The 70062-nt window shown below is 44.1% G+C and overlaps 3 protein-coding genes and 1 pseudogene across 4 annotated transcripts in view; 2 read left to right on the forward strand and 2 right to left on the reverse strand.

Annotated features, from left to right (window-relative positions):
* The first annotated feature begins 7025 nt into the window (after positions 1–7025).
* On the forward strand, positions 7026–23433 carry Mrpl45 (mitochondrial ribosomal protein L45). The gene is made up of 8 exons (XM_026386871.2): positions 7026–7134; positions 8328–8505; positions 8903–9020; positions 13553–13651; positions 20192–20240; positions 21505–21654; positions 22502–22675; positions 22977–23433. The coding sequence occupies exons 1-8, from the start codon at positions 7069–7071 to the stop codon at positions 23061–23063; spliced, it is 921 nt and encodes a 306-aa protein (XP_026242656.1). The 5' UTR covers positions 7026–7068; the 3' UTR covers positions 23064–23433.
* A 4034-nt stretch (positions 23434–27467) lies between these two features.
* Positions 27468–42802, reverse strand: Gpr179 (G protein-coupled receptor 179). Its single transcript, XM_026387138.2, has 11 exons — positions 42009–42802; positions 40413–40521; positions 38355–38442; positions 37696–37931; positions 36795–36863; positions 36335–36444; positions 35828–36066; positions 35505–35643; positions 34766–34871; positions 34048–34194; positions 27468–32492 (listed from the first exon to the last, which is right to left on the reverse strand). Exons 1-11 carry the CDS (start codon positions 42800–42802, stop codon positions 27468–27470), a joined length of 7062 nt encoding a protein of 2353 aa, XP_026242923.2.
* Positions 42803–50506: 7704 nt separating this feature from the next.
* Positions 50507–70062, forward strand: part of Socs7 (suppressor of cytokine signaling 7) — a 43011-nt gene continuing 23455 nt past the window's right edge. The window contains exons 1-7 of one of the 2 annotated variants that reach the window (XM_026386981.1): positions 50507–51661; positions 59598–59662; positions 63182–63286; positions 63746–63847; positions 64774–64904; positions 65386–65554; positions 68709–68837. In XM_026386981.1, coding sequence (XP_026242766.1) covers positions 50691–51661; positions 59598–59662; positions 63182–63286; positions 63746–63847; positions 64774–64904; positions 65386–65554; positions 68709–68837 — 1672 coding nt within the window. In that variant the 5' untranslated portion in view covers positions 50507–50690. The remainder of the gene's footprint in view (positions 51662–59597; positions 59663–63181; positions 63287–63745; positions 63848–64773; positions 64905–65385; positions 65555–68708; positions 68838–70062) is intronic. The other variant, XM_026386982.1, reaches the window with a different exon arrangement.
* LOC113181568 (U4 spliceosomal RNA) lies at positions 64171–64281 on the reverse strand (annotated as a pseudogene).

Here is a 70062-nt window from a genome sequence, read left to right on the forward strand (position 1 = left end):
CCTCTCCCACTCCTGCCAGGAAACCTCTGGGGTGAGACAGGGATGAGAGAAGCCAAGGGGCGGGCCTCTGGTTGCCTGCCCTGGGGCCTCTGGCTTGTGGTTTCACCCTGGTTTGCCCTGTAGCTGTAACGTGTCTCCTGACACGCAAGCCCTGACACTCTCTCTGGCTCTCCCTCTTTCCCAAAATCCGCTCTGTCTCAGAAACCCCAGAAGTGACTGTAGGAGAGACGAGAGGAAAGGGGAAGCAAGTATAGAGCAAGGTGGGGATGTGGCACTTCAGGAAAACACCAGGCAAGATACAAGAGACTTTTTGCGGAGGAAGGGAGGAGGAAGTAGAAACTAAACTCACCTCCTCGGAAACCAAGATAAAGAAAGGGCAGAGGAGTGTCATGGCTAGGCTACTGAGAATGATACAACACAACTGAGGTATGACCCCGAATGCTCAGCTGTGCCAGCCTGCATACCTCCAAGACTCAAGAGCAAAACAGCAAAAAAGCCACACTTCTCATTCGGAGGAAGTGGCTCCTGGAAATCCATCTCTCATTCTCAACACCGCAATTCTCTGCGTTTGTGGCAGGCCTTTGAGCTGTCTGTCAGCACGGAAACAGCTTTGGGCAACTCTGCTGTGTCAGTCACATGTTTCTACATATTATTTCACTTAGTGCTTACAACAGCCCTATGAGGTAAGTTTTGTGATCCCTATTTCATAGATGGGTACGCCGAGCTACAGTGGATTTTATTAATTTGCTCACAGAATTTGGAAATCATGAAGCAAGGTTCACATCAGTTGCCAGAACCCTATGGACTCCAAGATAACAAGCTGCCTTTGATTTAAAGTGAAATCAAATCATAGTGATGCCAAAATTGCAGAGACCTCTTGAGTCTATCAAGGCACACTAAGAGATAGACCATGTGATGAGCAATGAATGAAAGTCTTTCCATCTCGCAACACAGATACTTAAACATCTTGAACTCTTGGGTCTGCAAGGCCCTCCCTGCAATCTGAGATCCCAGTGCAGCCTTGGTACCCTCTAGTGGAAGTTTTCTGCATTCACACACCCTCACCTAGTCACTGAAAAATATCCCAAAATAATGTCAGGGGGAAGACATGGTTGTATGTTAGGGTCCAAGGAGGGTAGAGGAAGGAACCCAGACTAAAGAGAATGTATGCTTAGTACCAGGGTCACAAAGGGCCTCTAAAAGAGTAATTTTCAGTAATTCATGAGCTCAGGCCTTTGGGCACTTTTTTTTTTTTTTTTTTTTTACATTTTTTTACTTTTTTAGGTGCAGATGGACACAACACAATGCCTTTATTTTTATGTGGTGCTGAGGCTCGAACTCAGGTCCCGCCGTGCTAGGGGGGGCTCTCTACCCTTGAGCCACAATCCCAGCCCCTTTGGGCACTATTAATGGGAGCTCAATACACATCACATGAAACTGTGGACTTTTAGGGCTCTAGAGAGAGATTTTTTCTTTCTTTCTTTTTTTAAGAGAGAGAGAATTTTTAATATTTATTTTTTCAGTTTTTGGCAGACACAACATCTTTGTTTGTATGTGGTGCTGAGGATCGAACCCCAGGCTACACGCATGCCAGGTGAGAGCGCTACCGCTTGAGCCACAACCCCAGACCCCCTTTTTTTTTCTAATGGGAGGAAATTAGGGATCAGAAATGCAAAGTGACTTTCCCAAGGCCATAGGACAAACCTATGCAAGCAACAGTGGGACTACAATCCATGTCTCCTGATTCCCAATCCAGAGCTCTTTCCACCCCATCATACTTCCTTATTTGTTGGCTGACTGAATTCAGCCACAACTAATGTGTGCATATAAGGACACAAGACTTGTAGAGACAACCCGAGTTTGTTTTTGCCTTCATCTGCCCACAATCTGTACATTTTGTATTCTTTCGTTCAACACAATTATTGAGTGCCTATTATTGCCAAACACTAGTGTAGACATTGCTTTTCAAATCTGTGGACCTTTTTGCAGGGTACTCCAGCATGTGAGAAGGAGGGTCCTAGATTCTTGGGACCCCATGCTCACAGGCCTCTAGGGCCCTCCTGGAGCTTCCTCCCCAAATTCCCAAACAAGGTGTTAGATTTATTTCTGTCTCCCTCCCCCTGCGGAGGTAATCCCTGAGAATGGAAATGGGTTAGAAACAGATTACTCTGATCCAAGGGCTTTGCTTTCTCCTTCCTAAACATCATGTTGGGTGGGGGGGGTGGGGAGGCAGGGAGTCACAAATAGCCTGAAATTCCCTTTTAGGATTATTGCTTGATTTAGTCAGCTGGGGTGAAAGTGGAGCAAGAAGAGGCAAGGGATTAATTCTGGGCCTGGCTTGAACAGCAGGATGTATGGGCTTCTTTCTCTGCTGTGCCAGGATGAGCAATATCTCATCCTAAACATACCTTTAGAACAGGGAATCTAGGGCAGGCAGAAAGAGGCAAAGGCAAAGGCTTTGTCGCCCACAGCAGGGGTGAATGGAAGCATGGATGAGAAAGAAGGACAGGTGACAGAAGAAAGTTATACAACCCAGGAATGAGGATTTGCTTCGGGGCTTGGAAACTACCTGTATTTTGTAACTTCAACAGAGATGTGAAATGCTCATTAGGGGAAAAAAAAACTAACACACAGGGAATTTCTAGTTCATGACTCCTTTGGATCTCTCTTACTTTAGGGACATTGCACTGGGATGAACTCTGGAGGCAAGGATGTTCTCTGTGTCCAACACAAAGAGCAGATACACTTACTAGGATTCTGCTAAGCCCTATATATCCCCTCCAAGGCTCTCATGATGTTTGGAAGTAGTGGCCATAACTAACCAGAGAGACAAGTTTTAATTTATTTCACTTTAATGAGTTAATAACAATTATGTGAGTTAGGTACAGAATTACTCCCTTTCTACAAAGGAGGGAAAGCAATGGAGCTAAGACGTAAACTCAAGCACTATATCATTCTTTTTTGTTGTTTTGTTTTGGTACCTGGGTTAGCCACTGAGCCACATTCCCAGCTTCTTTTTTATTTTGAGACAGGATCTTGCTATGTTGCTTAGAGCCTCACTAAGTTGAGAGACTGGCTTTGAACTTGCAATCCTCCTTGCAATCAGCCTGGGCATTAGGCCATTCTTTTTTTTTTTTTTTTTTTAATATTTACTTTTTAGTTTTCGGCAGGCACAACATCTTTGTTTGTATGTGGTGCTGAGGATGAACCTGGGCCGCACGCATGCCTGGCGAGCGCGCTACCACTTGAGCCACATCCCCAGCCCAACATTAGGCCATTCTTAACCATTATGTGAAAGCCATAGGTAGTTAACTTGGAGTGACAAAGAAGCTCTGCTAACATTGTTAGCTAAAGATCAGTTGGGAGTACTTCTTAGAAGTCAGGATTCTTGTTTCTCTTGTGGCACCTGGTCTTAGACAACTCACTTCCTTTTTTTGTTACTAGGGATTGAACTCAGGGGTGCTTAACCACCGAGCCATAACAGGGTCTTGCTTAGTTGCTTAGGGTCTCACTAAATTGCTGAGGATGGCTTTGAATTTACAATCCTCCTGCCTTAGCCTCCTGAGTTGCAGGGATTAGAGGCTTGTGACACCACCATGTGACTGGCCACAATTTACTGCTTTTGCTCTTGGTGCTCTCACTTTAGGGAGGGGAAATACAATATAAACACAAAGCAAGCCTATTTCTTTTTTCAATTCAAGTATAATGCTATTTGGAATCAAATTCTTCCAATTCACCAGAAGAATTTGTGGCTCACCGCTGAACCACAAATCAGCTGTGCTGTTTAAATTGGCTGTGCTTCTCCTAAATGTAGGCTACTCAGCAAAATTTCAGAAGTTCCAAACTTTGATGTTATCAGCCACTGGGAGGGGAAAAAATTACAAGTATGTGTCCCACTGCTCATGGGAAGTCCTACCCTCTTTGGGCCCTGCTTAGAAGTTTCAATAGGACAACAAGGGAGTCTAGGAACTCCTAGGAACTCCCATGTTGGGAGAAATAGGGAATCAATATTTTTATTTTTTAGTTGTAGTAGGACAAAATACCTTTATTTTATTTACTTATTTATTTTTATGGGGTGCTGAGGATCGAACCCAGGGCCTCACATGTGCTAGGTGAGCGCTGGACCACTGAGCCATAACACCAGTCCCAGGAAATCAATTTTGCCTTCTGCTACATCATAGTTCATCTCGGATTCTCCTTACCCATTTATTGATTAAATATTTGAGTGTATACTATGTGCAAGACTATTCTTTTCCAGGCTGAGCCCTTACTCATGTATTTCTTCCTCTAATTGCAGATTTCTCTTCTCTTGTTCTCATCATTAATGCAAGATCTTTTGATCTTGCTTTTTCAGAAATGTGAACTACCACAGTGGTTGTAAGGATGAAGAAATATTCTTTGGTAATATTTTCTGAGCAAAAAGCTTCCAGTTATCCTTGGAGTTAATGGGGTAGGAAGATGATATGAATTTTCCAAGACAGCAGCTAATCAAACAACATTCACTTACAATTCATCTTTAGAATTAATTAAATGATATTGACTCCCCTTATTATATCATCCTGGCTGATATGGATCAAGCCTGCAGTACCTGAGAAAGTGAGCAGAGAGCAGGCAGAAATGATGTGAGATGTGTTGGCTACTGTATGAGGCCTAGGAAAAACTCAACAGTAGAGAAGATAATCCCAGAGAGACTATATCAGTGTTATGTTTAGTCAATAACCACTAACTACTCATTATAATCCTAGAGAGACTATATCAGTTTTATGTATAGTCAATAACCACTAACTACTCATCCATGGAGTGAGTTTCCTCACTTGGTGGATATACCAATTAAAAAAAAAAAAGAAAAATATATATATGTTTTATTTTCTAGGGACTAGAGTGAACAGATGTTAAGAAATGATACTTCTCGGAGCTGGGGTTGTGATTCAGTGGTAGAGCACTTGCCTAGCATGTGAGAGGCACTGGGTTCGATTCTCAGCACCACATATAAATAAAAATGATTAAAAAAATTAAGCTTGGGCTGGGGATGTGGTTCAAGCGGTAGCACGCTTGCCTGGCATACGTGCGGCCTGGGTTCAATCCTCAGCACCACATACAAAGATATTGTGTCTGCCGAAAACTAAAAAATAAATATTAAAAAATTCTCTCTCTCTTTAAAAAAAATTAAGCTCCATCAACATCTAAAAATATTTTTTAAAAGAAATAATACTTCTCATTGAAATAATATGTATTTCACAACGCATACAGCATCTAATTTCATGTCACTATTAATACGTCATCTTATAGGTTTGGTGCTGTGGCTAGAATTTGTGGAGAAATTCTTACCCTTGAAGATTTTCAGTATAGTTAAAAAGTTAAGACTTAAAACAATATACAATACTTGTATATTGGGCATGGTGGCACACCCCTGAAATCCCAGGGACTCAGGAGGTTAAGGCAGGAGGATCTAAAATTCAAGGCCAGCCTGGACAACCTATTGAGACCCTGTCTCAAAATAAAAATTAAAAAAGGAGATATAGCTCAGTGGTGGAGCACCCTGGGTTCAAGCCTCAGCATCTCTCTCTCTCTCTCTCTCTCTCTCTTTCTCTCTCTCTCTCATACACACACACACACACACACACACACACACACACAAAATTTAAAAAAGTGATGTATGTGGTCTCCATATCCATAAGTAATCTCAGTTTGTCTTATAGTCCCTACCACTTTATTTCAACCTTTTTAGGAATTATCCTCCAGCCTAAAAGCTCTTGTATGCACAGACCATAATTCCTAATTCATTGCAAAATATTGTAGATAGGTGCTCAAACAGTAATTGATAAAATAATAACCAATGGGTAAACTGGCTTGGTGGTGCATCCCTATAATCCTAGTAACTCAGGAGGCTGAGGCAGGAGGATCATAAATTGGAGGTCAGCTTCAGTAATTATTAATTTTATTTTGAGACAGATCCTGTCTCAAAATAAAAAATAATAAAGGCTGAGAATGTATCTCTGTGGTAAAGTGCCGCTAGGTTTAATACCCAGAACCAAACCAAACCAAACCAAAACTACAAACAACAACAAACCCAGAGAGTAAGTGTGGAATATGTTTGCTTTGACAACTGAATTTTTCAGGATAATCCCCAAATCATGACTCCTTTAAGAACTGAATGGGAGAAGTACATCATAGTGGTTAAGAACATGGATTCTGGAGTTAGACTGTTTGGATTTGAACTTCAGTTCTGCCAGTTTTTAGCTGTCTAACAGTAAATAAATTACTTAATTCCTCTGTGATTCAACCATATAATGTAAAATGGGAATATTGTTCTTATTTGGTGAAGATTGAGTTAAATGATGTAAAATGCTTAGAAAATTGCCAGGCAACTGGTAAGTGATTTCTAAGGATCAACTATTATTAAATTTGTTAATTTTAAGCCTGTGACTTTTCTGAAATGACAAATCAAGAATGTCTTGGGTACCTTTTGCCTTAGTAAACACAATGGACAATTCTCCTAATTCAACAATAATACTTTTCTTCCCAGGTAGATAGGGAAAACTTGAGGCTCAGGTTTTAGGTTACAGAGCATATAATATAAGGTCAGATAAATATCCAGAAATTACTCATTTTCGCCCTTTCTGGGATCCAAGAAGCCTTCAATGTACTCCTGGCTTTTAAGGTAAATACTTGTCTCCTCAGAACTCTCTTGAGTTCAGAGGGAACACCTTTTTATTTTTTTACCGAACGTAAGTAAGGTGCAGCAAGGTGTCAAACACATAGGAATGCAGAAACCCCAAGCCGCTAGACAGCCTCATGCGCACGCGCAGCTGGAACTCAAGCATTCTCCAGCCGGCGCGTGACAGCCGTGCATTTCTCCATACCCCCAACTGCGCACGCGCGCGTCCGTACGCGACCCTCCCTACCCCCCCCCCGCGAGCACGTGCGCGTCCACGCGGCTCACATTTCGTCAGAGGGCGCGCTCCCTGGAAAATTCCACTCCCGAGCTAGCTCCACCCTTTGCGCCTTCTCTCCTACCTCACACTTTTCTTGCAGAGCCCCCATCCCAGCGGCCTTTGCGTGAACAAAATGGCAGCCCCCGTGCCTCAGAGGTTGTCTTGCTTATCCAAAGCTTTGGGATGGTGGTCTCGGCAGGTGGGTAGGGACAGGACAGATAGGACGCTAGGGACTGGAGAAGGAGGATAGAATAGAAGGGAATATTCAATGCGCAGTTGTCCTTGGTGCAGCTGGGCCAAGCGGCCAGAACTAGTTTTGGGAAAAGTTTTGAGATGGACGAGATTCCCTTACGTGGCTCTTTGACCTAATGGGGAGATCCTGTGCGGGGCCTTAAGGTCAAATGAATTAGGTCCCTTCAGTTTGGATTGGGTCTATCTGGAGGTGTTAAAGGGGAAAGAAGTGGAGCCTTGGCGGGTGGGCCCGCTTCTCCTAGATTCTTATACATAGCCTAAATTGTTAGCTGGAAAGGTGGCCTGTAATCCCAGCAACTCGGGAGGCTGAGCCAGAAGAATCCCAAGTTCGAGGCGAGCCTCAGCAGTTTAGTGAAGCCCAAAGCAACTTGGGGAGACCTAGTCTCAAAATAATAAAAGGGCTGAGGATGTGACTCAGTGGTAAAGTGCCCCTGGGTTCAATGACCAATTAAAAAAAAAAAAGGTAGCTGGAAGGGCTGAGATTTGTGGCTCAGTGGTAGAGCACTTGCCTATCATGCATGAGGCACTGGGTTCGATCCTCAGCACTACATAAAAATAAAAAAAGAATATTATATTCCACCTAAAACTAAAAAGTAAATATTAAAAAAAAAAAGGTAGCTGGAAAGGAGAGAGTCCTTTATTGTCACTGCCCCTTCCTGAGCAAATCTTATGATCAGAGTGAGCAGGTCACCTGGCCTTTAAATTATTTTTTGTTCATTGGGAGCTAGAACAGTAGAATAATTTCCAGTGAGATTCCTGATAGAATGAGCAAAAGGTGTCAAGAAGAGAACTTTGCTTATATTTCAATAACAGCGTTCCATTCATGTGGGTATTGGGTTGATATTAAAGTTCCTCATCAGATTGAAAAGTTCTTTGAAAGTGCTTTGCTTTAATAACTCTGTATCTAGTAGTACTATGGAATGTACTAGAAGAAAGCCTTTTTTAAATAAATGTTGAGTGATGTTAATAAAAATTGCTAACTGGAGTCTGATATGTCCCTAGGTGTTAAGGCATCAGTGCATTTTCTCCATTATAATTCTTCCTGAAACAATCTTTGGATATGCATTGCTTAGAGTTTGTTCAAAATAGATTTTTTTTTTTTCAGGTTGCCTATACTCTAATCTGTTCCTTATATTTCAGTCACTCTTGATGACTCAGTCTACAGCTGTAGTTCCAGTAAGAACTAAAAAACGTTTCACACCTCCTGCTTATGAACCCAAATACAAAACAGAAAAGGAGTTTATAGAATATGCCCGGAAAGCAGGATTGGTTATTCCCCCAGAACGTTTGGATCGGCCCATACATGTGGCCTGTACAGGTGAGGTGCAGTATTTTGGGGACCTTTACCCTATACTCTACTATCAGAGACCTTCTGGAACTTGGAATTCTTGAACTAAGATTGATAGCATTTAATTAACCACTAAATCAATTCAGCCTCAGTATTTATTTTATATACATTGTGTTTCATAAAATCTTGATCTTGTTTTCACAGTATTTCTAGAAAGCAAATGTGAAATTTCTGCATTTTGTAGAAGTAGAAACAGACTTTTAAATTATTCTGTTTTTTTCCTAGTATAACATGGTTTCTTCTATGTGGAAACCTATTTTATAGATTAGTTTACTTTTTATCCAGGATCCTTCCCAATTTTATGTGACCTGAAGGTGATTTTTTATGATTCTTTTAAAACCTATTTAATTTTCTTCTCTCCTTACAGCTGGTATCTTTGATGCTTATGTTCCTCCTGAGGGTGATGCTCGAATGTCATCTCTTTCAAAGGAAGGACTGAAACAGAGAACTGAGCGATTGAAGAAAAATGCAGCATCACAATTGTCGTAGGTGTTGGAGACAATTATGGGTCAATGTTCAAATAGAAGTTTCTTATTGTTACTTTATCCCAGAGATGCCTTCTTGGGTTAATTGGGTTGAGTATAACTTCTTTAATGTTTTGTCAGTATTGTCTTCTGTAATAGATTTGTATTTAATGCAGAATAATGTGGGCATTCTAATTCCTTTTTTTTTGAATATTTATTTTGTTTATTTATTTTTATGTGGTGCTGAGGATCGAACCCAGGGCCTCGCACATGCCAGGCGAGTCCTCTAACCGCTGAGCCACAACCCAAGTGGCATTCTGATTCTTTTTTTTTTTTTTTTGAATTTTAATATTTATTTTTTAGTTCTCGGCGGACACAACATCTTTGTTTGTATGTGGTGCTGAGGATTGAACCCGGGCCGCACGCATGCCAAGCGAGCGCGCTACCGCTTGAGCCACATCCCCAGCCCGGCATTCTGATTCTTAACATCTCAACCTTTATTGATAATTTAGTCAAATCAGTTAATATGTGGACCCCTTTTGCAATCACATTTAAAATTTTTAATAAATAATAATAAAGGCAGCACATTTATTTAAGAATTATCTTAGAGTTAAAGCTTCAAAGAGTAAGAAAAGTTAAAAAAAAGGGTCAAGAAGACATCTGTTACAGGGAACGAATAGGGCCTTAAGGAGCAGGATCTTGAACTTCTTAATTGAAAGTACAAAATCACTTAGTATTTGTCACTTTCTGAATCTAAATTATAAGTGCTTTGGGATTATGTATAGGTTTTGAGTATTTGTATTTGTCACTTTCTGAATCTAAATTATAAGTGCTTTGGGATTATGTATAGGTTTTGAGTATTTGTATTTGTCACTTTCTGAATCTAAATTATAAGTGCTTTGGGATTATGTATAGGTTTTGAGTATAAGTATATTGTCAGTGTTAGTTTTTCACATGGCCATGACTTACTTCTCTAAATACAGATCTTATCATGTCACCTTCCCTGCTTTAAACTCTGTGGTTCTCCATTGCCTGAAGAATAAAATCCAGATTTCTTCAGTGATAGGCAACACTTGTGATCTGGCCCTTGCCACCTCCTCTATCATCATCTTTTGCCCCTTGTTCCATTTTTCTCATCCTAAACTTCAGCATTTCTGAACTAATTGCCAATTCCTTAGAGTTCTGTGCTGTGCTTCTCTCTTTGCACATCCTGAAAACACCCTCGCCTTGCCTTACTAACATAAAACCCGTTTTAAGAGTAGTGTCTGCGGGCTGGGGATGTGGTTCAAGCAGTAGCACGCTCGCCTGGCATGCGTGCGGCCTGGGTTCGATCCTCAGCACCACATAGAAACAAAGACGTTGTGTCTGCAGAAAACTAAAAAATAAATATAAAATTCTCTCTCTCTCCCCCTAAAAAAAAAAGAGTAGTGTCTGCTGTTAGGCCTTCTCTAACTCTTTTTAGTGCTGCTTTTGCTTTAATTGTAACTGAACACTTATACTTACTTTTTCTAATAACTGTACTGCTAATATATTTTTTTTTTTAAGAGAGTGGGGGGAGAGAGAGAGAGAGAGAATTTTCTAATATTTATTTTTTAGTTCTCGGCAGACACAACATCTTTGTATGTGGTGCTGAGGATCGAACCCAGGCCGCACGCATGCCAGGCGAGCGCGCTACCGCTTGAGCCACATCCCCAGCCCTGTACTGCTAATATTTGCTCCTGAACTGTGGGGTCTCTGATAATTATGATGAACAAAACTCATATAATTTTTTCATAGAGTTACCATTCTAGGAAGGAAAAACAGTCACTGTAAATACTGATTGCATACAATTAAATAATTATAGATAAGCTGAAGTATGAGTGCTGTGGGAACACATGACAGGGAAAGATGACAATCTGGTGGAGCATGGAAGGCTTCCCTGAGGAAATGATACTTTAAAGTTGGGACCTAAGGGATTGTTTGGAGTTAGCTGGGTGGAGAAGGATAGCAGGAAATGGCATTCTAGGGAGACAGAACAATATGAGCAAGGCTCTGTAGTGAAAAAAATTATTGAAAAGGTGTTGGTTTGGGGCTGGGGATGTGGCTCAAGCGGTAGCACGCTTGCCTGGCATGCGTGCAGCCCGGGTTTGATCCTTAGCACCACATACAAACAAAGATGTGTGTCTGCCAAAAACTGAAAAATAAATATTAAAAAAAATTTCTCTCTCTCTCTCTCTCTCTCTCTCTCTCTCTCTCTCTCTTTAAAAACAAAAAAAGAAAGAAAAGGTGTTGGTTTTTGTCAAATGCCACCCCATCCCCATCCCATAATGTGGATTGAGCCCAGGGACACTCTACCACTGAGCTTCATCCCTAGCCCTTTTTTTACATTTTTAAAATTTTGAGACAGGTTCTTCCTTAGTTGTCCAGTCTGGCCTCAAACTTGTGATCCTGTGCCTCAGCCTACCAAGTAGCGAGATTATAGACATATACCACCAACAACTGTCAAATGCTTTTGTGGTATCTATTGAGATGATGGTCTATTTGTCTTTATTCTGTCCATATGGTATGTTACACTAATTGACATTCATATTTTAAGCTAACCTTGCATTCCTGGGATAAATTCTACTGGATGGTGTTCTTCATACTTTGAATATATTTATAGTTACACTCTGATTAAATCAGGATTCCCTAATTATATAAAATTATAACTCAAAATGCTATTGACTTATGAATCATATAACATTGTGATTGTTTTTCCTTTCCAACATAAATTTTTTTTCTGAATTTGTTTTCTATTTTGCTTAAAAAAACCTGTATTTATGTAAATCCCCTTTTATTACATTTAAAACATTAAGTATTTATCAGTTTAATCCTCAAGAAATTGTTCCTGGAACCTTTCTATTTCAGTCTTAGTTGCTTTTTGGGCCCCACTGTACATCTTGGGATCTATTTAGTCAACAGCCTAACATTCCTTTTTTTTCTTTTGTGTTGTATTCCCTGTTTCTTGGATCCTGTGTCTTCCCCTTTCATGTGTTGTTTGGTTTTGGTTTGTTTTTTTGCTTTTTGAGATGGGATCCCTCTATTTCCCAGACTGGCCTTATACTCATTATTCCCCTGCCTCAGCTTCCCAAGTTGCTGGGTCTACACTACTGCACCTAGCTAATGCTTCATTTTTTACTCTGAAGACATTCTTTAGTAGCTTCCTAAGAAACAATTTATGGGGGGCTGGGGCTGTAGCTTAGTGGTGGAGCTCTTACCTAGCATGTGTGAGGCACTGGGTTTAATGCTTAGCACCACATAAAAATAAATAAATAAAGGTATTGTGTCCATCCACAACTAAAATATTAAAAACAAAACCCCAAAACAGTGCATGGTCAATAAATGAGATCTTACAAATATAAAAGAAAAATCTTACTGGATATTGTGGTATGTGCCTATAATCCCAGCAGCTCAGGAGGCTGAGGCAGGAGGATCACAAATTCAAAGCCAGCCTTACCAACTTAGCGAGGCCCTAAACAACTTATAAAGATCCTCTCAATAAAAAAGGCTGAGAGGGATGTGGCTCTGTGGTTAAGCACCCCTAGGTTCAATCCCCAGTACTCAAAGAAAAAATAAATCATCTTTTATTCTCCTACTTCATTTATAATTTTCTCAGGAATACAATTCTGGGCCAGATTTACTTTTTCCTCAATTAAAACCACTGTTCTGAAGCTGGGGATATACCTCAGTGGTATAGTACTTTCCTAGCATGTGTGAGGCCCTGGGTTCAATCCCTAGTATGGGGGGGGGGGGAAGTACTGCTCCACTTGGCATGCTAGTGCATACATGTAAACCCAGTCACCTATCTAAAAAAATAAAAGAAAAGGGCTGTGTAGCTCTGTGGTAGAATATCCCTGGGTTCAGTCCCCAGTACAAAAAGTACTTCTTCATTCTGATTTTTATTTTTGTCGTGCTGGGGATTTAAACCAGGGTCTTGTGCACGCAAGGCAGGCACTCGGCCAACTGAGCTTTATCCCCAGCCCAACTGAGCTTATCCCCAGCTTTGAATGAAAACTGTTTGATCATCCATTCTTTCTTCCTTCCTTTTTTCCTTGCCTTCCCTCCCTCCTTCCTACCTTTTTATCTTTCTTCCTTTCCTTGGGATTGAACTAGGTATTCATGTGCTGAGCATGTGCTCTGTCACTAAACTATACTTCTGGGTTGTTCTTTCTGTCTTAGTGCTCATAGGATAATTTTTTAAAATATTTTTTTTAATTGTTGATGGACTTTTATTTTCACTTATTTGTATATGGTGCTGAGAATCAAACCCAGTGCCTCACACATACTAGGCAAGCGCGCTACCGCTGAGCCACAACCCCAACCAGGATAATTTTTTTCAATCCCAGAATTCTAAAATTTCACTTTGAGAGCCTTGAATGATTGATTTGAGAATTTGAGGCTTGAATTTACAGGAATTGACACATTCAAAAATTAATTATTGAATGAGCAGGTACTAATGGAGGTTAATGTAAGTTAGGAGTTATGGGAATTCTATGAAGCTTTCTTTATAATGATTCTCATGCTTAATTTTACAGAATCCGGAAGATAAAAGAATTTGATGCTAATTTTAAAACAAAGGACTTCCCTGAAAAAGCTAAGGATATTTTCATAGAAGCTCACCTTTGTCTAAATAAGTAAGTGAACTCCCTATCTTGTATGTGTTTGTTCTCAATAGCTATTATCCTAGGCACATTTTTTAAAAAATATATATATATTTAGATTTTGATGGATCTTTATTTTTATTCACTTATTTATATACAGTGCTAAGAATGGAACCCAATGCCTCACATGCTAGGCATGTACTCTACCACTGAGCCACCACACAGCCCCAAGGCACAGTTTTCTGCACATATTTATTTCCTTTTCCTTCAAATAAGAGTTCTAGAGTGAGGGGCTGGGATTGTAGCTCAGTGGTACAGTGCTTGCCTGGCATGTGTGAGGCACTGGATTCCATTCTTAGCACCATATATAAATAAACAAATAAAATAAAGGTCCATCAACAGTTTTAAAAAAAAGAGTTCTGGGGCTGGGGTTGTGGCTCAGCGGTAGAGCGCTCACCTAGCAAGTGTGAGGCCGTGGGTTCGATCCTCAGCACCATATATAAACAAACATATTGTGTCTAACTACAACTAAGAAATAAATATTAAAAAAAAAAAGTTCTTTGAGAGAACTTGCAATGTGGAAAGTAATTAGTGACTGAAGTGATGTTTTGCTTCTCTCTCTGCTTGTAGGAGTTTTACCATTTGGTCTGCCTCAGTTTTACCTGCAAGTGTTGGGACTATGCTGGAATGGCTTAAATCATCCTGATCTTTTTTGTACATTTGTCTTATGTATGTACATTTTCCTTTCCTTGAGTTATTTTGAATTAGTTACTTTTGAAAATTTCCAGCTTTTTAAATTTTATTCAACCAAGGACATTTTAACTTTTTTTCAACCAAGGGCATTTTAACTTTTTTTTTTTTTTTTTTTTTGTGGTGCTAGGGATTGAACCCAGAGGCACTTGACTACTGAGCTACATTCCCCAGCCCTTTTTATTTTGATACAAAGTTTTGCTAAGTTGTCCAGGCTGGCCTCAGACTTGTAGTCCTCTTGCCATACCCTCCCAAGTAGCTGGGATTACAGGTGTAGGCCACCATGTCTGGCAGAACATTTTTATCTTGAGATAGGGTCTTGCTGAATCACTTAGGGCCTCGATAAGTTGTTGAGGCTGGCTTCGAACTCATGATCCTCATGCCTCAGTCTCCTGAGCTGCTGGGATTACAGATGTGTGCCACTGTGCCCAGCAAACACTTTAATTTTAATCACTGCCTTATCCCCCTTCCATGCTATTGTGGTCTAAATTTTTGGTTCTGGTTTCTTTTTATGTAGCTTTCATGTTTTGTTTACTTCCCTTCCCAAACCTGAAAGAATTCCTTCCTTCTTTCTTATATTCTATGAGCATTTTGAAGATGTAATCTTTTGGTTACTGCTGTTTCTATTGGAAAGTTATCTATTTTTTCTAGTTGTTTCTTTGAAGTTAAATTTTCTTCTCATCTGGCTGCTTTTAAGATTTTTTTCTCTCCCTTGAGTATTCAGCAATTTACTATGATGTACTTACAGTTGTGTGTGTTTGTGTGTGTGTGTGTGTTTGTGTGTGTGTCTTTGTTCTGGTATGTTTCCTATTGGTTTTTAAATTTTAGGGTATTTTTTCAGTGTTGGAAGATTCTCAGAATATCTCTTCAAATGTTGCTTCTGCTCTACTTTTTCGTTTCATTGTGTGATTTTTGAATAGACATATGTTAGAGCTTTTCACTGTGTGCCAAATGTGTTTTAGGCTCTTTTTTAGTATTTTTCCAGTCATTTTTTTTCCATCTCTACATCTTTAGTCTGATTATTTCTGGTTTGTCTTCTTGTCTTTTTAATGTATGTAATTTGCTGTTAAACTTAGCTTGATCTTTTTTCACTTGATTTTTGTTGTTGTTTAAATATTTTATTTTTTTTAGGTGTAGATGGACACAACACAATGCCTTTATTTTTATGTGGTGCTGAGAATTGAACCCGGGTCCTGCCTGTTCTAGGCAAGCGCTCTATCGCTGAGCCACAATCCCAGCCCTTGTTGTTGTTGTTGTTGTTGTTGTTTTTAATATTTATTTTTTAGTTTTTGGTGGACACAACATCTTTGTTTGTATGTGGTGCTGAGGATCGAACCTGGGCCACACATATGCCAGGCAAGCGTGCTCCCGCTTGAGCCACATCCCCAGCCCCTTGTTGTTGTTTTATACTGTGTCCAGTTTCTCTGCTAAAATTTTCCATCTTGTCATCTAACTTCTTACTTTATTATGTTTTTTACTTATTTATTTATTTTATAGAGTCAAGGTTTTTTGGGCTGGGGTTGTTGCTCAGTGGTAGAGTGCTCGCCTAGCACCACATACAATAAATAAAATAAAAGTATTGTGTCCAAGTACAATTAAAAAAAAAAAAGAGAGAGAGAGAAAGTCAAGGTATTGATATGTTGCCCAAGCTGGCCTTGAATTACTGGGCCAAATATCCTTCTGGCTCAGCTACTCCCTGTGCTCCCCACCCCAAGTAGCTGGGATTACAGATGCACATCTGTCTTGTCACCTAATTTCTTCTCTTTCTCTCTCTTTCTTTTTTTTTTTTTTTTTTTTTTTGGTACTGGGAATTGAACCCAGGGGTGCTTTGCCACTGAGCTATGTCCCTAGCTCTTTTATTTTATTTTGAGACAGAGTTTTGCTAAGTTGTTTAGGGCTCAGCCTCCTGAGCTGCTGGGATTATAGGCATGTGCCATTGTGCCTGGCTCTAGTTTATTTTTTATTTATTTTTTTAAAATACAGTTTGTTTATTTTTTTTTTAAAGAGAGAGTGAGAGAGGGAAAGAGAGAGAGAGAATTTTTAATATTTATTTTTTAGTTATTGGCGGACACAACATCTTTGTTTGTATGTGGTGCTGAGAATTGAACCCGGGCCGCACGCATGCCAGGCGAGCGCGCTACCGCTTGAGCCACATCCCCAGCCCCTAATTTATTTTCTTTCTTTGTTTTTTTTCAAGAATGAAAGGAATAGGATTTATTTAAGTAAGGAGAAAAGTGACAGAGCTCCCACAGAGCAAGGGGGGACCCAATAGCAGGTTGCTCTTGAATTTTTTTTTTTTTTTTTTTGGTGGTACTGGGGATTGAACCCAAGGCCTTGTCCATGCAAGACAAGTACTCAACCAATTGAACTATATCCCCAGCCCCTGAATTCTTAAACATATTATTACACTTATTTTAAAATCTTTGGTAACTCCACAATCTATATATGCTGTACAATTGTTTTCAGTTGCCTTTTCTCTCCCCTCTTTTTGATTTTGGTTAGTTCTTATCTTTTGTATGCCTGCATTTTTCTAAAAAATAGTTTTGTTTTTTGGTACTGGGGAGCGAGTCCAGGGCCTTATGCAGTGCTAAGCACATGCTCTACCACTGAGCTACATAACTAGCCCTTTTACATTTTTTGATTTTGAGTAGAGTTTTGCTGTGTTGCCCATGTTGGCCTTGAACTTGGAATCTTCCAGTGTTAACCTCCTCAGTAGCTGGAATTATAGACCCATACCACCTTACTCAGCCCAAATATTTATTTTTTAAGAATCAAAAGATATGCTGGGTACCATGGAGCACACCTGTAATCCTAGCTACTTGGGATACTGAGGCTGGAGGACTGAGTGAGGTAGGAGTTCTAGGCCAGCCTGGACAACATATATAGAAAAGCCTTCTCTTAAAAGGAAGAAGAAAAAGAAAAATTAAAGATATAATCATGTCAAAAACTATACCTTTAGGGGCTGGGGTTATGGCTTAGTGGTAGAGTGCCTGCACTGTGTTTGATCCTCAGCCCCACAAAATGAATAAATAAATAGATAGATAGATAGATTTACTTATCTATCTATTGTGTCCATCTATAACTACAAAAAAAAAATACACACACACATACACCTTTAGCTGGGTGTGGTGATGCACACTTGTAATCTCATTGATTCAGAAGGCTGAGACAGAGCATTACAAGTGTAAGGGCAGCTTCAAAAACTTAGCAAGGTCCTGAGCAATTTAGTGAGACCTTGTATCAAAATAAAAATTTAAAAGGGCTAGAGATGGGGCTGGGGTTGTGGGTCAGCAGTAGAGCGTTTGCCTAACACGTGTGAGGCCCTGGGTTCGATCCTTAGCACCATATAAAAATAAATAAAATAAAGATATTGTGTCTACACAATATCTACACTACAACTAAAAAAATAATTAAAAAAATAAAGGGCTAGAGGTGTGGCTCAGTGATTAAGAACTCCTGGGTTCAATCCCTGGTACCAAAAAATAAAAAGTTAATATATATATATATGTGTGTGTCTTTACTAACATCTTTTATATATTTATACATGTTTGTAATAAAATATGCCTAATATAAAATATAAAATATTATAAAATTTTATACTATAAAATTTACCATTTTAATGATTTCAGTGTATAATTCAGTGGTTGTTGCACCACCATTATCACTATTCATTTCTAGAACTTGTTCATCATCCCAAACAGAAACCTTATGGTCATTAAGCAATAATTACCCATTTTCCCTTCTCTTTTGTTAATATCCATTCTATTTTCTCACTTTATGAATTTGCCTATTCTTTTTTTTTTTTTTTAAATATTTATTTTTTAGGTGTAGACGGACACAACACAATGCTTTATTTTTATGTGGTGCTGAGGATCGAACCCAGGTCCCCCGCGTGCTAGGCGAATGCTCTGCCGCTGAGCCACAATCCCAGCCCCAGAATTTGCCTATTCTAATGCTGTTCTCTGAATCATTATGTCCTCCTAAAATTATATGTTGAAATCTTAACAGCCAAGGTGATCGTATTAGGCTTTGGATCCTTAGGGAGGTGATCAAATTATGAGAACAGAGCCCTAATGAATGGAATTAGGGCCCTTATAAAAGAGGCCTGAGAGAACTTTTTGCCCTTTGAGGACTTAGCAAGAAGGCACCAATGTACGTTGAATGGGTCCATGCCAGACATCGAATTTGCCAGTGTCCTGATCTTGGGCTTTCCAGTTTCTGGAACCCATGACGAATATATGTCACGCTGTCCAGTCCCTGAGACTACAGGTACGCACCCATGCTACAGGTATTAAACCCATGCTAAGCATATACTTGACCACTCTTCTTTTTTAATGTGGGCATTTGCATCTCTTAATTTTCTTCTTAGTATTCCTTTTGCTGCATCCCATAGGTTTTGGTATGTTGTATTTTTTATTTATCTCAGAGTATTTTCTGATATCCCTTGTCTTCTTTGACCCATTTAAGAATGTGCTATGTAGGGCCTGGGTTGTGGCTCAACGATAGAGTGCTTGCCTAGCACGTGCAGGGCCCTGGGTTCGATCCTCACCCCACATATAAATCAATAAAATAAGGGTATTGTGTCCAACTACAACTAAAAAGTAAATATAAAAAAAAAGAATGTGCTATTTATTTCTGGATTGCTCAATCATCCTTCATGCTGTCATAGAGTCTATCAGGTTGCATTTTTTCCTTTTTGAATGTTTTTGGATCCCTCTTCATTTCTTACATCTAGGGATTTTCCTTTTTTTCCTTGTAAATTAGGCTTGCCTGTTTAAAAATGTGTGTGCAAATGATCCCTGACTTACAATGGTTCAACTTAGGATATATATTTTTTTTTTACTTCATGATGGTGTGAAAGTAATATATATTCAGTAGAAACCCATACTTTGAATTTTGATTTTTGATCTTTCCTGAGTTACCAATATGCATATGATTTTGTCTCATGGTGATGTGCAGCTGTAGGGGAAGCCACCATTCAATACTCTGTGGTATACTTTGTTACTATAAGATATTGTTAGGTTAGGTGTATTAAGTATGCCTTTAGCTTTCAGTATTTTCAATTTAATGATGGGTTTACCAGGATATAACCTACTCCTAAGTGAAAAAGCAACCTCTGTGTGTGTGTGCATCCATTATATTTTACCCAGCATTTCTAGATGTTTGCAGTGGGAGTAGGTTCACATGAGTTCTGTCTGTTATGTTTCAGAATGTCTTCCTTTTATTTTTCAGTGTAAGTTCTCTTCTAACATTAAATGAACTTAAGCCAGGCATGGTGGTGTGTGCCTATAGTCCCAGCTACTTCGGAGACTGAGCAGGAAAATCCAAACTTCAAGGCCAGCCTGGGCAACAGAGGCAACCTAACAAGACCCTGCCTTAAAATAAATAAGTACTCAGGAGCTTGGGAGGCTAAGATGGGAGAATCACAAATTCAAAGCCAGCCTCAGCAACGACTAAGCAACTCAATTAGACCCTGTTTCTAAATAAAATACAAAATAGAACTGGGGGTATGGCTCAGTGGTCGAGTGCCATATCGAGTTCAGTCCTCGATACCAAAAATAAACAAATAAACCCAAAAAAGACTAAGAGAGCTCATCAAAAATGGAATTTATTTCTCCTGAAAACTTCTGAGGTGGGATAATAGATAAGAAGGGTTCATTTTTGTGTTTCTAGAACTTAGCATGTCATCTGGCTTACAGTACATGTGCAGAAAAATGTAAAAATGAATTGTTTTTCACTTTTAGGTCCATATTCAACTTTCACACAGGGCATCATAAAAGAAGGTGTCAGTGATATCTCTCTCTCTCTCTCTCTCTTTCCTAGCTCAGACCATGACCGGCTTCATACTTTGGTAACTGAACACTGTTTTCCGGTAGGTTTTCATCCTTCTTAGAGCTGCTGGATACCTGAAGGGCAGAGCATAGATGTGTTGTCTTACAAAGGATCAGTTTTTTGTTTTTTTTGTTTTTCTTTTCAATTAATTCTTCATTTATTTATTTATTTTTGGTACCAGGGATTGAACCCAGGGGTGCTGAACGACTCACTGCTACATCTGCACCCCTTTTTTATTTTTTATTTTGAAATGGGACCTTGCTAAGTTGCAGAGGCTGACTTTGAATTTGCAATCTTCCTGCTGCAGCCTCCTGAGCTGCTGAGATTACAGGCATGTACCACCACCTACACCTGGCATGAAGGATCAGATTTGAAAGTGTAGTAAGTTTAAGGCACAGGCTTAAATTTTTTTAGTTTTAGCTAAATGATAATGACTTGGCACAGAGTCTGGTAAGATCCATAGCAAATGAAGAAAAGCAGGAGTACCTCAGTGGACAGCGCTGAAACCATGAGGTGTAGATCCTGAGGTTACAGTAGGCTGTGTGAAGCCACACCTACACATGTCTGCAGTGCAGCAAGGATTTAACAAGGGTTCACAAGGCTTATTTGGTAACGGGCCTTAGGTGCACTAGGGGCTCTCAAGAATAGGGCTATATGAGCCTGCCTCAGCAAATAGCAAGGCATTAAGCAATTCAGTGAGACCCTGTCTCTAAGGAAAATACAAAAAATAGGGCTGGGGATGTGGCTTAGTGGTTGAATGCCCCTGAGTTCAATCCTTGGTACAAAAAAAAAAAAAGGGAGGGTGCTTTATGCTTCAGTTAGAAGTTCAAGAATAAGAACTTCATTTTCTACAAATTCAGCTGTAGTTTCTATCTGTAGAACTTCAGTTTCTATCAATCCCCCCAGGGATAATTAGAGCAATAGGTCTTGGTGAAATTCCTACCTTTACTGCTAAAAGGTGAGGGGGGAGGGAAGAGAAATATGCAGTCATTAATAGATTATGCAAGTGAATGAGAGGAAATATGGCTCATTGGGTATGCTGGCAATAGTGTGGAATGCGGTTTTCACTTGAAGGGTCCTTGAGATAGGTAGGTCTCAGGGGAGGTGATTTAGATGAAAAGTCTAAAGCTTGAGCTTGAGCAGTAGCTTAATCATGACTTGGGAATAAAAGGCACAAGAGAGCATTTGGTGGGAAACACTGCCTGTGGGCTGTAGTATTGCAGGAAGTGAGAGCAAGTGTGGCAGTTCCAGCAACCTTACAGGGAGGGGGAAACCCAGTTGAACTTGTTCTTCTCTGCCCTTAGAATATGGTCTGGGACATCAAGTATAAGACTGTCCGCTGGGGCTTCGTGGAATCTTTAGAGCCGGCCCAGGTGGTGCAGGTTCGCTGCTCGAGTATGGTAAACCAGAGCAACATGTATGGCCAGGTTACTGTCCGCATGCACACCCGGCAGGTAGAGTCACCAGTTTGCTTTCCTTCCAGCTTCTCTTTTCTCTCAGATTTAGAATCTTCTTCCAGAATCTTCTTCCAGTTCAGGACTTGAGGTTTGGGGATTTTTTTTTTTTTTTTTTTTTTTTTTGGTGATGCTTGGGATGGAACCCAGGGCCTCATGCATGCTAAGCAGGGGCTCTACCACTGAGCTGCATCTCCAGCTCCAGTACTGTAGGTTCTTTTTTTTTTTTTTTTAAAGAGAGAGAATTTTAATATTTATTTTTTAGTTTTTGGCGGACACAACATCTTTGTATGTGGTGCTGAGGATCAAACCCGGGTCGCACGCATGCCAGGCGAGCGCTCTACCGCTTGAGCCACATCCCCAGCCCGGTACTGTAGGTTCTAAGGAAAGGTTCACTGTGGTCTTCTTTCTGTCATTGCCCCTTCCTAATGCTAATAATGTTAGCCCTACTAAGGTGTGGTGTAAGGACATTCTCTCTCACCCTTCCTAGTGTTAACCCCACTCTGCCCTTTCCCATCAAAGAATCTCTAAGAACAAAGTGTCAGCAGTTGATTAGTTAGTCTTTGATTCAGACTTCTGAGATTTTTTTTTAAAGATGGACACAATATCTTTATTTGTTTTATTTATGTTTTATGTGATGCTGAGGATTGAACCCAGTACCTCATAAGTACAAGGCAAGCATTCTGCCACAGTGCTATAAGCCCAGCCCTAGACTTCTGAGATTTAAAAAATTTTTTTGAAAATTTAAAAATTCTTGTTAAGATTATTTCTAAAATGGTTGTTTGGCAAAACAAAGGAAAACAAAACAAAAAATCCTAACATGCCAGATTTGCTTTCATCCTTACAGACTCTAGCTATCTATGATCGGTTTGGGCGGTTGATGTATGGACAAGAAGATGTACCCAAGGATGTCTTGGAGTATATTGTGTTTGAAAAACACCTGCTGAACCCCTACGGGAACTGGAGAATGCATGGCAAGATTGTTCCCCCATGGGCACCCCCTAAGCAGCCCATCCTTAAGGTAAGGAAGCTTGTACAGTTTAAGAGGCCTGAGGCAGGGGCTGGGGGTATAGCTCATAGGTAGATCTCTTGCCAAGCATGTACAAGGCCCTGGGTTCTATCCCCAGCGCCACAGAGGAAGAAGAGACCTCAGTCGATAGATGGGCATACTAAGTCCTCTTGGGCTCCACCTAAGGAGAGAGGGAAAGATTCAACAGTGGAGAAGAGGAACTCTTTGTTATGGGATGGGTAGAGGCAGGGATGAAGCCTTCTGGGTAAGCCATGGTCTTGGCTGGCAGGTAACTCATCCTACTATCTTTCAGACGGTGATGATTCCTGGCCCCCAGCTGGAACCTTGGGAAAAATGTGAAGAGGCACAAAGAGAGAACCATAAGTCTCAGCTAGCCTGACACAAAAATGACTCTTGGGGTGAAGCACTGGTGATGATGATTCTGGACGTTGTGAAGTCATCCATCTCTTTCAGACCACCCCTGTTTCCTCCTGCCTTGCTTGGATCTTTTGAGCAGATTCATCCTTACAATCATGTCTGATGGCTGGGCCCAGGTCGTTGGCTAGTATGCACGGCCATGGACCCTTTTTCTTTTTAAAATCATATGTCTAGCTTCTGAGTCTAGATGAAAGACAATATGTTTCACTGAACAAACATCTGATACTTTTTTTCACAGCAGAGACTGTGGGAGCTAATAGGTAACATTCTTTTGTAATCACTGGGCAGAGATCAGAGTTTGAAATAAAATACTATCAGAGTGTTGGACAAATTTTGGTGTTGTGCCTTGTGTGGTGACACTCACCTGTAAACCCAGTGACTTGGGAGGCAAGAAGATTGTAAGTTTGAGGCCAGCCTAGGCAACTTAGCAAGATCCGTTTCATAACAAAAAAAAAAAAAAAAAAAAAGAAAAGAAAGAAAAAGACTAGAGATGTAGCTCAATGGTTAGATCATCCCTGGTTTCATTTTTTCATTTTTTTTTTTTTTGTGGGTTCTCTATATTTTCCCCAGTTGAGATTCAACTGGGGGAATAGGCCAGCCCTCAAGTGGAGAAGTGGAAGACAAGCGTAGTTGTAAGTGATCTGACTTCTAGGAAATCCAGACTTGGGAGAATAATTAGTGTTCATAAAATTGGGTATCACTTTAGAGGGTCTTTTTCTCATAGAGTGACTTACTGAATTAGCATTTATACTTTGTAGAAGAATATAAATATAAAGAAATAATTTATTCCTTAGCTTTTGGATTGTTTTCTTTTTATATATATTTTTTTTATTTGTTTAGTTTTCAGCAGACACAACATCTTTATTTGTATGTGGTGCTGAGGATTGAACTCAGTGCCGCGCACATGCCAGGCAAGCGTGCTACTGCTTGAGCCACATCCCCAGCCCCTGGATTGTGTTCTTAATTAGTAGCTGCTTCCTGGTGTGACCCCTTGAAGTTTGGGAGGAGGCAAGGGCACAGAAGGGTTAGTACATTTGGGGAATTCATCAGCAAGACTTGGTTCCCTGATTTCTAGCACCTCCTGGAGATGGCAGCTATTCTTTCCAGCCCAGAATTGGGAAGGTAAATGCACCAGAAAACAAACCTGTGTCAAATAAAACAGCCCCACCCCTCCTTGTTTCTTAGCTCCAGTTGGGCTGTTAGGAAAAGGATGTGGGACTTCATATGCTCTGTGTCCTGGGTCATCTGAGTAATGACAAGGCAAATCTCACTTGCCCAGCAGTAAGCTTGGCTCATAGTGCTGTTGCTTTCATCAGCTCAGTATGGGCTCCTCTTTAAAAAAAGGGGCCTTTAATTCTCACATTTTCTCTTTTTCAAGCATAGAATTTTCTTTTTAAGGAGACTGTTACTTTTTTTTTTTTTTTTTCAGAACCAGGGATCGAACGTAGGGCCTCACACATATTAGGCCAGCACTCTGCATTCCCGTCCTATCTATCACTTAAACTAAGAAATAAGCTGTTCTGATCTTGTCTTGAAAGTACAGTCCATAGAAGCTGGAATCAGGTCAAAAATAAATAACCTATTTTTCAGTCTCTCTGTAATTATCATTTCAGCAAAGCAGCAAACAGACCAGGTCTTACTGGGCAAAACTGGTGTTTTTTCAACAGCTTTTAAGTGCTGATGGTAGAAATCGTCGTATATGCTTAGAGGGGAAACAGCATTGATGGGATAATACAAAGCAGCCACTCTCATCACACTACTTAGTCTTGACCCTTTTGGCTTAAAATGTACATCACTTTGCAGCATTACTGCCCAAGTGAGGTTTGGTTGCATCCTATTTGCTTGAGCCCTGGATTAAGGCAAAATGAGAAGTGCTTTGAACAGGATCCATAGCTGGGGCATTCGGAGGAAGGGGATGTAATCCTGACAGGAGAGGGAAGCAGAGAAACAAAAAAAAGCACATTTAATGGGTAAAAGTTACATTGGTTTCTCTTGAATGTGTAAAAACAATGTTTCAGTTAAGCTGTTTTACATGTTCCCCTTGATCTGTCTTGGGGGGTCTTTAGATAATCCTAAATAGAATCCAAGCAATAACTGCCACCGGGAGCCAGAGGATAAGTGCAATTTTCATTTCCCTTTGGGATCAAATCCAGCTGAGTGAATGGTCCAGATGTGAAGGGTTGACTAGAAGGATCAGGCAGAGACCATCTGCAGTGTCAGCTACATTTCTGGATACTGGTAGAGAATTAGTCAGGTGACCTGAAGTCCTGTAGACTGTAGTGTTATTACCCTGGACTTTGGAGCAGGCCTTGTTTTACCTTATCTATCTGTTGTTCCTTTGTTGAAAAAGAAAATCACCATTAGGAATAAGCTGGAGCCAACTGCAGTGGTTGAGAAAAAGCATTTTTTATTCCTTCTCCCCATGGTTTATTTCACAAAATTGAATGTGGGGGCAAATTTGCTTTTCCCGCTAGACCACACCCAATAGGATTGCTCTGGGGTGCACAGTTGGCAAAGTCCACATAAGCTCTGAAGCTGTGGGGTTAAGCAGCCAGGACATGGAGTAACAACATACTTAAGTTACTACTGTAAAAGCCAGAGTAAGTGGGAGGGTCTCCATATGGGAACAAAGGCCTCTGAACCCCAAAGGAGGGGAGGTTACTCTATTCCTTTGCTCCTTTTTGGAAATGGAGCACTTTGCTACTTTTTCTGGAAACTATAACTACCCAGAATCTTTTTTTTTTTTTTTTTAAAGAGAGAGTGAGAGAGGAGAGAGAGAGAGAGAGAATTTTTTATTTATTTTTTAGTTCTCGGCGGACACAACATCTTTGTTGGTATGTGGTGCTGAGGATCGAACCCGGGTCGCACGCATGCCAGGCGAGCGCGCTACCACTTGAGCCACATCCCCAGCCCTACCCAGAATCTTTACATGCAAACTCATTGTTTTCTTCCTGGATATTTGGTCTTGTTTTGTCTTTTCTCCCCATGAATGACATCTATACCTGTACTGTTAGAGATTGGGGCTTACTGCCATCTTGAGTGCCACGGACAGTTTTGCCACATTAGCCTGCCAGTTTCCACCCCCCACCTCACCTCTGCCAATTCCAGAACTTCTTGGTATGTTTTTCTTCTTCTTCATTTTCCTTTGGTAGTATCATCTAATCCCAGCACTTTGTTATCTAGCACTGCTTAAGCAAGAGTAGCCTGAGCTCTGACTGTTGAGAGAGCAAAAGAAAGAGCTGCCTAAGAAAGTAGCCTTTGTCCTAACACCAGGCCATTTCTCAATCCTGGCTTCTGACCTGCCCTGGAGTTCTGCTCTTTCTGAGTGCAGAAGTCATTGGGAATGCTGGCTATAAATGACTTCTTTCCTTTGTAGGGCTCCTCTGGGAAGGAGATTGATGTGGCCTCTTGTTACTGAGTAAATGATTTGAAGCAGTTGTTGCATCAGAACCACAGTTTCTCCTTTGGTTCCAGTTACACTGGCAAAAGAAGGGATAGTGATAGTGCTGAAAGGCTAGGAGGAGAGCACTGAATGAGCCAGTGAGATGAGCTCTGAAGATCAGCAAGAGCTGGGTCAGGAAGAGGAGGAGGTCACCCAAGAAAGCTAGCAAGAGGCATACTAAGGATATCTGTACCTTTCCCAGTGTGGGGAGGACCTGGAGAAATTGCTTTTCCTTTTCTATTCTCTTTGTCTGATATCACTTTGGATGCCAGATGTTGGCATGGAAGGCAGAGTACCTGATTGTCTCTACTTCAATAGTCAGGCAGGGTAGAGAGAAGAAATGGGAGATTCAGAGTCAAAAGACAAGGTCCTTAAGGCTTTTTAGGCACCTGTTTTGAGTCCTTTTAGTTTTCCCCCAGTTTATCTCTCAACTTGATTAAGTACCTTCTGAAGCTGCGTAGAGTGACTTTATAACCTTATATGGCTCCACAGTCCCTATGTTGCCAACTCCTTGGGTGGTTTTTGTTTCTTAAAAAAAATCACCCTTTTATAGACTCCAGAGAAGAATTAAGTTTCCCTATTCTGGGCACTGTTGACTTCTTTTCATCAGTAACACGAGTGAGTATCCACACTCCAGTAGCTTGTGTCAAGTATGTTAGATGGGTGGGTGGGAGGAGTCTCTGGAAGTAGAGGGTCCAGCCTTTGTATCCTCAATCAGGAAGAAAAGTTAAAAGCAAAGAATGGGTGGGACTTTCCCTGGGATCTGAGCTGAACCCTTCTTGAATAGTTTTATTTTGAATGAATGGACCTTTGGCCTTCTTAGAAGTGGTCAAGTGTCTTTGATTCAGCTCTTTGGAAACACTAAGATTTAGAAAGGACTTTGGTTCCTGAAGGCTAGATCTGTTTGACCTCACTTGACAAAGCTTATTCCAAGTCCCAAGGATAGACAAGAGGGGTGAGTTCTTCATCTTGAGCTTCAGAAGCCACTTGTCCTTGGTCTTCCATTAAGGAGGAAGACCTTTGAGCCTCACCTTCTTGGAGACTTAATTCTGTGCCTAAGCAGGTCTTTGGCCCAAGCCCTGAAGGTCCCTGTGGTTCTCTGATACCTCCCAGAGTAAGAGTACTGACTGGCTTGCTCACCTTGGGGTGGGAACTCTTGCTCTCTGAAAGGAACCTTTCCAGAGGTCTCTGAACTAAAAGGCATGATGATTTTTCAGGAGCTGTGGGGAAATTTTCTGTCTGAGTTGCTGTTAAAGCCAGGAGGCCAGATTCCTCCAACAGGGCTCCAGTTTCCTCCCAAGGACAGATGTCTGCCATGATGCCCCTAATTTTGTTTCCTTCCGGATCTGTTACTTCCCAATGACATAGTTCTGCTATCCTACTCCCCATGCTACTTGCTCCGTGGGGACTGACTGTGGGTTGGTTGGTGTCTAGAGCATCTTGCTGTAGGAAGAACTCTCCTGATCCTGTGCCTTTCTCAGGGCAGACTGTCAGCTGTTCTTTGCCAGGTTTTGCTGCTGTTTTTGAAAAGTGTCCTTCAGTCCCTCCAGATTCTGCCTTTGCAAGGAACACCTCTCCTTGCCCTTGTGGTTCTCTGCTCATCCCCTGCTCTAGTTCCCCTTCCCCTGCTGCTTTTTTACCCACCTCCCAAGGGCAGATCTCTGCTTTCTTGGCAGAGGGAGTCTCTTCCACTTCCCATGGACACACTTCTGCCACCCTGGCCCCCACTCTGCCTGCTGTCTCAGAATTGCCTTTTCTTCTGTCACAAGCATGTGGGTCTGATTGTGAAGACAAACCCCCCAAATCTTGGCTCTCCCCAGCCTCCTGCTTCTCAAAGTCATCTATCTCTGATGTTTTCTGGACTGTCACACCTTTGGGCTCTAGTTTTTCTGGGGCTCTTCCCTCCTCTTGAGATTCCCTCTTTCTATCCTGTCTCCATGACCCTTTCTCAGGGATTTTCTCAGTTACCTCCCAGGGACAGATCTCGGCCTTGGAGCTGCTGTCAGGTTTATACACATCTGGATCAGGAGCATCCCATGGACACACCTCAGCGACCTTGCTCCCAGCACTGAGCAGACTCTGGGAGCTGGCTGTAGGTTGGTCAGGGTGCTGACGATCTTGCTGCAAGAAAGAGCCTGCTGACACCACACTCTCCCATGGGCAGATGGATGATAGTTGGTTGCTTGTTCTTCCACCTTCAGTAATGAATTCTGCTTTTGAAGCTTGAGGTTTTTCATGAGTCATGTGTTCTGGGAGGGAGTCTGTCCTTGGGTCTTGTCTCAGGTCCCCCTTCTGTGTTGCTTCATCACTCACTTCCAAGGAATATCCCTCTGCCACCTGACTACTAGTGTTGCTGGACAAGTCTGAGACCTTGGAGGTCTGAGCAGATGGTTCCCTCAAGTCCTTTTCTTCCCAAGGACAAATAACTTCCTGTTCTTGATGGTGTTTTGCCTCCCATTTTGCTATGCCTTCTCTAGGGAAAGTGAGTCTCTCCTTTTCTAGAGTTTTCTCCCTCTGCCCTGCTGATTCATTCCCCGTCTCTTGCTTCAGTCCCTTTCCAGTAGCTCCTTCACTCACCTCCCAGGGACAGATGTTGGCTTTTGCATGGGTGAGGGCTTCTTCTACTTCCCAGGGACATACCTCAGCTGGCCTGCAGCCCACACGGTCCAGTTCCTGGAGTCGAACTTTTGGTCCGTCAGTGTCCAGAGTGTCTGAATTCTGACAGGAGCCTCCTGGACTCGAGCTCTCCCAGGGACAGGCAACCTCCAGGCCTGGACTCTGTGGCTTCTTTGAATCAGTAACTGTTCTCTCCTTGGGTACAGAATCTGCAGACATTTTTCCTATATCTTTTGGTGATTTCCTAATGGCCTCAACTTCCAAAGCCCTTTCCTTTCCTGCTCCAGCACCTACTTCCCAGGGACAGATCTTTGTCTTCTCTGCTGCCAGAGTCTCTTCCGTGTCCCATGGGCAGATCTCAGCAGCTTTGCTTCTTACACTGCCTGACCTCTGGAAAATAGTTTGGGGTCTCTCTGTGTCTTGAGCACCTGGTTGTAGGGGGAAGCTACCAGGGTCCATGCTCTCCCAGGGGCAGACTGCCTCCAGCTTTTCCCGTGTTGTGACCTCTTGGATTCCTGCTTTTTCAAGCATTTTCCCCTTGTCCTTTTGAGATTCTCCTTTTTTTGGTGCCTGTCCCAATGTCCAGTCTTGTGTTTCATTTACCTCCCAGGGACATATTTCTGCTGTGGCAGGAGTTGTTCCCTTTTTCTCTGGCTTAAGAGCTTCCCATGGACACAACTGCATTGTTCTGCTGTTCCCATTGCTTAAGAGTTGGTCACCAGCTTTGGATGAGGAGATGGCTGGACATGGGCTAGGCTGTACAGGGGCTATGCCCTCCCAGGGACACACTGACTCCTGCCATGGACTTACTGTCAGCACAGCCTTCACAGTTTGTTCCCCCATTTCTCCTGAGCTCCCCTTTCCAAGGGCTTTCTTCTTTTCCTGAAGAGATTCTCCTCCTGCCTCCTGACTTGGTGCTTCCTTCCCTGGGAGCTCATCATCTAGCTCCCAGGGACAGATCTCTGACTTCCTATTAGAAGGTGAATCTCCTGCCTCCCATGGACACACTTCTGCAATACCACTCCCCAGACTTTCTGGGACCTGAAGTGAGACTGCCAAGGGGCCCCGGAAGTCTGTACTCTCCCACGGACAGAAAGACTCCAGATCTCCACCCAGTTTCTGTTCTCTCCAGAAGGCTGCTTTCTTGGGAGCTTTTTGCCTTTCCTGGGGGAGCGCCATTACCTCCTGGGCCATTTTCCCCTCCCTTTCACTTTCTTTCTGGGAGCACAGTTCTTCCTTGGCAGTGTCAGATGAACAAGCCTCTGGGTCCATGGCTTCCCCCGGGTCCTTCTCTGCCTTCCTTGCCTCCACACTGCCCACTGCCTCAGACCTGCCCCTGGTTCTGTTAGAGTCCTGAGGGACTGACTGAGGGGACAGACCTCCAGGATCGGCACTCTCCCAAGGACACACTGCCTCCTGGCCCCTCACCAGCCTCTCTGGCTTTTTCCGAGCGAAGACAGTCACTCTTTTGGACTCTGATTTTTCTGGGACTTTGCCCCTCTCTTCATGGGAGTCCTCAAGCTCTTGCATTACTGCCTCCCTCTTGGGGGCTCCTTCACTCACCTCCCAGGGGCAGATTTCCACCTTGTTATTACTGTCTAGCTGACATGTTGGTGACTCAGTGACTTCCCAGGGACATACCTCCGCCACCGTGAAGTCAGCACTGTCCAGGGGGTGGAGGCCAGCTTTAGGCAGTTCCAGCCGCCCTACAGGGGCTGCCTTTGCCTGTTCAGCATTTTTGTCCTTGGAAACTTGCCTCAGTATGGCAAGCCCTGTTTCACCCATTCTCTCAACTTTCTGCTCCCCTAGATCCTGGGATGTCCTTCTGCCTCTGTCCTCTTGTTCTCTGCCGCCTTCCTGGTGATGGACTTGGAGCATTCTGCTGGTGTGGGCATTCTGTTGGTTTTGGAGGGACTCTTCATCATTGCAGGGGGCCAGGGCAGCCTGCTTACTCACTGCCTTGGGCTGCCCCAGCCTGGGAGACCGGGGGGAAGCCCTTGCTCCCTCCACTGGAGCCTTGTCCTTATCCCTTTCTGGACTTTCCTCCCCATTCTCCTTCTCCCTGTAAGTGCTCCGAGAACGGGTCAGCGCTTTGATAGCCAGGCCTAGGCTGCGCATGGAGGCCTGTTGCCCAGGGGTCCTGAGGCTGTGGGCTTTAGAGATCTTGGGCCTGTCCCCACCCACATCATCAGCTTCCCCCTGGAGACACCCTTCCTCTGTGTTCATCTCAGGTTCCCCAGCTCCCCTTTTCTCTATTGCAACAGAGAGGGCCCTCCAGAGCCTGGCTGTGGCTAGGGCGGGGGAGTGGCTGCCTCTCTCAGGTTCTGAGGGAGCTTCCTGGGCAGTATTTTCTTTCTTGACTGGCAATTCTTCATTCTCCCAGGGGCAGATGTAGGTGAATACGCTGGGGCTTTTTGGGGATACTGGCACTGGTGCCAGGGCAGGGGTAGGGGTTGGGGCCAGAGGTGGCATCAGAGCTGGAGTCAGAGTGGAGTTGGGAGACAACATTCTTGGCTCTCCCAGGCAGGCCCCAGACAGGGCCAGGATGGGTGTGGAGACCTGGTGCCTGATGGGTGGGTGAGGCAGCTTCCTACCAGCCTCTTCATGAAGCCTCCCAGAGATGTGAGAGCTGCCCACGCTGCTGCTCTTGGCAGGGGAAGGTGGAGCTGATAGGGGGGCCCTTCGAGCCGGCTCCAGCCTCCTGGCTGATGGTCTCCGCGCTGGGCTCATCATGGCTGCCTCGGCCTTCTTTTGCTCCTCTCTTTCCTTTGCCTGCAGGTAGGTCTCTTCCAAATAGGCTTGGCTGGCCACAAGCAAGGCCTTTTCCCTAGAGCCAGCTACAACACTGAGGGACTTCTGCAGGGAAGTGGGCCGCGGCCTGGGGACCCTCTCGCCAACCGTCAGGTTATGGGCACTGGCTGACCTGTAGCCCAGGGCAGAGGGCCCTTCCATCAACTCCCTGCTCTCCACCTGAGGGGCCTTCTTGGATAGGTTCCTCCTCAGCAGGGAGTCAAGGAGAGGTGGGTCCTGCTCCCTTTGGTGGTCATTGGTGCTGCAGGACTTGGGCAGGGCTGGTGGCCCTTCTGCTTCCTGCAGGCTAGAACTGCAGAGCCGATGGCGGGAGGAGCCAGGCAGACTGCCCTGGCCCAGGGAGCCTGAATCCTGGGAGTGTTGCCTGGTCAGGGCCTCAGGGAACTCAGCCAGGTACCTCACGAAGGAGCGACCCAACCCCTGGCGGGAGCTGCCACACTTCTTGGGCAGGTGGGGGTTATTAGCAGCCATTTCCTTGGTCTTGCGGACCTCTAGCTGGGCATAGAGCTTCTTCAGCTCCTTCTGAGGAAAGGAACAAGGAGAGCAGACCTGCCATTGAGCTTGTTATTGAGATGTACAGACTGAGCAATCCTGGCTGGTCTCTCCCTTGGTCCTTATTTAGACTTCTTTGGGCATCTCTTTTCCATTAAATATGTCCCTTCCCTGCTTCTAAGACTCTGAGATTTACCACTCCATTCCTACAAGACCAGTACCAATCTGCTTTGAGCTGGATCCATTAAATACCCAGGGATTAGAGTGCCCTCCATTCTCCAGGGCACTGTGATCTGGTGGGAAATTACCAACATGGTGAATAGAAAATGGATTTGACACTGCTAACCCATTTGGGCCTTAAAGCTATTTTCTTGACGTCTCTGAGCCTTTGCATCTTCTAAAAAGTGATGCTACCTGACTGACCAGTGTTTTTGTCCTTAAGAGGATTATGAGCTTGATGGAACTAGTGCATCAGAAAATGTTGTGTTTAGATAGAAATGATGGATCTGGGGCTTTGCATGTCTGTTATGCTCAGTTTCTCCCCTGAGCCAGCACAAGGGGAGCACAATTATGTTCCATAAAGTGGAAGCGAGTGTGGCATGGTTGTGGCAAAGCATGTCTACATTCCCTGACCTCCCAGCTCAATGGGAGTCTGAGCTCAGTCTTTGCCTGAGAGGGGTCAGAAGCTGAAAGGGTTAGGAGGACATGGGGAAACAGGCAGAGGCAATTGGATGAGAAGGGAGTGAAGAGGTGGAGGATTCTCCTTTGCAAGACTGTAAACAAGTAAAGTGTAGGTGGGCCTCAGTGGAGTGGAGGGGATGGACAAAATGGTTTCCCAGGATGGCTCCTGTACCTTAGGTTTTATAAAACCCCTGGGTCTCCTTATTTCCTCCCCACCAAGCCTCTTCTTATGGTTCCTGTGCATATAATGCTCCCCTTGAGCAGAAAAATTAGAATAGAATGATCTTCCAGGATAAGCCCAGAAAGAACTTTGTTTCTTCAAGATCTACCAGGTCCAGGGAAGGGATTCTGGTGTGGAAATCCTGACGGTCATTCATTGCCTGAACTGCCCAACCCCACAGCTGACCCTTAGGTCACCAACCAGCCTGCTTTGCTGGGTACCAAGGGGTTTCTTATCTGCCCACCATGATGAAGACAAGAAGTATTAGGGCTCCACTCAGTTGTGCCTCCAGTTTGCTGCGTGGCCTGGGCCTGGGCCTCCAAGATCTGGGTTTTGGGTCTTTCTACTTGGGTGCTATATAGCCTCATTTGAATAGAGTCAGAAGAGTCAGCTTTTAGGGCTGTGTTGGAGAAGGGAGAAGGCAGTCTTGAAGGGTGGGGAACCTTTGGGGAGGGAACCTGCAGTGTCACACAGTGTCACACAATGCTACCTCTGCCCAGGCTCCCCGACACACACATACTGGGGATTGAGCCCAGGGGCACTTGACCACTAAGCTACATTCCCAGCCCTTTTTATTTTGTATTTTGAGACAGGTGGGATTATGGGCCTGCACCACTGTACCCAGCCTCTGCCCAAACCTTAAGAGCTGGTATCAAAGAAGTCAAGGAGGTGGGTGGCACCTACCCTAATGTCTCCAGGGTCCAGGCTGCGCTCACTCCAGGCTGAGGCGATACTGCTGTTGAGGTAGGAGCCTGAGCGCTGCAGGTCCAGCTCATCTTCATACACCTCATCCAAGATCTCCTCCCGGGGAGGAGCCCCTGACTTCCGGAACTAGCCAGGGTGGGTGTGCATGGGGGAAGAGATCATGCTCATGTAGCTGCTTGTGGAAGGCCAGGGCACAGCTCACTGTAGCTCCCTGCTGACTCCTACTCTCACCTGCCCTGTGGGATACATCTTTACTTTGTGTTCTTCATCCCTCCTCTGATTTGGAATTCTGAGGATCTATAGCATGTAACTCCTCCTCATCCTCTCTGCTCTTCTGTAGCTGAGACCATGGCAATCTCACCCTCCTGCCCCGGTAATCCCTAGCTATGTCCTTCAGCTCCCCACCTGCCTCTTTGTAACTACTTCCAAGCAGATTTTCAGAGGCCACCAGCCTTCCACCTGTGGATAAAGGGACCCTCTCCACCTCTAGCACTTATTTCCTTTGCCCAAGAACTGGAGCAGAGAATATCTTTCTCCTCCCTCCCATGTCCTTGCCGCGGGCCCTGTCACTCAGAGCTCACTCACTTCTAGCACCTTCTGTCATCCTTGCCCTGACCTGGAGAGGGCGTAGTGGTGGCAGTCTACAGTGCTCTTATCAAGGGGAGGGTCTGCCTCATGCAGAGGGGTAAGACCTCACCTTGGGGATGAAGATCAGAGCCAGTGTGGCAGTGACTGTGCTGTGGGTGTGGAAGAAGAAGAGGAGAAGAGTCCAGTCTGGGTGCAGGGACGGAACCAGCACAAACCTGGGGGCCGAATAGGAGGGGGGTGATCTGTAGTGCAGGTGGGCGTGGCCTCCTGGCCTCACCTGGAAGACTCCTCTCCCCAGCCCAGAGCTCCATGGTTGAGGAAGGTGCTCTTCTTCCTGCCCTCTCCCAGATAGTGGAAGGCCAGGGCACAGCTCATATTAATCCCACCTCTGAAGAAGCCCTCCCAGGTTGCTCCAGCTCGCCTTCTCAGACTGCCTAGTGTGCAGAACAGAATCATGCTCCGTGACTTGTCAGGATCACCTTGTGGGTTGATTCTGCCTCCACCACAGGGCCAGGTCCCCATGGGCATACAACAGACCTACTGCTCAAATGGCTGAGTGAGGAAGAAGGCAGGGAGAAGTGAGGGTGCGTTGGAAAGTATATATTGGGGGTACTAGAGGGGTGTCTTAGGAAGGGGACAGGAATTAGAAGGGGGACAAACTTCCTTTTGGGTAGTTGCCTCTCACCTGGGTGAGGCATGGGGTGCAGAAGGGGTATGGAGAGGCCCTTCCTCATCCTGTTGTGGCATAACAGTGTTGCAAGGACAATCATTGGATGGGCCCCCTCGCCTGGGAGGGGAGGAGTAGCATCAAGGTGGGAGGAGCCCCAGGTAGTTGGGCCTGTCCTCACCTGGCCATGTGGAATGCAGCCGAAAGCAACAGCTCGTTGTGCAGAGCAATGCCCATGTAGCGTGGCTCATGGAAGGCCGAGGGCACAGCCCTGGTGGCGTAGCAGAGGAAGCTGCCCCAGCATAGCAGCAGCATCTCAGCTGTGGGGCAGTGAAAGGGACAGGGTGGCACCACCTCAGCAGCCTGCTGCTCCTGTCTCCACAGGGCATGCTGAGGAGCCTGGGCCCAGGGTCTGGGCACAGGGTGGGAGGACCAGCACAAGAGGACCCTGGAGGTATGGAGCCAGGGGCCAGAGTGAGGTTGGGCTCAGAAGAAGCAGCTCACCCACAACCATGATGTAGTCCCAGCGGTCGTGGTGACAGAGGTAGAAGTGGCGGCCAGTGAGAGTGTGACCTCGAGTCACCAAAGGTGTGTGCTGGATGCTTCGCTCCAGGACGCCCACTGTCCACATGGCCAGAAAACCCAGCACGAGCAGCACGAGCAGCCCCAAGCGCTGCAGGAGGTGCCCACTGCTCAGGTGTGGGCCCCGCTGGGCTGTGCGAGACAGGAACAGCTGGAGCACTCTGCAAGAGTAAGGACATAACGTGGAAGCTGGGGGCTGAGGATGGCAGCCAGATCCCTGACCTCTGTTGTAGCTGCCCTCCCTGCCACACATTTGTGTGTCCTATTCTTTCCATGGTTTCCCCAAAAAGTTACATGTGGGGGAGGGTGAATGATGGGGGCAGAGCGGAGTGGAGCTGGTAAGGGTTTGATTTGGAAAATCTCCATTGCACGAATGAGCCCAGGTGACCTAGGAGAGCAGTGTGAGAGCAAGGTCTTCCCGGGCCTTACCTATAAAGCTTGAGTATAATGGTCCCATAGACGATGGCAAAACCCAGCAGCCGAACCCAGCGAAGAGCAATGCAGCGGAACACGCTGGGCTTGAAGTATAGGATGAAGACCTGGTGGGAAGGGAACAAGAGGAGCTGCTCTCCACTGCACTACTGCTGTGCTGGGCTCTGTGCAACACACACGGCTAATCCTCCCAAGAGCCCTGCAATAGAGGCATCATCATCTCCATTCTGCAGAGGAGTAGCTTAAGTATCAAAGAAGTTAAGTAACTTTTCCTAAATCACCACAGCAGATCATGGAGCTTTTTTAAGCCTGAGGCTGTTTGGCTCCAGAGCTCACTAGACCAGCCTGGGTAATTGGAGGTCTCTGAATCCTCTGAGGGCTTTATGGTTTGGAGGGTGCCAGGTTGGGGCTGTGGAAGATCCTGGGAGGTGGGGTTAGCCGCTGGCCACAGACTCACAGGAAAGTAGAGAAGCAGGGATCCAAAGAGGATGATTTCCAACAGGACAACTCCAGATGCCCGGATTCTCTGTGAACCCATGGAAAAAGAGAGGCCTGTGAGCAGGGCAGTGGGGGGATGGAGCGTGGATGATGGTATTGGAAGGTTGTAGGTCTGTTTAGGGGTCACTCTGGGCCTAGGGCAAGGCTTCACCCTAGACTGACTCCACCCTCTGTCCCGAGCCACATCTGCACTCCCACTACCTACGCTCTCAGCTGCACGGCACTAAGCCTGGCTATGGCCAAGATTTCACATGGCTTCCTGCAGTCCTGTGCTCCCCACCCAGTCCCACTCTGAGCTCAAATCAGAGGTTGCTGGAGATAGGAAGGATCTCCTGCATTCCTCCGAGCTTTGAGTCACACTGCCCCATTGTCTGGAATGGAATAAACCTTCTCTGCCCAACAAGTATCCAGTTAACCTTCAAGCTTCACTCAAATGTCACATTCTCCAGAAAGTGCTTCCAATGCCATCTTTGGCAGGATACCAATCCCTTCTCCAAGCTCCCATAGCAACTGACAGCAGCCTTTTCCTTGCCCCTGTCTCACTGTGCTGTCATTTTAGTGCGTCCTCCATTAAACCAGACGCTCCAGGAGGGTCCAGATCTCTTCCTCTAGTGCCTAGGCAATGATTTGCTTAGCATATATATTCAACAAGCATTTGCTGAATTAAGTTCAGTGCCTTCATTTTGCAGGTAAGGAAACAGGATTAAGGTAAGGAGATCACTTGCTTAATGTCATATAGTGAGTTAGGTTTAGAATTAAGACTGGCCCATTCTCCCAAGTTCTAGTTGTAAGTAGACCCATGTCTGGACTAGGGATGGGTAGGATGAGTGTGCAGGAGAGAGCAGCAGGGCCTTCCTTGCCTTGCTCCAGCGGCAGTGGTAGGAGACCAGCATACTCAGGAAGACGGCCAGCATGCAGCAGGTCTGGAAGGCCAGTACTGCTGCCCGCAGTGCTGGGGCCTCCTCTGCCAGGCATGGTGTGGCATCTATGCAGCTGGTGCAGCCCTCGGAACATGGCTGACACCTCAGCAGCCTCCCCAAGCTGCCTTGTGGAGACCCAAATTGGCTGGTAGTCTGTGTGGCACTTTCCTCTAACCCTGTAAAGAGCAAAATAGGTGCAGAGATAGGGGCTTGTTTGGAGCATCCTGAGATCCTAGCCTTCTGTCCTGGTGGTTGCCCTGCCCTCCTATGGTCTGTGGTCCCAGGGACACGAGGGAGTAGGTATTCCCTGGGGGGGGGCAGGGTAATAGGAAGAGGTGATACCAGAAAGAGGTACCAGGAAGTGGTAACAGGAAGAGGTTAGGGCTCATTGGGAAGCCAGCTTTCAACATACCTACATGTTCAGGCTCATTCTTAGAAGGCAGATGCCCCCACAAAATCCTGCTGCCATCCCCTGCTTTCTCTTGACCTTCTGCTTTTGCCCCAGAAGCTCTCTCCCAGGATCCTCAAATTGCCTTTCCTCCCCACGTTTCCTCACCAGTCCAGCCTGTAAAAACCTACCTGGTCTTCACTGTACTTACCCCCAAAGCCATTTGCTCCATAGAATCCAGGTCGGCAATGACAGAGGTAGCGGCCAAGAACAAAGCCCTGATTCTCCAGGGGGACACACTGTGAGGATGATAAATATGTATTTATATGGGGTCTTCAGGGAGGTGTTGGGGGGTGCATCTAGCTCCTTGTCCATGACTTTTGGATCTACTCTTGGAGATCCCACCAGAGGCTCTTCCTGAGGAGAGCCTTTCTTCTTTGGAACCCCTCCCTTCCCCCCTACTGTTGCCCTTTTTCAAAGAGACCCTAAGCAAGGAGTTTGAGATAGATCACCCTTTTGTTTAGTCCGGCAGTGACAAGAGCTTCATAGGTCCTAGGTTGCTAGGGCAAGGTACCAGGGGGGAAGTGGAAGCAGAGAGCTCTGAGCCACAGAGCTCTGCCTCTGTGCTGCTTCAAAGGGTCCCCATCATCTGCCCTCTTTGATGCACAGGTGGACTGAAAAGGCTCCCTGTGGTGGAGCAGCTTTCTCCATCAGGGGCCATCTGGCTTGGGCACAGAACTGCTTTCACTGGCCCTAATGCCGGCCTAATGCCAGGCTGGTGGGATGCCAAGACCAGTCCTTTATTCTACCTCCACCCATTGATGTTTGCCCAGCAGGGAACAGAGTCTGGCAGAGAAGATGAGCACGTGGATGAGGTCAGATCTGTTGGGGAGAGTTGCTCGGAACAGACATCAGGGGGGCAAAGGAAAGAGTTAGCCTTAGGAGATTCTATATGTAGCTCCTGACCTCACCTAGGTGCTTATGAAATTGAGGCCCAGCTTCCCCTCTTGCCTGGACCACTGGAACATGCTCTGTTCCTGCCACAGTCTGCACAAACATTTATTATTATTATTATTATTATTTACTGGGAATTGAACCCAGAGGGGATTTACCACTGAGCCACCACATCCCCAGTCCTTTTTTATATAATTTTTTTTTTTAGTTGTAGATGGACACAATACCTTTATTTTATTTATTTTTATGTGGTGCTGAGGATGGAACCCAGTGCCTCACACATGCTAGGCAAGTGCTCTACCACTGAGCTACAACTCCAGCCCTCCAGTCTTTTTTCATTTTTCTTTTGAGGCAGGGTCTCACTAAGGTATTCACTTAGTTGTTGAGGCTGACCTAAAATTTGTATCCTCCTGTCTGAGCCTTCTTAGTCACTGGGATTACAGGTGTGTGCCACCACACCCAGCCCAGTCTGCACAATCAGATAAATGTATACCCAGGGAAGTGAATGTGGCCAGGTTAAAAAATGAACTGAGTGCTTGCTTAGCAGGTGAGAGGCCCTGGGTTCAATTCCTTCTATTCTTAGACTTCTAGGTCCAAACACATGTCCCTGAAGAGCAATAGGGCCACCTGTGTGTCCAGAGCAATATGTCCACCCACCCAACAAGCTGCAAAGCTTGCCTTGGCTTCAGTACAGCTCAGAAACAAGCATGCACTTGGTGTAACCCATAGAGTGGACAACTTCACTGGCTTCCTGGCCTCCCAGTATTGGGCTTGCAGGATTGCCAGCCAGTGATGTCCATCATCTTGATGTACCTGTGCCTGTGGCTTTGACTCTGCCTGGGTCTGGCCTGGGGTCCATCCCCCACACCAGTCCCAAATTGCTCGTCACCCAACCAGCAATTCCATTTATTTTGACAAACACAGATGGAGTATCCTTTGTGGCCATGAGGATTTCAGAGCTGTGTTGACATGCAGTATGTGATCCAGAGGAAGGAAAGAAGATGATTAATGGAGGCTCAGAAGTGGCTCTGGAGCAATGAGCACCAGGAAGGAGGGCAGGCAGGGAGACACACTGAGAGGCATGAGGGATAGTTTCCTGGGGGGTGAAGGCTGGGAGGTAAAGGGATAGGTCATACGTGGTCTCACTTTTAATAAAAGACTGGCATCTCACCTCTGCCAATCACTAAGGACTTCCCTGAAGCCCTGAGATGCTGGGTTGGCTTTGTCAGCTGCTTCTGGGAGCTGGGTGGTGGCAGTGATGGGCAAAGGGCAGGGAGGCAGGACCTAGAGGCCCCTCCACCCTCCTTATCCTTACCTGGGTGCTGTTGAGATCACACAGGTGTGTATTAGAGTACCAGCCTGGGCCACTTGCACACTGATTGATGTCCACGCCCTGGAGATCTATGTCCATCTGCACCTGCCCCCTAGGGCAGTGAATTAGCAATTAGGGGCACAGTGATGAATGTCAAGGTGAGCATGGATACTTGGGTACTAGACTGCGGGGCAATGTAGTCTTTACAAACTTTAGCACAATGGCTGCAGCATAGAAGGAGGGCACACATGGATTCCACTTCTCCAGTGCTCTGTTCTCTGTGGCAACAAACTCCTTCCACTGGGTTGTTCCCCCACCCCTCCACTTTTCAACATCCTATCATTTTACAATTTCTGTCAATGAGTAAAGGGTGGGGGCATGCCAGTACATGCAGGAGCTGGGGCTCTGAGAATCTATCTGTCTGAAGGGGATTTGCAGAATTCCACTTTGCATGTATACACATACACAAGCATCGAGGCTGTTACCCCTACCCCGACTCTGTCCGCGCAGTTCTGAACTGATCACAGCAAAAGGAGGAGCCCTAAACTGAAGCTGCCTGGCCCAGCAATTCCCCAATCCCTGCTCTGGGTTGAGTGAGGAGAGAGCTGGCAAAGAGCCATCCGCCTTCCTGAAGGAGGGGGACTCTGCTGAGAACAACAAATGGGGACACTGAGCTAGAAAAGCAATGTTAATTGTTGAATGCCTCGCAGTACTGTGTTCATTTGCTTCCCCCTTCCCAACACCTCCCAAGCCCCTTGCTCTAGCTCAGAGAGCAGTCAGTTATTGGAGGAGTATCACAAGCTCCTGGGTCAGGACAGGCAGGACAGTTGGGGCCTGCTCAATGTAAGAAAATTGGCCTTGGGAATGACCCTGGCACCCCAGATAGAAAGGGCATTGGTTCCAAGCCCCTGCCCAAGAATTTTTCTCCTGGGGAAGGCTTCTCTTATAACTTTCCACTCAAACAGCAGATTTAACTCCTGGAGTGCCCACCCTGGCTCCTTGGAAAAGTCTCATATATGGATTGTCACTGTCACCTAAGCCAAGCCCTTTCTTGCCTTCTTTTCTTTTATTTTTTTAATTTCTTTGCAGCACTGGGATCTAACCCAGGGCCTCCACATGCCAGGCAAGCCACATCCCCAGCACCCCCTCCTGCCTTTCACATCCACTCCTCAGACCTGAGGGTCAAGACTGATGCCTGTCTATATTCACACACCTCTATACCCACAAGTGTGTATATCTACATCTAGATGTGTTCCTACATATGCATACCTTCCTGTACATGCATACCTTCCTGTACATGCATAAGCTCATAGGCATTCATTCATATGCTCAAGAACATAAATACAAATACCAAGATAAAGAAGCATAAATGGACTGATTCATACTCAGTATGTACACTCACACCTGCGTGTGTTAACAGATAGTTATAGATTCACAGAGTTGGCTGCAAATACACACAGCTGAATGCAAACACACACATCTGTGCCCTCCAGACACACACACATGTTCTTGCCAAATGTCCCATGCACAGCTGGGTAGACTAATGTCCCCACTGCCACATACCCACAAACCCATCAGATCCTATGCAAACCCACTTACCTGACCTCTGGACTGAGGTCTGGCTTGAGTCCATAGAAGGTGGCCGAGAGTGTAATCAGCCAGCCAGGACGGAGCTGGCCCTCCTGGCATTCCAGGAAGGGAGAAGACAGTCTCACCTGCTGTATGTCCCCCACATACCCATCCCCCTGTGGCCACTTGGGGCTGCTGAGGCTTCTTAGGTCATTGGTCAGCACCCGTTTCTGCAGGGGAAGGCTGTCTGGTTCCGCCGCTGAGCTTTCTTCCTGCATCATGTTCCCAGACAAGTCTTGAAGGATGGTCTCCTCTCCGATCCTAGTGGCCTGGAGGGCCAGCTGTAGATGGCTGGCTCCTGGTGGAGGGTTAAAGATCAGCAAAGCCCGGTAGGCCCTTGGGTCCCCCTCCACCACGCTGCGGACCAGTGCCTGGTACCACTCCACATCCTCCTCCACACTGGACTCGCGGATGTCATTGGCTTGTAGCAGCATGTTGAGAAAATTGGCAGCCTGGGCAAGAGTACCTGCTGCCCTCTGTAGAACTTGGGGGAGCCCTGGTCTGGCTTCTGCTCCAAGAGCTTCATAGCGCTCACTGCAATTAGCCCCCAATAGCTGTTGGGCATCTCCGGAGTAAAGAAAAGCCAGGGCTGCCTCAGCCCCCTGTGAGGCCACCCACATGGGCATAGTTCTTGGCTTGGCTTGGGAGGGTAGTGGAGGAAGAGAGCGGAGGGGCCTCGGATCCCCCAGAGCCCAGCTGCAGAGGAAACAGCAGCCCAGCAGCCGCCATGCAAGAGAGGGCATCATCATTGCCCAGGTATCCATTCTTCCGGCCGCTCTCAAGACCCTGGGGAACAGGCTGCCTGGGGATTTATTTGCTCAGGAGATCCCAGGCAAAGGCTGGCTGCTTCCAGGTCTCCTCTCCTCTCTCTCTCTCTCTCTCTCCCCCTCTCTCTCCCTCTCTCTCTGTTTCTCTCTCTCTCTCTCTCTCTCTCTCTCTCTCTCTCTCTCTCTCTCTCTCTCTCCCTCCCTCTTTCTCTGTTTCCCTCTCTCTCTGGCACTGTCTCCCTTGTTTTCTTCCTTCTAACATCATCAGCTGGCTGGCTCCTGGATGTAGGTATGGGGGCCCTGCCCCTGCTCTCTCAGTGTGGCCCCTATCTCAAACCCTTTTAATCCTGGCATATCACTCTTTCCTCTTGCTCTGATCCAGTACCCAGTCTCCCCCCACCCCCACCCCACATCTGCTTCAGAGAGAGAGAGAGAGAGAGAGAGAGAGAGAGGGGAGGGGAAGGGACCAGAAGTTCTCTCTCTCCTCCCTCTGCCCTTTGCTCCATTAGGAGAGATGGGCAAATCCAGGATGGGGTGCCATAGCAACCACGGGTGAGCCCGTGCCCCTCTCTCCACCCCTCTGCTCCACTGGGCCTCCTGGCAGCAATTGCAACAGGCATGATAAGGGCCAGGCTGCATCTCCTGGCAGTCTGCTCTGGCTGTGTGCACCCCCCTGACACCGTGCTGCTTAACTGGATTTTGAGATTGGGAGTGGAAAGGATAGAAAAAAGAGCTCAATATAACCATGATCAGCCTTTGAATAGACTGTCGCAGTTTATTACATGTTTATTCTATACATAATCTCAATGAATTCTGCCCCATAACCGTGTATGGTGGATAGCCTTATCCTCATCTCACAGGTGCAGACGCTAAGGATCAGAGACAATGCCCCACCCCAGATTACACAACTCATTTTGAATTGAAACTTGAACCCAGAACTCTGACTCCCCAACTCTTCCCAAACCACCACAATCCCCCCAGTACTCAGCCTCAAGGACCATAATAGCACCTCTGACAGAGGAGTAACTCTAGGCCCAGAAAACTGAAGGCACTTCCTTAGGAGCATACTGTTGTTCATGACAGAGCTGGGGCCTTACCCAGGTCTCCCTTCCTGACCTAGGTCTTCCTTCTCCTGTCTACAGAGTTAACAGGCACAGCAGCATGGGGGTGCAGAGCAGGGGAAAGAGTGAACAAAGTTTTTCTTCCATTTCTTCCACCCTTACTTTATCGTCCTAAGCCCTGCTTTCTTCCTCTCTTCATGAAAATTGTGATTAGTCTTTCTAGTTCTTCCCAGTTTTCTTATACCTCACATCCTTCCCCCTGTTGGACACAATAACTGGGAACCCAGAGTCAGGGCCACCTGAGGCAGCCTCCTGGGATCTGGAAAGGAGTGAATTCTTGGAGGAAGCCATAGTTTCTGCCTCCTGCCACCTGCTCTCTCGTCCATCATCTCTGCATCGCCTATGTGCTTCCCACTTCACCAGGCAACCTGGCCCTACTTGTATAGACCGTCTCTTGGCTTCTTCTCTTTTCAATGCCCCACCGTCAATGTTTGATGACCAAGATCACTGAGTGTATGTAGGAAATGATGGTTGATGGTTGCTAAAAACTTTCCTTGCTTTATGGGTGGCTCTACAAATAAGTCTGCTGTGGAAAATCAGTGGAGATGTAAGGAGTATGGGAGAGAAGGGGGCTAGAGGGCAAGCCCCCAGGAGAATCACTACATGTCAGAATGAGACCATTTGGCCCATAATTTAGACATCTCTTTAACAGATAAGGGAATGAAAACCCTAAAAGGATAGTGATATTTTCAAGGACACCATGCCAGTTAGTGGCATATCTAGGAACAGAAAGCTGAACTGCACATCCATAGTTCTTTCCTTGGCCTTTCTAATTCTGTGTGCTGACAGAGAAAGGGAAGAAGGGGGGCAAGTGACCCATTCCCTTCTTTTTTTCAGTACCGGAATGCCCAGGGCCTTGTGTAAACTAATCAAGTGCTCTTCTCTGAGCTACAACTCCAGACTTTTATTATTCTTATTTATACATTTATTTTTGCAAAGCTGGGGATGGAACCCAGGGCCTCAAGCATGCCAGTCAAATACTCTACCACTGAATCACATTCCCAGCCCCTCCTGACCTTTTTAAATTTTATTTTTGAGAAAGAGTCACTAAGTTGCTGAGACTGGTCTCAAACTTGGGATCCTTCTGCCTCAGGCTCTGGAGTAGCTGGGATTACAGGCATGCACCATCAAGCTCAGCAACCCATTTTCTTACAGTAGCATTAATTGAGGGTCAACAAAATACACCTAATGGTAAGTTAACACAATTTTTTTCCTAAGAATCTTTTTATAAAAACAGTTAATATTTCTATAATGCTTTAGAATTTATCAACCACCTCTGTGTGTAAATTTTTATTTAATCCCAAGAGCTCTGTCAACGGTGGATTATGACTAACCTACTTTTACAAATGAAACACAGGTTCAGAGCTGTTTAATTATTATTATTTTAAAGGCAACTTCTTGCTATGTTGCCCAGGTGGTCTTAAACTCCTAATTCTTCTGCCTCAGTCTCCTGAGTAACTGAGACTACAGGTGCATATGAGCACACCTGGCTGTTCAGTGATGTTAAATTATTTGTACTTGGTTATATATCCAAGCAGTGGCGTGATTAGGACTTCAACTAGAGCAGCCACAAAGTCCAGAAGGGCAGGGTTTGTGTCTCATTGATTGCAGCTCAAAGCCTTGCCCATTGTTGGAATGACTAAATGAGCCTCAGAACTTCTTTAGACCCTCTGAGAGCTGGGGATGTGGATTAGTGATAAACTGCTTGCTTAGCATTTGAGAGGCCGGTAGCAACACACACACACACACACACACACACACACACACACACACACAGTTTTTAGATCCTCTAAATCTGTCTTCATAAGCCTTATAACTAAGACTCTACCACTGCAGAGATCACTTTTTGTTTGTTTGGGTACTGAGGAATGAACTCAGGGGTGCTTTGCTACTGAGCTATAACCCCATGCCCTTTTATTTTCTTATTTTATTTTTTTGGGGGGGTACTGGGGATTGAACTCAAGGGCACTCAACCACTGAGCCATAGCCCCAGTCCTATTTTTATATTTTATTTAGAGACAGGGTCTCACTGAGTTGCTTAGCACCTTGCTGTTGCTGAGGTTGGCTTTGAACTCTCAATCCTCCTGTCTCAGCCTTCTGAGCAGCTGGGATTACAGGTGTGTGCCACCACACCTAGCCTCCCATGCCCTTTTAATTTTGTGTTTTGAGACAGAGGCTCACTAAGGTGCTCAAGGCCTCACTAAATTAGTGAGATTAGCCTCGAACTTGTGATCCTCCTACTTCAGTCTCCCAAATTGCTGGAATTACAGGTATGAGTTACCATGACCAGTACAGGGACTACTTTTATAGCCCTCAGTGAAAAAGTTATATGTCAAAGTAAAAACAGCTCAACAAACAGAAATCTAAGTCATACAAAGATACACATCATTTGCTTACAGCTTAATCTCAATGTATTTTACAGGACCTATGACATAGGCCTGGACAATTGAGGAAGTAGGGAAAGACAGCATTCCTTTGTCCTGCCTTACAAAGAGCATGTGTGTTCTCTTGGACCTCTGTGTTCTCCACGCCATGTGGGATTACAAGGGATGGTTGACTATAGGCAGCCTCTTCTGGGACCAAGAAAGTGACTGGACAGCAGAGGGTGCTGTAGAGCCACAGATTTTTTTTCCTCTATTAACTAATCCCTGGGGTCAGAATGTGGGAGAGTCTAGAATAGTAGGGATCTTCTTAGGCCTCAGTATTCTGGGTATTCTAGGTATTCAGGAATTCTAGAAATTTCCCTAGAAAACTGGGTGGCATCTGAGAAGGATCTGGGGAAAGAGAGGGTAAAGAATAAACTTTTTGGGGTCAGACAGCTGATTTTGAACTCTATTACATCTTTTTGTACAGAGTGACCTTAGCTAAATAACTTGAGATTCAGTTTATTTCTTCATGTGCAAGGAAGAGTATTGATTTTGTGGTGTTGAATTAAAAATGAATTTGTATTAGGAGGCTTTTTTCAAGGCTTAATGTTGCAGAACCATTTCTGTATATCAAGAGCCTACTCTGCCGGGAACAGTCCTTAGCACTGTAGAGTCCACACAAGGCAGAAAGCAAATGTGTCTCTGTCCTCATAGAATTTACAGTTTGGTGGTAAAGATTAACCCCCTCCCCCAGTTCTGGGGATTGAACCCAGGAGTGCTCTAGCACTGAGTTACATCTCTGGCCTTCTTGATTTTTTTTTTTTTTTAAAGAGAGTGAGAGAGAGAGAGAATTTTTTTTTTTAATATTTATTTTGTTCTCGGCGGATACAACATCTTTGTTGGTATGTGGTGCTGAGGATCGAACCCGGGCTGCACGCATGCCAGGCGAGCACGCTACCACTTGAGCCACATCCCCAGCCCCGGCCTTCTTGATTTTTGAGACAGAGTCTCACTGAGTTGCCCAGGCTGGCTTTGAAATTGCAGTCTTCCTGCTTCAGCCTCCCAAGTTGCTGGGATTACAGGCCTGTGCCACTGGGCCTGGCAGGAAGAAAAGATCAAATCACACATGCACAATGCAGTAAAACAAATGCCTGGTCTTCAGGCTCAGAGAAGAGGAAGGGCCCAGGCAGGGGGATTTCTCTGGTGCAGTGAGGAGTGTTTAATCCAAAGATGGACAGAAGGGCTGGAGATGTGGCTCAAGCGGTAGCACGCTCGCCTGGCATGCGTGCGGCCCAGGTTCGATCCTCAGCACCACATACAAACAAAGATGTTGTGTCCGCCAAAAACTAAAAAAAATAAATATTAAAAAAATTCTCTCTCTCTCTCTCTCTCTCCCCTCACACTCTCTCTTAAAAAACAAACAAACAAACAAAAAAACCCAAAGATGGACAGAAGTTTGCTAAACACAAAGAGAGGGAAAATTCTTCCAAGAAAGGGGCTTAGCTTACACAATGCCCATACATGTGGGAAATTGCCACAGTGCAAGTGGGACTGCAGGGGACAGACAAGAGGTGCAGCTTGGTGGAGATATGGCCAGAGAGAGGCAGGTGTGGGATCACACAGGGCCTTCAGGCCTCCTTAAGGAGTTTTGTCTTTAGCCTAAGAACAACAGGAAAACAATTATAACAGATTAAGAATACATTTCCATTTTGAAAAGGTCTCTCTAGCTGCAGGACTTATCACCAATCCTCCATCCTCTTCCCCTTAATGCCCCTTCAGGTAATAAAGTCGGCTAAATTCTGCTGGCTGATCCTTCCTCTTTGTCCCTTATAAATTTCAATGTCTCCCTCAGGGACAATTGCAATGAGTTCAAGTCTCACCTTACACAATAAGCTTGATCTTGTCTTGTCCTCATAACATCCTTGCCAAGGATGAGAAAACTAAGGTATAGTGGTTGTAAACAGGCCCCTATCAGCTCTTGAAAGTCAATTGTTAAAATGTCAGAATTTTGGGCTGGGGTGGTGGCTCAGTGGTAGAGCACTCATCTAGCACATGAGAGGCACTGGGTTTGATCCTCACACCACATAAAAATAAATAAAATAAAGACACTGTGTCCAATTACAACTAAAAAAAATATTTTTAAAAAAATGTTCAGAATTTTGTAAACATAGCTATGTTAAACATAGCCACTGGTAAAAATTAAATTATAAATTAGGCATGGTGATACATACCTGTAATCCCAGTGATTTGGGAGGATGGGTCAGGAGGCTTCGAGTCTGAGGCCAGCCTGGGTAACTTAGCAAAACCCTGTTTCAAAATAAAAAATAAAAGGGGGGAATAGCTCAGTGATAGAGTATCACTAGGTTCAATCCCCTCCATCCAAATGGTTGGGGATATAGCTTAGTGGTACAATGCTTGACTAGGTTTGATTCAGTGCTAAAAAAAAAAAAAAAAGAAAGAAAAGAAATTAAATTATAGAAATTTGGAGAGTTAGGGATATAGCTCAGTAGTAGAACATTTGCCTACAATGTGCAAGGCCCTGTATTTGATCCCCAGCACAGCAAAACATAAATACACACAGACATACATGATTGAATTATATTAAAAATAAAGGTGATAAATTCTCCAATCTCATCACTTCCTAATAATTTTACCTACACTTTTGGTATTATATTCCTTGTATCTGTATGATTAAACTACCACATAAATAAGATATGTTATAGATCCTGTCTTCCTCTGTGTCTAGTAAGGTCAGGTTGATAGACTGAAGCCAACCATGGGGCAAGTGCTTTATTACTGTTTTGTTTATTTATCTGGACTTAAGAAAGTGATGGGGCTGGGGTGGGGCTCAGTGGTAGAGCTCTTGCCTAGCATGCCAGGCACTGGGTTCTGTCCTCAGCACCACATAAAAAATAAATACATAAAATAAAGGTATTGTGTCCAACTACAACTAAAAAAACCCTTTTTTTAAGTGATGGAGAACATGTTAATAATTCAGATTTAAACTTTATGTTTATGTCTGTAATATTATGAATAGCACAAGCCTGGGAAGATGGCACACACCTGTAATCACAGTGGCTCAGGAGGCTGAGGCAGAAAGATCTAGAGTTCAAAGCTAGCTTCAGCAATTAATGAGGCACTAAGCAACTCAGTGAGTCCCTGCTTTAAATTAAAAATAAACCAAAAAATACAAAAAATAGGGCTGGGGATGTGGCTCAGTGCTGGGGTACCCCTGAGTTCAATCCCCGGCACCAAACAAACAAACAAACAAAAAACAATAACAACAACAACAAAAAAAAAACATGATGAACAGCACAAAAATAAATAACTCTTCCATTATTTGAAACTGTTTTCTGATTCAGCAAAGAAGTTACTCCCATCATTGACAATTCAAACTTTTCTGCTTTTTCACTTCCTTCTTGTATTAACAGAAGGCAATGGCAATCAAGATTCTTGTTGCAGTTATACTCCTTGTAACATTTGGCTACCAAAGTAAGTGTGGCAAGTGCTTGGGGATGTAGCCCAGTGGTTGAGCTCATGCCTAGCAAGGCCCAGAGTTCTGTCTCCAGTGGCATGTGTGTGCGCATACACAAACACACACAATACATAAAGAATTTAGCAAAAATAAGTGAAAGAATTCTGTGAAAATCAATTATATGGAGTTTGCTATTGTATATTTCTATTATTTGTAAATTGTGTGCTATACATTCTTTATATCAGCAAATTTTGATAAATGTGTGCTTATATATAGCACACAATTCCCTTTCTTCCCCTGGACAGCCAGTTGTTAAACACTCATTAGCCCACTACTGGATCTAGAACACATTATTCATGTAGTCACTCCATAATTCAGTGGATGTCACCAGGGGATACAGATGAACGAAATGACTTGGCCAAGATCACATATTTCAAGGACTTAAACGGAACAAGAATTATACTCTCAAAGCCAGCAACTCTCTCCCAGTACCAGAACCAGGACCCACTGTACTGAAAGGGATGGCCAAGGTCTGGGTGCCCAGGAAGTGAAAAGCAGGAGTCTTAGGTGCAAGAGACAAACGCCGGTAGAAAACCAGCTCACCGCCAATAGCAACTCAGGGCGCGCGCAACGTCAAGCGCTGCGGAGGCCGGCCCGAGCACGCCCTCGGGAAAGGGGAGTGGTCCAGCCTTCCGGAAGTGACGCATCTGGGGGCGGTCCTCGGCGGCGGTGGCGCGCGGCCTGGGCTCGCGCTGGGCTCCGCGCGCCCCCCGCCCCCCTCTATGAGGCAGAGGCCGCGGTGGCCGTTAGTGCTGTCGCTTCGGGGGCCGCGGCGGGCGGGGCTCCGGTGGGGCCCGACCTAGTCCCCACCCCAGCCCGGCTCCCAGCCGCCCGCCCTCCCCTCCCTCTCCTCCCTCTCCTCGATGCAGGGAGCCGAGCTCCGGGATGGCGAGGCGGCGGCGGCGGCCGCTTCGTACCGTGTCCTGAGCCGCCTTCTCGGCTATGGAGAGGCGGCCCCCGAGCCAGGCCCACCGCCGCCACCCCCCGGCCATGGTCCCCCGCCGCCACCCTTCCTCGCGCGGCCGGGCCCGCGGGGCTCCCGACCGCCTCAGCTGATGGTGTTCCGCAACGTGGGTCGGCCGCCTGAGGAGGAGGACGCGGAGGCGGCTTCGGAGCCAGGACCCTCGGAACTGCTGTGTCCCCGGCACCGCTGTGCCCTGGACCCCAAGGCCCTGCCACCAGGCTTGGCGCTTGAGCGGACCTGGGGCCCGGTGGCTGGACTAGAGGCTCAGTTGGCGGCTCTGGGGCTGGGGCAGCCGGCGGGGCCGGGGGTCAAGACAGTAGGAGGGGGCTGCTGCCCATGCCCATGTCCGCCTCAGCTGCCCCCTCCGCAGCCCCAGGCACCTGCTGCCACCTCGCAGGCCGGGGAGGACCCCACAGAGACGAGCGACGCACTGTTGGTCCTGGAGGGCTTGGAATCGGAGGCCGAGAGCCTGGAGACTAACAGCTGCTCGGAAGAGGAGCTCAGCAGCCCGGGCCGTGGAGGAGGAGGGGGCGGCCGGCTTCTGCTGCAGCCCTCAGGCCCCGAATTACCCCCAGTGCCCTTCCCGCTGCAGGACTTGGTCCCTCCAGTGCGCCTGAGTCGAGGGGAGCAGCAGCAGCAACAACCTCCCCCGCCGCTGCCACCTCCTGGGCCCCTCCGGCCGCTCGCGGCTCCTTCTCGTAAGGGCTCCTTCAAAATCCGCCTCAGTCGCCTCTTTCGCACGAAGAGCTGCAACGGTGGCTCCAGCAGTGGGGATGGAACCGGCAAGAGGCCTTCTGGAGAGCTGGCTGCTTCAGCTGCGAGTCTGACGGACATGGGAGGCTCTGCGGGCCGGGAGCTGGACCCGGGGAGGTGAGCCCAGTTCGGGGGCTGGCGACAAACTTCCTTTTCTTGTTTCGCCCCCCCCCCCCCTTTTTAAATACTGTTAACAGGATCTTGGCAATTCTTAAGATATGGTCTTCATGAGGAGGCAGAATCTTGTGGCTAAAGGTTGTGGCATCTTACATGAGATCAGAGCTAATTGTGGTAACAGCTGGAAACAGCTTTCACTCATTCATTCTTGAGTTTACACTGGATGGATGACACTTATCATTTGGTTAGCATCTCTGGAGATGATTTGAAACCCGCTGCCCACCCCCACCCTGGCTCCGCTATTTTTTAGATGTTCCAAAGTGTCTTTCCACCTTAGCTCTGCAGGGAGATTGCTAGAAATGTTTGGGCCTTTGGGTCAAAAAAGTTGATGGAAATGTTTGGTCTTTGGAGCAAAAAGTGTGACCCCGTTACCTTGCTTATTGTCTTGACCACCTTGTTGTTCTGTTTACCTGCATCCCACTCCCCTTCACCCTCAAACATACAAATGACCTAAGGAACTTGTGTATTATAGGCCAGTAATCTGTTGGGCACCTGAATTCAGTTGTAATGTTTTTCTGGTTGTTCTTGCTATCTAAATCCTCTGTACTGACTACTGTCTGTGAAAACAGAAAATAGCTTTGCTCTGTCTCTCAAGCCCATGTGAGAGTTATGAATGTGAGGTATAGACATTGGTGTATGAGTTCTAGGCCAATTAATGAAAATTCCAAAATTAGGCATTGAGCTTTTTTCTGCATCTCTAAAAGGTGGACTGATCTTTGACATCTAGCATTACATCTTTATTATCAGTTTAGAAAGCTGTCAACTTTTGTGTCAATGAAATAAGATTTCCCTTGTGATAACTGCTATTGTGGATTCTTGAGACACACTGGGCAGATTAGCCAGGCATGGGTGCATGTGCCTGTAATTCCAGCTACCTGGGAGACTGGGGCATGAGGATCATAAGTTCAAGGCCAGCCTCAGCAACTTAGTAAGACCCTACCTCAAAATAAAAAATAAAAAGGGTTGGAAGGGTAGCTCAGTGGTAGAGGTTCACTGTGTTCAATCTCTGCTCCCCCCAAAAAAAGAAGGTAAAAAGGTCGGTAGCCTGTATAAGTTGACAATCTTGCTGTGTGCCAGAATCACTGGTGGGCTCTCTGAAAAGATCTGTGTATCTGGAACCCACAGAATTTTGAATTTTTGTTTTTGTGTTTTTGCAGTATTAGGAATTGAACCCAGAGGCACTCTACCACTGAACCACTTCCCTATCCTTTTTTAAAAAATATTTTATTTTTTTATTTGTAATTGGACACAATACCTTTATTTTAATATGGTGCTGAGGATCGAACCCAGGGCCTTATACATGCTAGTCAAGCACTCTACGGCTGAGCCACAACCCCAGCCCCTTATCTCTTTTTTTGCGACAGGTTCTCACTAAGTTGCCAAAGGTGGCCTTGAAATTGCAGTCCTCTTGCTTCAGCCTCCCGGGTAGCATTATCACAAGTGTGTGCACCGTACTCAGCAAGAATTTGAATTTTTATAAAGCTCCCAGTTGATCCTGGACTGAGAACCATTCATCCGTTGACTTCTCAAGGAAACTAGGATACTCCAGGAGGAAAATGTGGGCTGGATATGGCTTTGTTGCCCTTTCTGAACAGCTCTGCTGTGGGTTTATTATCTTGGGGATCAGGCCAAACCCAAGCTCCCTAAAGAAACCAGTGTCTTACCATTTCAGATAGGCCCAAATTTCTACATTTGCTTCCTGATGAATACATTTGCTGGGAGTTTAGGTCTTGAAAAGTGTGTGACTGATGAAACAGCTTTTTTTTTTTTTTTTTTTTTTTGTGGCCACTTATGCATTTGATGCTCCAGTTACCAATAGAGATGAAATTTTCATCAGATCAGGGTAGAGGGTGGGATTGAAGCTCTATGTAAGGACATAGAATAGATTGCTAATTTTCTTGTAGCTTGTCTTGCCTTTGTTCCATATTGACCAGGACTTGGTCTAAGATTTCAGAAACACCAAATATGAGGTGGCGTGAAATTAGCTGTTATGTCTAATAGATTAGGAAGAGGAAAAGGCGTATAACATTATACGGTTTTTTGCCTTTGGAAGCAGAATTTAATGGTCATTGGCTGCTCTGTCACCAACCCTCACACTAAGCACAATACAGATTTCTGCTGCAAAGCAAATTGGGCTGTACATCTGCAAAGAAGCTTAGTTCAGGGCACTGGAGAATTACATTTTTTGGTCCAAGGGTTTTTTCTGATGAATTGGAGAAGAGCTAGGTATTTGTGTCTAAATGTTTGGTTGACTGTTGTTTGTAGACAGCATGTTGTATAGAAAATGCAAAAGTCTATATTTCCTTTTGACCCCCCAACATCATCTGTGAGATAGAGGTTGAATTTGTCTTTTTTTTTTTTTTTCAGCTATAAAATGAGAGAGCTATAGCTATATTGTTCTGGTTCTTACAGGAATAGAATGAAGACAAGAAAATCTAGATGGAATATTTTGTGCTTTTTGGAAAAGAAATAATAAGACTGAAATGGTAAATTTTTTCTGTGCATAGGATTTGCTGCTGCTTGTTAGCTTTTCCACAGCTTACTATGTGCCAGTCTTGTTGGCAGCCTCACAGCTGTGAGAAACTTGGTGAGTCTGGCCAGGGTACTTGTGATTTCTGTGGATCTGCACCTCCTAAGCAAGTCCGCCCTGTTGAGAGGAAGGATGAGTTTGAATTTTTAGCTTGTTCTCTTATTTTGATTGGTAGGATATGGAAGCAGTGAGAAATTTCAGTCTTTTGCCAAAGGGTATATGCCTTCCTCCTCATTGTTAGTTAATTATGGGCCTCTGCTGTCTTTGCTGTATAATTTGGGGCATTTACAGTAACCTCTAGGCATAATTCTCTTCACTCTTTTCAATATCTACCTTTCCCACAGCTATCTATTAGAAAATACTTAAATCATCATTTTATAAGGCTTAGCAGTTTCTATATTTTAACATGAATCCAAACTTGACTTTCTTGCTTTGTCTGTCCCTACAACACTTTCAGATGCTTTCGATTTGCTAAGTGGACCTGACTGAATTATACTGAGCATGAAGAGTAGTATGAGTTAGCCTAGAGAATTTGTTTTTTTTTTTTTTTTGGTGTGGGTACTGGGGATTGAACCCAAGAAGCATTCTGCCACTGAATTACATCACCAGCCATTTTCATTTTTTCAGACAGTCTCACTAAGTTGCAGTTGCAGAGCCTTTCCTCGACCTTATGATGACCCTGCCTTATTCTCCCAAGTAGCTAGAAGTGTAGGCATGCACCACTATGCTTTCAGTGAGAACCCTTTTTAAGTGAAGTAAGAAATGATTCTGCCAACTAATCAGGTTTCTGTTCTTGGGAACTGGCCTAGGCTGTATATACCATGCATATGTTGGAATTCAGAGAGCTGGGCTTGATGCCTATGGGCCTCATAATATAGAACTTTCCTATTTCAGGAAAACCAGTGGAGTTCCCTTGTCCTGTTCACATATGTTGAGCTGATTGTCTTCCTTTGGATTTGGTGAAAAATAGTATTTGATCTGCCCTTTTTTAATCATCACATAATACATACTTGGTTGGAATGGGTACCTTGTTTTACTTTTCAAGATTTGTCTTTACCAAAATAACAGTTGAGGCTATTACGGGTAGTCTTCATAGTTGTGAAGTGGAGAAATGGAGAACAGTTTTATGGTTGCTTCCTGTCTATTTGTTGGTGGAAAAGATACAATTCTAAACAGAGAGGCAAGTTGCCTTGGCCTTTGTTTGAGGCCCTTCTGTCATGGACAGACCTGTCAGGAGAAAACTTTTTTAGTTTCCTTGGGTCTTCAGGCCTAAGGATGCTTTTTTGAGTCATAATATGAAAGTTGAATGATTTTATGGTGTGGTGAGGAAGTTCTGACTTTATGTTTGGGTTTTGGGTCTGTTGATCTTTTTAACTATTTTTCCACAAAGTGGTTGTGGTTGGCAACTCTCTTAGAATGAACCCCTTAGCTTTAGAAATCTCTGTGTGTTTGAGTCTTGTGCCTTTTACTTACCATTCTCCTGGCCAACATCATTCTTAAGATTTTAGGTGTTGGACTATGCCTCTTGGCTTTTTCCTGGAAGTTCCATCCGTAGGTTCTTTAGTTGGTTTATGATGTAGTTTTGGATCTGACCTTGCTGCACAGATGTCTGTGTATTGGAACTAAAAATGAACACATGGTTTTGTGCCTGTAGCACATGAACAGACACTGGCTTATGATGTGTTGGAAATGGCACAGGCTGCCTGACTTGGCACTGTGTGCTTTAGCAGGGGCAGAGGTACATTGGGACTGCAAAGCTTGGTATTTGGGTATCCTACTTTGGAAGTTACTTTTAAAAAGGATATTTGTAAGTCTTAGGGCATCAGTGGAGGGATTTATGGACAGGAGAGAGAGGGCTTATTATTTCATTGTTTTAATTTTAGGTTTTAAGGAATTTGAAAATTGGCCAATGGTTATATCTGTGTGTTGTCATCCTGTACAGTTTAGTGCTTATAACTCCTTTTATCTCATAAATCTGTTGCAGTACAAATAGTAATTTGCAGAGTGGAAATGAACAGAGGCATTGTCTCTTTTGCCACCTACAGCATTGGCAGCTCACACAAAAAGACTGCTAGCCTCAAAGAAGACCTTTGCCTTATGCTGTCTGCCCCTGTCCTATAGAGGAGTAACCCACCAAATTCTGCCCTAAGCCCAGGCCACCTCTCAAATGTTTCTGCTACTTGGATGCAAATGGCCCACTGGCAAATTACAGTGGATTAACTTTGTACCCTAATGCTTGTCAAGGTGATCTGGGGAGTAATAAATAACACAGGGATATGATATAGAGAATTAGTTAAAAATGTTTATCTGGAGCCACATGACTCATGTTGCTCTGGGAAAAAAACAGGATGTCCACTTAGAATGAGCTTTTATCATTCCATATGTTTTCTATATACAAAAGGGGATATAGAAAATATATGTACTTGAGAAGCTTCCCAAATGTATAGAATGTTATCAGTACCTTTGAAAACCTGAGTGTTGTTTGGTGTTTACATTTTGCTCCTCTCCCAGATAACTACCATTCTCAATTTTATGTTAATCATTCCCTTGCTCTTTTTTTTTTTTTTTCAAATAGTCATCTAGATTAGTCTTTCCATGAATGACTGCCATTAGAATACTCTCAGGATCCCTGAGATAGAAACCTCTTTGGATTTTTAGTTAAGCATCTCCCAAAGAATAAAAGAAGCACACATATTCATTATTAGTCTTGTTTAGTCTCTTGGAGCTTTTACCTCTTAGTTCCAGCTTCAAGTCATCCTTATTTGCCAGGAAAAACCATCCCGGTGCTGTGCTCTCAAATAGCTCTGCCTGGGTTTAGATTCAGATGTTTTTCTTTTTCTAAATCCTAGAAACTATGATTCTCTTCTTCAAAATGTCGGGGGTGGGAGAGAAGATGAGCTGAAGTGAGAAGGCCTCCACAAGATGTGTGCATGTGGGTACTGCCGATCTTCAGTGCTTGGCACTGAAGAGACTCGTCCCCAGCATGGGCAGATGGCAGAGTAATGCAGCTTCCTTTGAAAAGAGGCAAACAGCCAAATGGCTGAGGTGTGAACCTTTTGAAAGGCCAGTGCTTTGGGTTTCTACTTGCTGAGTTTAATGTTGTAACCACAAGTTATCAAATAAAAGTCAGTTAGGAATCTCTTCAGAAGTTCATGTCCAGTGGAATTAACTTTCCATTCGAGCCCTTTGGATTGTTGGCACTAAGCTGCAGTCATGAAAAACTTTTTTTAAATAGAGGAGCTATGTGTGGTTGTGTATTGTTTTTATGTAGCCCTATCTCCTGTGTGTGTTGTGGCTGAGGTATCATTAGACCCTTCAAGTCTTAATAGGAGGAGGTTGCAAGAGTGAGTGTGATGATACGTCTAGGAGAAGGAAACTACCTAAGCTTCCGCTCTTTCTGAGTAAAATCTTCATGGAATGATTTTGGAATTTTGTCTGAATCCTGAGAAGTTTAGATATCCATCTTAAATCATAATTGCATAAACATCTCTGAAGTCAGGTAATTTTAAAATAGAATTTCATTTTGGATTTTCTTTGCTTTTGCCTCCCTCTATTAATGCAGTTGATTGTTAAAAAGAATTAAGTCCTATTTATCCTTTGGGTTAGAATATTTTTGGAAGGTGAGCCAGCAATCAGGCCTGGAGTCAGTCCCTATAATGCCATAATTATAGCTATAACACATGGAGTCATTCAGTTAGTCTTGGGTTGGGATTTTTTTCAAGTCTAGTTTATTGAGGTATAATTGTGATGTGTTGTTTTTTTCCCCCCCAGTATGGAGATTGTTGAACCTAGGGATGCTCAACCATTGAACTACATCCCCAGCCCTTTTTTATTTTTTTTATTTTGAGTTAGGGTCTCACTAAGTTGCTTAGGGCCTCATGAAGTTGCTGAGGCTAGCCTTGATTTTGCAATCCTCCAGGCCGCTGGGATTACAGGTATGCACTACCATACCCAGAAAAATTCATCTTTTTTTTTTTTTTTTTAGTTCTCAGCGGACACAACATCTTTGTTGGTATGTGGTGCTGAGGATCGAACCCGGGTCGCACGCATGCCAGGCAAGCGCGCTACTGCTTGAGCCACATCCCCAGCCCCAAAATTCATCTTTTTTAGTTGTCCATTTCTATTAATTTTGACAAACTTGTGTCTTGGCCAGCATGGAGCCTATGTTCATCACCTCAACAAGATCTTTTCTTGTAGTTAATTCAATTATCCTGAGTTGAGTTTTTTTAATATAGTACATTTCTAACCAGAAAGCTTATGTTAGAGTCTTTGAATTTCTTTCATTTCTTGCTGAAAAGCCAGTTAAAATTACTAGAAACTAAAGTCACCTTTGGTGTGTAAACAATATAGTACATTTCTAACCAGAAAGCTTATGTTAGAGTCTTTGAATTTCTTTCATTTCTTGCTGAAAAGCCAGTTAAAATTACTAGAAACTAAAGTCACCTTTGGTGTGTAAACAAAAGGAGATTTAGAACTTGGAGTGATGGTGCATGTTTGTAATTCAGTGATTGCAGAGGCTGAGGCAGGAGGATAAAAAATTCAAAACCAGCCAGGGCAACTTAGCAAGACCCTCTCTCAAAAATAAGATACAAAAAGTGGATGCAGCTTGTGGTAGAGTATTTGCCTAGCATATATGAGACTCTGGATTCAATCCTCTGTACTGCCAAAAGAAAAAAAAAAAAAAGGTGTGATCTGAGTTTTTAGGTGGTCCCTGGAACAGCATCAAAGAAAAGTTAGGAAGAGCAGCTCAGAGAGAAGGGGCTGTCCTTGGGTACCAGGCAGGGAACCTACCCTGAAGTGGCGATCTTTTGAACCTCAGGGCAACTGTGTAGAATTCAGAGGTCTCTATGTTTGAAGATTGGAGTGCTTCTGTAGTGTTCTTTCAGGTCAGAATATGTTCCCTGGCTCCCTTTGGGACCTTCTACTCCTAGATGCAGGCCCAGAGGGAAAGCTGTTGCTGTAAGCTGGCACCTACTCAGGTCTAGAGCCTTTTTCTTGGCTCCCAAATGAAAATCAACTCTGCTTCTGACTTCCTTCCTCTTGAAATGGACTTGCTAATTACCACTCAAGGTGCTTTACTCTTTGCATGTGCTGGGTATGGAGTGATCCAAAGGGATTTCTCATTGCTTTGTAGGCTGCTGAATTTGGTAGCCAAATCTATTTAAGGAATTGCCTTAATTATTTCACTCTCCTCCTTTAAATTTAAGGCTTTATTACAAAAGTGTTGCTGACAATGACTAGGTTTGCTTTGTTTTTCACTGCATCTGAAATTGAGTTTGGTAGTGATTTAAATGCATGCATGTTCTTTTCTCCCCTTTATTCTCTGTGTGCTTTCTTGCCCCTTAGGAAACCCAGGTTGACAAGAACTCAAAGTGCCTTTTCTCCGGTCTCCTTCAGTCCCCTGTTCACAGGTAAGGGCGATATCTTTTTCTTCTAACATCTGAAAGCAAGAATATTCTGAGGCCTGTTAGGAAATATATTTGCAGATCCATCACAGGGGGGCTTCAGGCATGTCTGCAGTAATTTCCTCCATTCCATACCCACTGGATTTGGAGTAAGGCTATTTTTAATGGTGTGGAATATATTCTTGACTTTGGATGCTTTAAACTTGGAGGTAAAGGCTGCTTTTTGGTAATTGAGTGGCCTTAGCAGTTATGCAGTGCTTAGTTCAGGGTCATCACAAATAAATTAAATGTTTAAAGTGTAAATTTAAATTTATAAGCTCACAATGCATAAAAGACTCTCAAGTTATATAATTCCCATCCCTGCTTCCAAGAGAGTTCATAGATTACCTAATAAAAATGATCCATAGTATCTGATCTATTTTTAAAGACTTTGGGCAAAGGGGATTACATGAGCTCTTGTCTTACCCATTTTAGGGGTGAGCAATTTTTGCAGCTGTTAGAGTTCTTCATGGTGTCTAATTTAAGTCTCTCCTCTTGCAGCAGGGAACACAGTTGCTAGAGTAGGAAGGCTGTTGAATGTCCTGTGGGTAATGGGTAACTGCTGCCTTATTTTATGGGAATTTTTTTTCAGATAGGGAAACCTTCTGTTCTGTTAGTTGGATGTTAAGCTCCTGATTGAATAAACTATTATAGCAAAGGTCTTTACCACACCTCAACTCTCAGAAACTGAATATTCTTCTTTTTAAAAAGCTTCTCAATTACAATCACTGGTTGTAAAAAAATCCCAACTTCAAATTATTTTGGATTGGGCTAGGGATGTGGCTCAAGCGGTAGCGCGCTCGCCTGGCATGCATACGGCCCGGGTTCGATCCTCAGCACCACATACAAACAAAGATGTTGTGTCCGCCGAAAACTAAACAATAAATATTAAAATTCTCTCTCTCTCTCTCTCTCTCTCTCTCTCTCTCTCTCTTTAAAAAAATTATTTTGGATATTATGTCCCTTAAAAAGGTGTTTGGGGAGGGCTGGGTTTGTGGCTCAGTGGTAGAACACTCGCCTAGTACATGTGAGGCACTGGGTTCAAGCCTCAGCACTACATAAAAATAAAAGGTATTGTGTCCATCTACAACGAAAAAAAAAGTTGTTTGGGGACTAGGGTTGTGGCTCAGTGATAGAGCGTTTGCCTAGCATGTGTGAGGCACTGGGTTCAATATTCAGCACCACATAAGCAGATAAATAAGTAAAATAAGGGTGTTTTGTCCATCTACAACTAAATACACACACACACACACACACACACTTTTTTTTTTTTTTTTAAAGGGTGTTTGGAAGAATTACGATTTGGGAATGGATATTTCTGGGAACATGGTAAGCAGACCAATAGGACCCCCAATTGGGTAGACTGTGATGAGCTGTCAGAACAAGTGAGTTGGTATCTGTGTAGATATCTACTATAGTGGAGAAGGAGGTCTCTGTTCTTATTCCAAGCCCAGAATTAAACAATTGTATCCTGAAGCCAGGTGCAGTGGCACACACTTGTAATCCCAGCTGCTCAAGAGGCCCAGCCTAGATAACATAGCAAGATTCTGTCTGAAAAAAAGAAAGAAAGAAAGGAAAAGTTTGTATATTGTTAGCAGTGTGTCTTTTTAGCTAATAGTTATTTTATTCTTAAAATAAGAAATGCACACATTTGTAATTTTAGGTTCATATTGTTAGCAATGTGTCTTTTTAGCTAATAGTTATTTTATTCTTAAAATAAGAAATGCACACATTTGTAATTTTAGGTTCAGACAGCCTTAGTTCTGTTGAATTATATCTTTTATTTAAGAACTACATTTATAACCTACACCTCTTTGTCCTGCCAGGAAAGAGACTTCTTTGGGCCTGTTGCACTGCTCAGGGCAATGAGGCTGTCAGTTATCAAGCTGTGTCATGAGGCCAGATCAGCTTCCTGGAACTTTTCTTATTTTTCCCCCCCTTTAGTACTGGGCATGGAACCCAGGGCCATGGGCATGCTAGACAAGTGCACTAAACTATACCTCCAGCCCTCTGTTTATTTTTAAAATATTTTTATTTGTAGATGGACACAATACCTTTATTTATTTATTTTTATGTGATGCTGAGGATCAAACCCATTGCCTCATACATGCTAGGCGAGTGCAAGTGTTCTACCACTGAGCTACAACCCCAGCCCCCCTCCGCTTATCTTAGTGTTTAAGAACTTTGTTATGCCTGTAATCCCAGCAGCTCGGGAGGCTGAGGCAAGAGGATTGGGAGTTTAAAGACAGCCTCAGCAATTTAGCAAGGCTTCAAGCAACTCAGTGAGACTGACTTTAATAAAGTATAAAAAAGGTCTAAGGATGTGGTTCAGTGCTTAATTGCCCCTATGTTCAATCTCCAGTACCCCCTCCCCCTCTAAAAGAAGAGAACTTTTTGTGTGTATGTGTGTTTAGATTCTGAAAACCTGCCTCCTGGCTTTTTTTTTTTTTAATTAATTTTTTTTTTTGGTTGTAGTTGGACACAATATTTATTTTATTTATTTTCTTGTGGTGCTGAGGATTAAAACCAATGCCTCATGCATGCTAGGCAAGCACTCTGCCACTGAGCCCACAATCCCAGCCCACCTCCAGGCCTTTTAAAGATATTGGCCACCTCACTTTTCTCAACCTGAGTCATTTAAATACTAACCAAGGGGCTAATTCAGCCCTGAATGAGAAGAATGTGTTGGAAGTAACAGCTCAAGGGTTAAATTTAGGGACATTTTGAGTTCTGATCTGTAGAGTAGACTTCAGAACCTATCCCTGGCCATTAATCTGCCTTAGAAAATACCCTTCATTTTCTGGTGACTTAGTGGAGAGTGGTTAGGTAGAGTTGGGTGGCAAGGAGTAGAGTATATAGCAAAGAACAAACCTGCGTGACATGCTGGCAAATAAGGAAAACCATGAGCCACCCCTACCAAATTCCTATACCCTCTAAGCTTATCTCTGACTTAGTAACTGAGGGAGTAGTTTTAGTGTTATAAATCCACTTTCAAACTTTGTAACCTCAACTATTAGGAATGAATTGATAGAAGGTAGACTCTGTTTTAGGTGAATACTCTGGGAAATCTAGTTGTGGAAAGCCATCTAGGTGAATGTTGGGAACTTCATCTGTATGCAGCTTCCCTGCAGTTAAATTTACTAATGTTCAGGGGTGATTCTAGCCCCTGAACAGCATTAGGTTTTTAATTTTTTTTTTTTAAAGGAGAGAGAGAGAGAGAATTTTTTAATATTTATTTTTTAGTTTTCGGTGGACACAATATCTTTATTTTATTTGTATGTGGTGCTGAGGATCGAACCCAGCGCCCCGCGCATTCCAGGCGAGCGCACTACCACTTGAGCCACATTCCCCAGCCCCCCAGGTTTTCAATTTTTTAAGAGCCATGAACCTCTAGTCAACCTTGCTTGCCCTTTTACTTTCCTCTGCTGCTGGCCTCAGCTTTGGGCAAGGTGCTTCTGTAACACGCTTGCTCCATGAATCCTTCAGGTGAAACAGTGTCGCTTGTGGACGTGGACATTTCTCAGCGGGGCCTGACTTCTCCACACCCTCCAACTCCCCCTCCTCCTCCAAGAAGAAGCCTCAGCCTCTTAGGTATAGTTTCCTCTCCTATCTGCTATCTTTCTGTAGTGGGAGGGTGAGATTTAGGGCCTTGTTCTTTGTCAGGAGCCAGATAAACTTTTGAGTTTCTAATGATGACTCAATTATTTCCTGTCCTTTTCTCAGCACTGCTGTCATCTCCCTAGGCATTTAAACAGGTCTCTTACCTGCATGCTGCAATATTTACTGCCCATTTGTTAATTAGCTTTTCATTTATCTTGCCCTGAATCTACTGCTATTGAGATGCTTTAGGAATATCCTTACTCTCCTGCTTTCTAAGCAGAGCAAACCAGATTAAGATGATTGTCATCCTCTGTGCAAAAAGATGGGGTGAAGGTCAGGCCAGCTTGCCCCAGAGGGCAGCCTGATAATCCTTCTCCCTCTCTTCTGCCTTCACCTCACTCATTCTGTGCTCATTTTTCTGAACGTCTTTGCTTTTGTTCTCTCTTCTAGATGATATCAGTGGGACGCTGCCTACATCCGTCCTTGTGGCTCCGATGGGGTCTTCCCTGCAGTCTTTCCCCCTACCTCCGCCTCCTCCACCCCATGCCCCAGGTTAGCTTAGCTTAGAGACAAGACTCATAAAAGTTGAAGGATGGGAGAAATCTATTTGTGGAAATAAATATGAGAAAGCTTAAATCTTTTCCCCTTTGGCTGGACTAGAACTCCTTAGAAATGAGGCCGAGAATTGTTTTTTCTAACTCGTTACTCTGTGGAGGTGAATCTTGAGTTTTTTTAGGAATAAAAGACTATTGTATTTTTTATCTTTGCTATTATAAGACTGTTTTGTGATCCTTAGGTAGATATCACATAAGACATTGTATTAATTTCAGAATAGTGAGGAGGTTTAGTATGTTGCTGGTTTTCAAAATTATGTGGTTTTTCTAAACTTTTAGTATTTACTGCAGCCTTGTAAATAAGTTTTCAATTAGCAATAATCGCGCCTCGGATAAACCTCATTGGCTACGATACTGCCACTGCGCAAAGCTTGCCTTGTAAATAAGTACCAAGCATTTAGTGGCCCATACCTGCTTTGCCAGCCTCCAGTACCCAAGGAATAAAATGAATGAAATCAGCATTGTTTTCTACTTGCCTGGCAAAATCGTTATTCTTCCCGGGCAAGTAAGCAAGTCACTATTTCCAAGGCTGCTTTACCGACACTTCACTTCGAGGTGGGAGAAGTTGGAATCGCTCTAGGCTGGTGAAGCCCCTGAAGTAGTCACCTTAGTCAGGTTAGTGGGCAGCTCCCTTACCCCTTCCCAGGGGTTAAATGCCCCCACCCATCCTTCACAGCTTACACAAGCCCACACAGCTTTTTGTTCCAGCCCATCCAGCTCTTTCCCACTGCTTTGGCTTCCACCTTTCCAGCTTAGCTTCTAATGCCTTGCCCCTCTTCAGTTAGCATCTCTTTTTGGGGGGAAGGTATCTGTGGGTGGGAGCAATAATGGTAAACAAGTGACCCCCACTTTCTTGCTGTGCAGATGCGTTTCCCCGGATTGCCCCCATCCGAGCAGCTGAATCCCTACACAGCCAGCCCCCGCAGCACCTCCAATGTCCCCTCTACCGGCCTGACTCTAGCAGCTTTGCAGCCAGCCTTCGAGAGCTGGAGAAGGTAGGTGGTGCCTGAGAAATGGCAGCCCACTTCTTCTTTCATGTCCATGTTCTGTGCCAAGATCCTCCTTGTTTTTAGAGGAAGAGTAGTTTCCTTGCCTTCATATTTACAGTGAAAAATACTGTGTTATTTTTGTTAATTCTACAAGAGATTTAATAAAATTGAATTTGAGGGGGAAAATGTGAACATGATGAAGGAAGGTTGTAGAGAAATGTACAACTTAAATCTTTTCTGTTTTCTTTTCTTTGGAAGGGCCTTGGTAAAGGAATTGTAGAATTAATTTTCCATTGCTTTGAAAGCCTAAAGGTATAATGAGCTTGATGATTGTTGCTGACACTTGCAGTGGCTCTTGCTTACTCAAATGTTTTGGAGATTGGGCGGGGGGGGGTGGGTGGGTTCTCCTTTGCTAAGATGGATTGTGCTGAAAACATTGATGTTTCTTAGTTCTTTTAACCACTTGTCTATTTCTTACCTTTGATAGTGTGGTTGGTATTGGGGACCAATGAATTGGGAAGATGCAGAGATGAAGCTAAAAGGGAAGCCAGATGGTTCTTTCCTGGTACGGGACAGTTCCGATCCTCGTTATATTCTGAGCCTCAGTTTCCGATCACAGGGTATCACCCACCACACTAGAATGGAGCACTACAGAGGTAAGAGATGCTGATGTTTCCCCCTTTGCCTTTTTCTACCTTTGTTACCTGACATTTTCAGAAGAAGGATTTATAAGAATGGAACTAGGAATAGGGGGCAGAAATATTATGAACTCATTGAATGTTGATATAGGTTTTAGTCTTTAGAAAAAATGTTGGACAGGTGGTAGGAGAGGGAGAAGATTCTTCCTTCCATTTATGTATTTATTGCAGTACTGGAAATTAAACCCAGGGCCTTGTACATGCTAGGCAAGCACTTTACCACTGAGCTTTATCCCCAGCCCTGAAGTTCCATTTTAAAGTCTCCTCAGCATCTTGTCTCCTAAATAGGAAGAACAAAATTTCTGACGAGGCTTCTGAGAACAGAGACAGTAAAACTCTTTTGATAGAAGTAAGAAATAATCTAGGACAATTAGACAAATTTTCCTAAGTTTTATTCATAATTACACTTACCATCCAGAGATCCTGTGATTTCTTTGCCTGATAGTGACATTTGTCTGAAAGTCACTTCCTGTGAGGCAGCATGGTGATGACAGTTTTCTCTTTTGGTCAGGTTTGTATTGTAGTCTCTTAGGAAGTTTTCATTGGAATGCTTAGAATTTGTGTGATCCATGTGCTTTAGACTCTCTGCTGTCCTCCCAGTGATACCTCTTTCTTTGTGGTCAGGTGGTGTTTTGGGTACCCAGAGTATCCATGAGCTGACTTGTAAATATAGCTGTTTGGATCCATATTTATATTGAGACAGTTGTTTTTGACGCAGGCCTGAAACTTGTGTTGGTCACTGGTGGTACATCAGAATCCTTGCATATACTATAAATAAAAAAGTATAGAGAATTTTGGGGCATTTCAGGGATTTGTCCTTCCTGTCCCTCACAGTTTTCCCTCATGTGCTCAACCTTAAAAAAGCTCTGCATCTCAAGAGCCTCTCATGCTCCTCTCAGGCACCATGGTGTCTTCCCCAGTCTCAGCTCACAATTTGTTGGACTTATTTGCATTTGTCTTGTGAGATAGGAAGTAGCTGTTTAGGTCAGCGTGGCCGTGGTTTCCTCTGCCCCCCCCCCACCTTAAAGGTGCATGAAGAGAAAAGAACTTCAATCCAAAGACCTGAGAATGAATTGCATAATAAGGAAACTGCTGCCTATTTCCCTGCTGTTCCTAAAAACCAAAATGAAGTTGGGCCTGGTGGCTTACACCTGTAATCCCAGAGGCTGGGGAGGCTGAAGCAGGAGGATTGCAAGTTCAAAAACAAGATGCTAAGTAACTCAGACCTTGTCTCTAAATAAAATATAAAATAGGGCTGGGGATGTGGTTTAGTGCCTCTGAATTCAAATCTCCAGTATCAAAACAAAACAGACAAAACCAAAATGCAGGACAAAGCATTTCAGAGTGCTTTTTTAAACCTGTGAAAATTAAAGTGAATATGTTAAAGGAGTGATAAATAAATGCTTGACCTTTAAGTTTCTGGTAGGTGAGACACCAGAAATTAGTACTCTTGCAAATAGTTCTCTAATTACTTTTTTTGGGGGGTGGGGGATATACTGGGGATTGAACTCAGGCATTCAACCACTGAGCCACATCCCCAGCCCTATTTTGTATTTTATTTAGAGACAGGGTCTCACTGAGTTGCTTAGTGCCTGGGTATTGATGAGGCTGGCTTTGAACTCGAGCTCCTCCTGTCTCAGCTTCCCAAGCCTCTGGGATTATAGGAATGTGCCACTGCACCCAGCCTTCAATTACTTTTGATTCAAAGAGACTTCTTCCTTGAATAAGTGGAGTTTTTAATAGTAGCCTTGTAGGCCTTTCAGTTGCCAGTTTGCAGTGGCATATTTGTCTTTATCTTTTAAGTGATACTCTAAGAGTAGCTAGAGGGACTCAAATCACAGTTCCCTAGTGTGATTAATACCCTTATTTGTATGGTTTTTTTTTTTTTTTTTTTGGTTGTTCTTTTGAAATCTAGTGCTTTAGTTTTTGGAGTTTTTCTTTTTGTTGTTGCTGTTGAAGTTGTGGGATTTCAGGTTCCCTTTTGTCTTTGGGATTCTGATATTTGAAGTAGAAACTTGGGGCTTGGGATTTTAAAGAAGGAAAAGACTACTGGGCATGATAGGTAGCATATGCTGTCATCCCAGTGGCTCAGGAGGTTGAGGCAGGAGGGTCACAGGTTCAAAGACAGTTTCAGCAACTTAGTGAGGCTCTAAGCAACTTAACGAGATCCTGTCTCAAAATGAAATATAAAAAGGACTGGGGATATTGCTCAGTGATTAAGTGCTCCTGCATTCAATTCTTGGTACCAAAAAAAAGGGGGGGGGACTTAGATTTTGGTTTTCTGTGCCTAACACACACATGAATGAGTGAGACCCATGAACTTCTATGCTTGTCCTTACTTAGCTAATCTGTGAATGCTTGAAGACTTAGATCTTTTTTTTTTTTTAAGGTGTAAATGGACACAACACAATACCTTTTTTTATTTTTATGTGGTGCTGAGGTTCTAAGTCGGGCCCCACCCATGTCAGGCGAGTGTTCTACCACTGAGCCACAATCCCAGCCCAAGGACTTAGATCTTTTTAACAGGGATATCATTTAAACTTGGTTTTTCTATTGGTAGTCTTTTCTTATAGTCTTTATAGGATGTGTGTGTATTTTATATACATATGTACGTATATCTGTGTGTGTGTGTGTGTGTGTGTGTATACACACACATAAACATATAAGTATATATGTATATAAATATAGCAAGTCTGTGTTTTAAGGATTAAGTTCATATTTGACAAAATCTTTTTTATTATAATGTTTTTCGTATTTGAATTTATTATTAATAAAAACCTTATAAGGGGCTGGGGTTGTGGCACACTGGTAGAGTGCTTGCCTCACATGTGTGAGGCACTAGGTTCGATCCTCAGCACCACGTAAAGATATAAACAAAATAAAGTTTTTTTTTTTTTTTTAAACTTACAAGACTTAATTCATGTCTTATTAAAGGCAACATCTTTCTTCTCATTGGTTGTAAGATAAGCAGGAATAGGTGACTTCAGGAATCTTGAACCCAGCTTGCCCACAAACTATGCCCTCCTGAAAGTGAGAATCAGTGTAAAAATGTTCAAACCTTCTTGGATCTTTCCAAACTAAATTTTGAGGTTTTTACTTTTTAATTTTCCAGGAACTTTCAGCCTGTGGTGTCATCCCAAATTTGAGGACCGCTGCCAATCTGTAGTAGAATTCATTAAGAGAGCCATCATGCATTCCAAGAATGGAAAGTTTCTTTATTTCTTGAGATCCAGGGTTCCAGGTAAGGTTACAGTATTGATTGTTTAACTTAATGTCAGTATGATCCAATATAGTATCCAAATCCCCCCCCCCCCGCCCCCAAACAAAGGCCACACTTACTTGAAGCTTTTTTCCCCTGGCTATTAATAGCATTCCTGTTCCTACAGATTCCAGTGGTTAATATTCTCCTTTAGTATATTAGTCCTACACATAATGAGGAGGAATCTTTGCGTTTCCAACAACCTGAATGAGAAAAGTGTTCCCACCTTTGATGTCCAGGCATCACATGAACATTTGACATTCTGAGATGTCTTCTTGTTGCTAATCCAAGCATCTTGACATTTACTATGAATCAGAGCAGTGAGAGCTCTCAGGTCATTTCCACAGGAACAGGGAAGGTAAGAGTGTTCAACAGAAAGGCAGTGGAAGGGTCCAGGAGGCTAGATTCAGTTGTAGTCTGTTAAGGAAGTATTTGCTGTGGATTTGCCTTCATTGTACTAAACTTGCTGTCAAAAAAGTAGACATTTTTTGTTGTATCTTGTTATCTCTACTGTTGTTAAAAACAAAGACTTCTCTCCATTTGGTAGCACTGGACTATTCAGCCTTGCTTGTGTGGTTATGTAGCCTTCCTGCCTACTTCATCTGTATAATCTCTGTTGGAGGGGGAAAAGGGATGGTATAGAGGAGTCTGCTTTTATTATCATTGGGTAAAGTGACAAGCACATTAATGTGAGAAAATTGTAGGATACAAACAGAACTTAAGATGAAAACTTAAGGCTTTCCCATTGAATCAAATTAAGATTCTTAAATAGGGTGCCAAGAAATTGCTCTAAAATGTGGGAATTGCCAGGGAGCTTGGGCAGAACATCAGGAATAGGATGGAGCCAGGTGACAGGATGTTTTGAATAATCTTGGTGATTTAAATAAGACATGACAAGGTGTGAACTGTTTTAATTCCCACTTCATTTAGTATTTGCCTCAGTGCTGTCAACACAGTCAGGTCTCCTGTAGTTGACTTGGTTAAAAGGAAAATTTAAGGGCTGGGGTTGTACCTCAGTAGCTTGTCTAGCACATGTGGGCACTGAGTTCGATTTTCAGAACTGCATATAAATAAATAAAATAAAGATCCATCAACAACTTTAAAAAAAGAGGGTTTGTGGATGTGGCTCAGTAGGAGAACACCTGCCTGGCATGTGCAAGGCCCCAGGTTTCTTGTCCAGTGCTGGAAAAAGAAAATAAAACCAGAC

This window comes from Urocitellus parryii, chromosome 7 (genome assembly GCF_045843805.1).
Source record: "Urocitellus parryii isolate mUroPar1 chromosome 7, mUroPar1.hap1, whole genome shotgun sequence".
NCBI classification, from domain to species: Eukaryota; Metazoa; Chordata; class Mammalia; order Rodentia; family Sciuridae; genus Urocitellus; species Urocitellus parryii.

What these genes read in the sequence shown, in the direction of transcription:
- Mrpl45 (XM_026386871.2), top strand. Translation starts at nt 7,069, where the DNA reads ATGGCAGCCCCCGTGCCTCAGAGGTTGTCTTGCTTATCCAAAGCTTTG. An exon ending in CATACATGTGGCCTGTACAG is followed by an intron (nt 8,506 to 8,902) that starts GTGAGGTGCAGT and finishes CTCTCCTTACAG; the next exon opens with CTGGTATCTTTGATGCTTAT. An exon ending in AATGCAGCATCACAATTGTC is followed by an intron (nt 9,021 to 13,552) that starts GTAGGTGTTGGA and finishes TTAATTTTACAG; the next exon opens with AATCCGGAAGATAAAAGAAT.
- Gpr179 (XM_026387138.2), bottom strand. Translation starts at nt 42,802, where the DNA reads ATGGATACCTGGGCAATGATGATGCCCTCTCTTGCATGGCGGCTGCTG. An exon ending in ATTATACTCAAGCTTTATAG is followed by an intron (nt 36,067 to 36,334) that starts GTAAGGCCCGGG and finishes TTACTCTTGCAG; the next exon opens with AGTGCTCCAGCTGTTCCTGT. An exon ending in CTCTGATCTTCATCCCCAAG is followed by an intron (nt 34,195 to 34,765) that starts GTGAGGTCTTAC and finishes CACCCTGGCTAG; the next exon opens with TTCCGGAAGTCAGGGGCTCC.